The 72,089-nt window shown below is 49.4% G+C and overlaps 1 protein-coding gene across 1 annotated transcript; it reads right to left on the bottom strand.

The window, feature by feature from the left end:
- Window positions 1-17,502: 17,502 nt before the first annotated feature.
- LOC140721633 (NACHT, LRR and PYD domains-containing protein 3-like) lies at window positions 17,503-65,916 on the bottom strand. Its single transcript, XM_073036444.1, has 9 exons — window positions 65,801-65,916; window positions 62,036-62,204; window positions 51,767-51,934; window positions 50,273-50,369; window positions 47,904-48,263; window positions 46,236-46,402; window positions 40,447-40,618; window positions 24,298-26,035; window positions 17,503-17,905 (listed from the first exon to the last, which is right to left on the bottom strand). Exons 4-9 carry the CDS (start codon window positions 50,280-50,282, stop codon window positions 17,581-17,583), a joined length of 2,772 nt encoding a protein of 923 aa, XP_072892545.1. The 5' UTR covers window positions 50,283-50,369; window positions 51,767-51,934; window positions 62,036-62,204; window positions 65,801-65,916; the 3' UTR covers window positions 17,503-17,580.
- Window positions 65,917-72,089: the final 6,173 nt, after the last annotated feature.

The raw sequence follows: 72,089 nt of genomic DNA, 5'->3' as shown, positions 1-72,089 counted from the left end.
GGGGGATGGGGGAAGAGAGATCCCACAGGAGGAAGGGGCATGGGGTAGATAGATCCCGCAGGATGAAGGGGGATGGGGGAGAGGGATCCCACAAGAGGAAGGGGGTGGGGAAGAGAGATCCCACAGGAGGAAGGGGGCTGGGGGAGAGAGATCCCACAGGAGGAAGGGGGATGGGGGAGAGAGAACCCTCAGGAGGAAGGGGGATGGGGGAAGAGAGATCCCACAGGGGGAAGAGAGATACCACAGGAGGAAGGGGGATGGGGTAGATAGATCCCACAGGAGGAAGGGGGATGGGGGAGAGAGAATCCACAGGAGGAAGGGGGATGGGGGAGAGAGATCCCACAGGAGGAAAGGGGATGGGGGAGAGAGAATCCACAGGAGGAAGGGGGATGGGGGAGAGTGATCCCACAGGGGGAAGGGGGATGGGGGAGAGAGAATCCACAGGAGGAAGGGGGATGGGGGAGAGTGATCCCACAGGAGGAAGGGGGATGGGGGAGAGGGATCACACAAGAGGAAGGGGGTGGGGGAGAGAGATCCCACAGGAGGAAGGGGGATGGGGGAGATAGATCCCACAGGAGGAAGGGGGATGGGGGGAGAGAGATCCCACAGGGGGAGAGAGATACCACAGGAGGAAGGGGGATGGGGTAGATAGATCCCACAGGAGGAAGGGGGATGGGGGAGAGAGATCCCACAGGAGGAAGGGGGATGGAGGAGAGAGATCCCACAGGGGGAGAGAGATACCACAGGAGGAAGGGGGATGGGGTAGATAGATCCCACAGGAGGAAGGGGATGGGGGAGAGAGATCCAACAGCAGGAAGGGGGATGGGGGAGAGATATCCCTCAGCAGGAAGGGGGATGGGCGAGAGAGATCCCACAGGAGGTTGGGGGAGAGAGAACTCACAGGAGGAAGGGGGATGGGGGAGAGAAATCCCACAGGAGGAAGTGGGATGGGGGAGAGAAATACCACAGGAGGAAGGTGGATGGGGGAGAGAGATCCCACAGGAATAAGGGGGATGGGGGAGAGAGAACCCACAGGAGGAAGGGGGATTGGGGAGAGAGAACCCACAGGAGGAAGGGGGATGGGGGAGAGAGATCCCACAGGAGGAAGGGGGATGGGGGAAATAGATCCCACAGGAGGAAGGGGGATGGGGGAGAGAGAACCCTCAGGAGGAAGGGGGATGGGGGAAGAGAGATCCCACAGGGGGAGAGAGATACCACAGGAGGAAGGGGGATGGGGTAGATAGATCCCACAGGAGGAAGGGGGATGGGGGAGAGAGATCCCACAGCAGGAAGGGGGATGGGGGAGAGATATCCCTCAGCAGGAAGGGGGATGGGGAAGAAAGATCCCACAGGAGGATGGGGGGAGAGAGATCCCGCTGGAGGAAGGGGGATGGGGGAAATAGATCCCACAGGAGGAAGGGGAATGGGGGAGAGATATCCGTGAGCAGGAAGGGGGATGGGGGAGAGAGATCCCACAGGAGGATGGGGGATGGGGATGAGAGATTCCAACAGTTGGAAGGGGGATGGGGGAGCGAGATCCCACAAGAGGAAGGGGTTTTGGGGACATGGATCCCACAGGAGGAACGGGGATGGGTGAGAGGGATCCCACAGGACGAAAGGGGATGGGGGAGAGAGATCCCACAGGAGGAAGGGGGATGGGGGAGAGAGAACCCTCAGGAGGAAGGGGGATGGGGGAAGAGAGATCCCACAGGAGGAAGGGGTATGGGGTAGATAGATCCCGCAGGATGAAGGGGGATGGGGGAGAGGGATCCCACAAGAGGAAGGGGATGGGGAAGAGAGATCCCACAGGAGGAAGGGGGCTGGGGGAGAGAGATCCCACAGGAGGAAGGGGGATGGGGGAGAGAGAACCCTCAGGAGGATGGGGGATGGGGGAAGAGAGATCCCACAGGGGGAGAGAGATACCACAGGAGGAGGGGGGATGGGGTAGATAGATCCCACAGGAGGAAGGGGGATGGGGGAGAGAGATACCACAGGAGGAAGGGGTATGGGGTAGATAGATCCCGCAGGATGAATGGGGATGGGGAGAGCGATCCCACAAGAGGAAGGGGGGTGGGGAAGAGAGATCCCACAGGAGGAAGGGGGCTGGGGGAGAGAGATCCCACAGGAGGAAGGGGGATGGGGGAGAGAGAACCCTCAGGAGGAAGGGGGATGGGGGAAGAGAGATTCCACAGGGGGAGAGAGATACCACAGGAGGAAGGGGTATGGGGTAGATAGATCCCGCAGGATGAAGGGGGATGGGGGAGAGGGATCCCCAAGAGGAAGGGGGGTGGGGAAGAGAGATCCCACAGGAGGAAGGGGGCTGTGGGGAGAGAGATCCCACAGGAGGAAGGGGGATGGGGGACAGAGATCCCACAGGAGGAAGGGGGATGGGGGAGATAGATCCCACAGGAGGAAGGGGAGTGGGGGAGAGAGATCCCACAGGAGGAAGTGGGATGGGGGAGAGAGAACCCTCAGGAGGAAGGGGGATGGGGGAAGAGAGATCCCACAGGAGGAAGTGGTATGGGGTAGATAGATCCCGCAGGATGAAGGGGGATGGGGGAGATAGATCCCACAGGAGGAAGGGGAGTGGTGGAGAGAGATCCCACAGGAGGAAGGGGGATGGGGGGAGAGAGAACCCTCAGGAGGAAGGGGGATGGGGGAAGAGAGATCCCACAGGAGGAAGGGGTATGGGGTAGATAGATCCCGCAGGATGAAGGGGGATGGGGGAGAGAGATCCCACGGGAGGAAGGGGGATGGGGGGAGAGAGATCCCACAGGAGGAAGGTGGATGGGGGAGAGAGATCCCGCAGGATGAAGGGGGATGGGGGAGAGGGATCCCCAAGAGGAAGGGGGTTGGGGAAGAGAGATCCCACAGTAGGAAGGGGGCTGGGGGAGAGAGATCCCACAGGAGGAAGGGGGATGGGGGAGAGAGAACCCTCAGGAGGAAGGGGGATGGGGGAAGAGAGATCCCACAGGAGGAAGGGGTATGGGGTAGATAGATCCCGCAGGAAGAAGGGGGATGGGAGAGAGGGATCCCACAAGAGGAAGGGGGGTGGGGAAGAGAGATCCCACAGGAGGAAGGGGGCTGGGGGAGAGAGATCCCACAGGAGGAAGGGGGCTGGGGGAGAGAGATCCCACAGGAGGAAGGGGGATGGGGGAGAGAGAACCGTCAGGAGGAAGGGGAATGGGGGAAGAGAGATCCCACAGGGGGAAGAGAGATACCACAGGAGGAAGGGGGATGGGGGTAGATAGATCCCACAGGAGGAAGGGGGATGGGGGAGAGAGAATCCACAGGAGGAAGGGGGATCGGGGAGAGAGCCACAGGAGGAAAGGGGATGGGGGAGATAGATCCCACAGGAGGAAGGGGGATGGGGGAGATAGATCCCGCAGGACTAAGGGGGATGCAGGAGAGAGATCCCACAGGGGAGAGTGATCCCACAGGAAGAAGGGGGATGGGGGAGAGGGATCACACAAGAGGAAGGGGGGTGGGGGAGAGAGATCCCACAGGAGGAAGGGGGATGGGGGAGAGATATCCCACAGGAGGAAGGGGGATGGGGAAGAAAGATCCCACAGGAGGATGGGGGGAGAGAGATCCCACTGGAGGAAGTGGGATCGGGGAAATAGTTCCCACAGGAGGAAGGGGGATGGGGGAGGGAGATCCCACAGGAGGATGGGGGAGAGAGATCCCACAGGAGGAAGGGGGATGGGGGAGAGAGATCCCACAGGAGGAAGGGGGATGGGGTAGATAGATCCCACAGGAGGAAGGGGGATGGGGGAGAGAGATCCCACAGCAGGAAGGGGGATGGGCGAGAGAGATCCCACAGGAGGATGGGGGAGAGAGAACTCACAGGAGGAAGGGGGATGGGGGAGAGAGAACCCACAGGAGGAAGTGGGATGGGGGAGAGAGATCCCACAGGAGGAAGGGGGATGGGGGAGAGAGATCCCACAGGAGGAAGTGGGATGGGGGACAGAGATCCCACAGGAGGAAAGGGGATGGGGGAGATAGATCCCACAGGAGGAAGGGGGATGGGGGAGATAGATCCCGCAGGACTAAGGGAGATGCAGGAGAGAGATCCCACAGGGGAGAGTGATCCCACAGGAGGAAGGGGGATGGGGGAGACAGATCACACAGGATGAAGTGTGATGGGCGAGAGAGATCCCACAGGAGGATGGGGGAGAGAGATCCCACAGGAGGAAGGGGGATGGGGGAAATAGATCCCACAGGAGGAACGGGGACGGGGGAGAGAGATCCCACAGGAGGAATGGGGATGGGGGAGAGAGAACCCACAGGATGAAGGGGGATGGGCGAGAGAGAACCCACAGGAGGAAGGGGGATGGGGGAGAGAGATCCCACAGGAGGAAGGGGGATGGGGGACAGAGATCCCACAGGATGAAAGGGCATGGGGGAGAGAGATCCCGCAGGACTAAGGGGGATGCAGGAGAGAGATCCCACAGGGGAGAGTGATCCCACAGGAGGAAGGGGGATGGGGGAGAGTGATCCCACAGGAGGAAGGGGGGTGGGGGAGAGAGATCCCACAGGAGGAAGGGGGATGGGGGAGATAGATCCGACAGGAGCAAGCGGGATGGGGGAGAGAGATCCCACAGCGGGAGAGAGATACCACAGGAGGAAGGGGGATGGGGGAGAGAGATCCCACAGGGGGAGAGAAATACCACAGGAGGAAGGGGGATGGGGGAGAGAGATCCCACAGGGGGAGAGAGATACCACAGGAGGAAGGGGGATGGGGTAGATAGATCCCACAGGAGGAAGGGGGATGGGGGAGAGTGATCCCACAGCAGGAAGGGGGATGGGGGAGAGATATCCCTCAGCAGGAAGGGGGATGGGCGAGAGAGATCCCACAGGAGGATGGGGGAGAGAGAACTCACAGGAGGAAGGGGGATGGGGGAAATAGATCCCACAGGAGGAAGGGGGATGGGGGAGAGAGATCCCACAGGAGGAAGGGGGATGGGGGAGAGAGATCACACAGCAGGAAGGGGGATGGGGGAGAGATATCCCTCAGCAGGAAGGGGGATGGGCGAGAGAGATCCCACAGGAGGATGGGGGAGAGAGATCCCACAGGAGGAAGGGGGATGGGGGAAATAGATCCCACAGGAGGAATGGGGATGGGTGAGAGAGAACCCTCAGGAGGAAGGGGGATGGGGGAAGAGAGATCCCACAGCGGGAGAGAGATACCACAGGAGGAAGGGGGATGGGGTAGATAGATCCCACAGGAGGAAGGGGGATGGGGGAGAGAGATCCCACAGCAGGAAGGGGGATGGGGGAGAGATATCCCTCAGCAGGAAGGGGGATGGGGAAGAAAGATCCCACAGGAGGATGGGGGAGAGAGATCCCACTGGAGGAAGGGGGATGGGGGGAGCGAGATCCCACAAGAGGAAGGGGTATTGGGGACAGGGATCCCACAGGAGGAACGGGGATGGGGGAGAGAGATCCCACAGGAGGAATGGGGATGGGGGAGAGAGAACCCACAGGATGAAGGGGGATGGGCGAGAGAGAACCCACAGGAGGAAGTGGGATGGGAGAGAGAGATCCCAAAGGAGGAAGGGGGATGGGGGACAGAGATCCCACAGGAGGAAAGGGGATGGGGGAGAGAGAGCCCACAGGAGGAAGTGGTATGGGGTAGATAGATCCCGCAGGATGAAGGGGGATGGGGGAGAGGGATCCCACAGGAGGAAGGGGGGTGGGGAAGAGAGATCCCACAGGAGGAAGGGGGCTGGGGGAGAGAGATCCCACAGGAGGAAGGGGGATGGGGGAGAGAGAACCCTCAGGAGGAAGGGGGATGGGGGAGAGAGATCCCACAGGAGGAAGGGGGCTGGTGGAGAGAGATCGCACAGGAGGAAGGGGGCTGGGGGAGAGAGATCCCACAGTAGGAAGGGGGATGGGGGAGAGAGAACCCACAGTAGGAAGGGGGATAGGGGACAGAGATCCCACAGGAGGAAGGCGGATGGGGGAGATAGATCCCACAGGAGAAAGGGGGATGGGGGAGAGAGATCCCACAGGGGGAGTGAGATACCACAGGAGGAGGGGGGATGGGGTAGATAGATCCCACAGGAGGAAGGGGGATGGGGGAGAGAGATCCCACAGGGGGAGTGTGATACCACAGGAGGAAGGAGGATGGGGTAGATAGATCCCGCAGGACTAAGGGGGATGCAGGACAGAGATCCCACAGGGGAGAGTGATCCCACAGGAGGAAGGGGGATGGGGGAGAGTGATCCCACAGGAGGAAGGGGGATGGGGGAGAGATATCCCTCAGCAGGAAGGGGGATGGGGGAGCGAGATCACACAGGATGAAGGGTGATGGGGGAGCGAGTTCCCACAAGAGGAAGGGGTATTGGGGACAGGGATCCCACAGGAGGAACGGGGATGGGGGAGAGAGATCCCACAGGAGGAATGGGGATGGGGGAGAGAGAACCCACAGGATGAAGGGGGATGGGCGAGAGAGAACCCACAGGAGGAAGGGGGATGGGGGAGAGAGATCACACAGGAGGAAGGGGGATGGGGGACAGAGATCCCGCAGGATGAAGGGGGATGGGAAGAGGGATCCCACAGGAGGAAGGGGGGTGGGGAAGAGAGATCCCACAGGAGGAAGGGGGCTGTGGGAGAGAGATCGCACAGGAGGAAGGCGGATGGGGGAGATAGATCCCACAGGAGGAAGGGGGATGGGGGAAGAGAGATCCCACAGGGGGAGAGAGATACCACAGGAGGAGGGGGGATGGGGTAGATAGATCCCACAGGAGGAAGGGGGATGGGGGAGAGAGATCCCACAGGACTAAGGGGGATGCAGGAGAGAGATCCCACAGGGGAGAGTGATCCCACAGGAGGAAGGGGGATGGGGGAGAGATATCCCTCAGCAGGAAGGGGGATGGGGGAGAGAGATCCCACAGGAGGAAGGGGGATGGGGTAGATAGATCCCGCAGGACTAAGGGGGATGCAGGAGAGAGATCCCACAGGGGAGAGTGATCCCACAGGAGGAAGGGGGATGGGGGAGAGATATCCCTCAGCAGGAAGGGGGATGGGGGAGAGAGATCCCACAGGAGGAAGGGGGATGGGGGAGCGAGATCACACAGGATGAAGGGTGATGGGGGAGCGAGATCCCACAAGAGGAAGGGGTATTGGGGACAGGGATCCCACAGGAGGAACGGGGATGGGGGAGAGAGATCCCACAGGAGGAATGGGGATGGGGGAGAGAGAACCCACAGGATGAAGGGGGATGGGCGAGAGAGAACCCACAGGAGGAAGAGGGATGGGGGAGAGAGATCACACAGGAGGAAGGGGGATGGGGGACAGAGATCCCACAGGAGGAAAGGGGATGGGGGAGGGAGATCCCACAGGGGTAGAGAGATACCACAGGAGGAAGGGGGATGGGGGAGAGTGATCCCACAGGAGGAAGGGGGATGGGGGAGAGTGATCCCACAGGAGGAAGGGGGGGTGGGGGAGAGAGATCCCACAGGAGGAAGGGGGATGGGGGAGATAGATCCCACAGGAGCAAGCGGGATGGGGGAGAGAGATCCCACAGGGGTAGAGAGATACCACAGGAGGAAGGGGGATGGGGGAGAGAGATCCCACAGGGGGAGAGAGATACCACAGGAGGAAGGGGGATGGGGTAGATAGATCCCACAGGAGGAAGGTGGATGGGGGAGAGAGTTCCCACAGCAGGAACGGGGATGGGGGATAGATATCCCTCAGCAGGAAGGGGGATGGGCGAGAGAGATCCCACAGGAGGATGGGGGAGAGAGAACTCACAGGAGGAAGGGGGATGGGGGAAATAGATCCCACAGGAGGAAGGCGGATGGGGGAGAGAGGTCCCACAGCAGGAAGGGGGATGGGGGAGAGATATCCCTCAGCAGGAAGGGGGATGGGAGAGAGATATCCCACAGGAGGATGGGGGAGAGAAATCCCACAGGAGGAAGGGGGATGGGGGAAATAGATCCCACAGGAGGAAGGTGGATGGGGGAGAGAGAACCCTCAGGAGGAAGGGGGATGGGGGAAGAGAGATCCCACAGGGGGAGTGAGATACCACAGGAGAAAGGGGGATGGGGTAGATAGATCCCACAGGAGGAAGGGGGATGGGGCAGAGAGATCCCACAGCAGGAAGGGGGATGGGGGAGAGATATCCCTCAGCAGGAAGGGGGATGGGGAAGAAAGATCCCACAGGAGGAAGGGGGATGGGTGAGAGTGATCCCACAGGAGGAAGGGGGATGGGGGACAGAGATCCCACAGGATGAAAGGGCATGGGGGAGAGAGATCCCGCAGGACTAAGGGGGATGCAGGAGAGAGATCCCACAGGGGAGAGTGATCCCACAGGAGGAAGGGGGATGGGGGGAGAGTGATCCCACAGGAGGAAGGGGGGTGGGGGAGAGAGATCCCACAGGAGGAAGGGGGATGGGGGAGATAGATCCGACAGGAGCAAGCGGGATGGGGGAGAGAGATCCCACAGCGGGAGAGAGATACCACAGGAGGAAGGGGGATGGGGGAGAGAGATCCCACAGGGGGAGAGAAATACCACAGGAGGAAGGGGGATGGGGGAGAGAGATCCCACAGGGGGAGAGAGATACCACAGGAGGAAGGGGGATGGGGTAGATAGATCCCACAGGAGGAAGGGGGATGGGGGAGAGTGATCCCACAGCAGGAAGGGGGATGGGGGAGAGATATCCCTCAGCAGGAAGGGGGATGGGCGAGAGAGATCCCACAGGAGGATGGGGGAGAGAGAACTCACAGGAGGAAGGGGGATGGGGGAAATAGATCCCACAGGAGGAAGGGGGATGGGGGAGAGAGATCCCACAGGAGGAAGGGGGATGGGGGAGAGAGATCACACAGCAGGAAGGGGGATGGGGGAGAGATATCCCTCAGCAGGAAGGGGGATGGGCGAGAGAGATCCCACAGGAGGATGGGGGAGAGAGATCCCACAGGAGGAAGGGGGATGGGGGAAATAGATCCCACAGGAGGAATGGGGATGGGTGAGAGAGAACCCTCAGGAGGAAGGGGGATGGGGGAAGAGAGATCCCACAGCGGGAGAGAGATACCACAGGAGGAAGGGGGATGGGGTAGATAGATCCCACAGGAGGAAGGGGGATGGGGGAGAGAGATCCCACAGCAGGAAGGGGGATGGGGGAGAGATATCCCTCAGCAGGAAGGGGGATGGGGAAGAAAGATCCCACAGGAGGATGGGGGAGAGAGATCCCACTGGAGGAAGGGGGATGGGGGAGCGAGATCCCACAAGAGGAAGGGGTATTGGGGACAGGGATCCCACAGGAGGAACGGGGATGGGGGAGAGAGATCCCACAGGAGGAATGGGGATGGGGGAGAGAGAACCCACAGGATGAAGGGGGATGGGCGAGAGAGAACCCACAGGAGGAAGTGGGATGGGAGAGAGAGATCCCAAAGGAGGAAGGGGGATGGGGGACAGAGATCCCACAGGAGGAAAGGGGATGGGGGAGAGAGAGCCCACAGGAGGAAGTGGTATGGGGTAGATAGATCCCGCAGGATGAAGGGGGATGGGGGAGAGGGATCCCACAGGAGGAAGGGGGGTGGGGAAGAGAGATCCCACAGGAGGAAGGGGGCTGGGGGAGAGAGATCCCACAGGAGGAAGGGGGATGGGGGAGAGAGAACCCTCAGGAGGAAGGGGGATGGGGGAGAGAGATCCCACAGGAGGAAGGGGGCTGGTGGAGAGAGATCGCACAGGAGGAAGGGGGCTGGGGGAGAGAGATCCCACAGTAGGAAGGGGGATGGGGGAGAGAGAACCCACAGTAGGAAGGGGGATAGGGGACAGAGATCCCACAGGAGGAAGGCGGATGGGGGAGATAGATCCCACAGGAGAAAGGGGGATGGGGGAGAGAGATCCCACAGGGGGAGTGAGATACCACAGGAGGAGGGGGGATGGGGTAGATAGATCCCACAGGAGGAAGGGGGATGGGGGGAGAGAGATCCCACAGGGGGAGTGTGATACCACAGGAGGAAGGAGGATGGGGTAGATAGATCCCGCAGGACTAAGGGGGATGCAGGACAGAGATCCCACAGGGGAGAGTGATCCCACAGGAGGAAGGGGGATGGGGGAGAGTGATCCCACAGGAGGAAGGGGGATGGGGGAGAGATATCCCTCAGCAGGAAGGGGGATGGGGGGAGCGAGATCACACAGGATGAAGGGTGATGGGGGAGCGAGTTCCCACAAGAGGAAGGGGTATTGGGGACAGGGATCCCACAGGAGGAACGGGGATGGGGGAGAGAGATCCCACAGGAGGAATGGGGATGGGGGAGAGAGAACCCACAGGATGAAGGGGGATGGGCGAGAGAGAACCCACAGGAGGAAGGGGGATGGGGGAGAGAGATCACACAGGAGGAAGGGGGATGGGGGACAGAGATCCCGCAGGATGAAGGGGGATGGGAAGAGGGATCCCACAGGAGGAAGGGGGGTGGGGAAGAGAGATCCCACAGGAGGAAGGGGGCTGTGGGAGAGAGATCGCACAGGAGGAAGGCGGATGGGGGAGATAGATCCCACAGGAGGAAGGGGGATGGGGGAAGAGAGATCCCACAGGGGGAGAGAGATACCACAGGAGGAGGGGGGATGGGGTAGATAGATCCCACAGGAGGAAGGGGGATGGGGGAGAGAGATCCCACAGGACTAAGGGGGATGCAGGAGAGAGATCCCACAGGGGAGAGTGATCCCACAGGAGGAAGGGGGATGGGGGAGAGATATCCCTCAGCAGGAAGGGGGATGGGGGAGAGAGATCCCACAGGAGGAAGGGGGATGGGGTAGATAGATCCCGCAGGACTAAGGGGGATGCAGGAGAGAGATCCCACAGGGGAGAGTGATCCCACAGGAGGAAGGGGGATGGGGGAGAGATATCCCTCAGCAGGAAGGGGGATGGGGGAGAGAGATCCCACAGGAGGAAGGGGGATGGGGGGAGCGAGATCACACAGGATGAAGGGTGATGGGGGAGCGAGATCCCACAAGAGGAAGGGGTATTGGGGACAGGGATCCCACAGGAGGAACGGGGATGGGGGAGAGAGATCCCACAGGAGGAATGGGGATGGGGGAGAGAGAACCCACAGGATGAAGGGGGATGGGCGAGAGAGAACCCACAGGAGGAAGAGGGATGGGGGAGAGAGATCACACAGGAGGAAGGGGGATGGGGGACAGAGATCCCACAGGAGGAAAGGGGATGGGGGAGGGAGATCCCACAGGGGTAGAGAGATACCACAGGAGGAAGGGGGATGGGGGAGAGTGATCCCACAGGAGGAAGGGGGATGGGGGAGAGTGATCCCACAGGAGGAAGGGGGGTGGGGGAGAGAGATCCCACAGGAGGAAGGGGGATGGGGGAGATAGATCCCACAGGAGCAAGCGGGATGGGGGAGAGAGATCCCACAGGGGTAGAGAGATACCACAGGAGGAAGGGGGATGGGGGAGAGAGATCCCACAGGGGGAGAGAGATACCACAGGAGGAAGGGGGATGGGGTAGATAGATCCCACAGGAGGAAGGTGGATGGGGGAGAGAGTTCCCACAGCAGGAACGGGGATGGGGGATAGATATCCCTCAGCAGGAAGGGGGATGGGCGAGAGAGATCCCACAGGAGGATGGGGGAGAGAGAACTCACAGGAGGAAGGGGGATGGGGGAAATAGATCCCACAGGAGGAAGGCGGATGGGGGAGAGAGGTCCCACAGCAGGAAGGGGGATGGGGGAGAGATATCCCTCAGCAGGAAGGGGGATGGGAGAGAGATATCCCACAGGAGGATGGGGGAGAGAAATCCCACAGGAGGAAGGGGGATGGGGGAAATAGATCCCACAGGAGGAAGGTGGATGGGGGAGAGAGAACCCTCAGGAGGAAGGGGGATGGGGGAAGAGAGATCCCACAGGGGGAGTGAGATACCACAGGAGAAAGGGGGATGGGGTAGATAGATCCCACAGGAGGAAGGGGGATGGGGCAGAGAGATCCCACAGCAGGAAGGGGGATGGGGGAGAGATATCCCTCAGCAGGAAGGGGGATGGGGAAGAAAGATCCCACAGGAGGAAGGGGGATGGGTGAGAGTGATCCCACAGGAGGAAGGGGGATGGGGGAGAGAGATCCCACTGGAGGAAGGTGGATGGGGGAGCGAGATCCCACAAGAGGAAGGGGTATTGGGGACAGGGATCCCACAGGAGGAACGGGGATGGGGGAGAGAGATCCCACAGGAGGAATGGGGATGGGGGAGAGCGAACCCACAGGATGAAGGGGGATGGGCGAGAGAGAACCCACAGGAGGAAGTGGGATGGGGGAGAGAGATCCCACAGGAGGAAGGGGGATGGGGGACAGAGATCCCACAGGAGGAAAGGGGATGGGGGAGAGAGATCCCGCAGGAGGAAGGGGGATGGGGTAGATAGATCCCGCAGGATGAAGGGGGATGGGGGAGAGTGATCCCACAGGAGGAAGGGGGGTGGGGAAGAGAGATCCCACAGGAGGAAGGGGGCTGGGGGAGAGAGGTCCCACAGGAGGAAGGGGGATGGGGGAGAGAGAACCCTCAGGAGGAAGGGGGATGGGGGAGAGAGATCCCACAGGAGGAAGGGGGCTGGGGGAGAGAGATCGCACAGGAGGAAGGGGGCTGGGGGAGAGAGATCCCACAGTAGGAAGGGGGATGGGGGAGAGAGAACCCACAGGAGGAAGGGGGATAGGGGATAGAGATCCCACAGGAGGAAGGCGGAAGGGGGAGATACATCCCACAGGAGGAAGGGGCATGGGGGAGAGAGATCACACAGGGGGAGAGAGATACCACAGGAGGAGGGGGGATGGGGTAGATAGATCCCACAGGAGGAAGGGGGATGGGGGAGAGAGATCCAACAGCAGGAAGGGGGTTGGGGGAGAGATATCCCTCAGCCGGAAGGGGGATGGGTGAGAGAGATCCCACAGGAGGAAGCGGGATGGGGGAGAGGGATCCCACAGGAGGAAGGGGGATGGGGGAGCGAGATCACACAGGAGGAAGGGTGATGGGGGAGCGAGATCCCACAAGAGGAAGGGGTATTGGGGACAGGGATCCCACAGGAGGAACGGGGATCGGGGAGAGAGATCCCACAGGAGGAAGGGGGTGGGGGAGAGTGATCCCACAGGAGGAAGGGGGATGGGGGAGAGAGATCCCACAGGAGGAATGAGGATGGGGGAGAGAGAACCCACAGGAGGAAGGGGGATGGGCGAGAGAGAACCCACAGGAGGAAGGGGGATGGGGGAGAGAGATCCCACAGGAGGAAGGGGGATGGGGGACAGAGATCCCACAGGAGGAAAGGGGATGGGGGAGATAGATCCCACAGGAGGAAGGGGGATGGGGGAGATATATCCCGCAGGACTAAGGGGGATGCAGGAGAGAGATCCCACAGGGGAGAGTGATCCCACAGGAGGAAGGGGGATGGGGGAGAGTGATCCCACAGGAGGAAGGGGGATGGGGGAGAGATATCCCTCAGCAGGAAGGGGGATGGGGGAGAGAGATCCCACAGGTGGAAGGGTGATCGGGGAGCGAGATCACACAGGAGGAAGGGTGATGGGGGAGCGAGATCCCACAAGAGGAAGGGGTATTGGGGATAGGGATCCCACAGGAGGAACGGGGATGGGGGAGAGAGATCCCACAGGAGGAAGGGGGATGGGGGAGAGAGATCCAACAGCAGGAAGGGGGATGGGGGAGGGATATCCCTCAGCAGGAAGGGGTATGGGTGAGAGAGATCCCACAGGAGGAAGGGGGATGGGGGAGCGAGATCACACAGGAGGAAGGGTGATGGGGGAGCGAGATCCCACAAGAGGAAGGGGTATTGGGGACTGGGATCCCACAGGAGGAACGGGGATGGGGGAGAGAGATCCCACAGGAGGAATGAGGATGGGGTAGAGAGAACCCACAGGAGGAAGGGGGATGGGCGAGAGAGAACCCACAGGAGGAAGGGGGATGGGCGAGAGAGAACCCACAGGAGGAAGGGGGATGGGGGACAGAGATCCCACAGGAGGAAAGGGGATGGGGGAGATAGATCCCACAGGAGGAAGGGGGATGGGGGAGATAGATCCCGCAGGACTAAGGGGGATGCAGGAGAGAGATCCCACAGGGGAGAGTGATCCCACAGGAGGAAGGGGGATGGGGGAGAGTGATCCCACAGGAGGAAGGGTGATGGGGGAGAGTGATCCCACAGAAGGAAGGGGGGTGGGGGAGATAGATCCCACAGGAGCAAGCAGGATGGGGGAGAGAGATCCCACAGGGGGAGAGAGATACCACAGGAGGAAGGGGGATGGGGGAGAGAGATACCACAGGAGGAAGGGGGATGGGGTAGATAGATCCCACAGGAGGAAGGGGGATGGGGGAGAGAGATCACACAGCAGGAAGGGGGATGGGGGAGAGATATCCCTCTGCAGGAAGGGGATGGGCGAGAGAGATCCCACAGGAGGATGGGGGAGAGAGAACTCACAGGAGGAAGGGGGATGGGGGAGAGAGATCCCACAGGAGGAAGTGGGATGGGGGAGTGTGATCACACAGGAGGAAGGGGGATGGGGGAGAGAAATACCACAGGAGGAAGGTGGATGGGGGAGAGAGATCCCACAGGAATAAGGGGGATGGGGGAGAGAGAACCCACAGGAGGATGGGGGATTGGGGAGAGAGAACCCACAGGAGGAAGGGGGATGGGGGAGAGAGATCCCACAGGAGGAAGGGGGATGGGGGAGAGAGATCCCACAGGAGGAAGGGGGATGGGGGATAGAAATCCCACAAGTGGAAGGGGGATGGGGGAGAGAGATCCCACAGGAGGAAGGGTGATGGGGGAGAGAGATCCCGCAGGAGGAAGGGTGATGGGGGAGAGAGATCCCACAGGAGGAAGGGGGATGGGGGAGAGAGAACCCACAGGAGGAAGGGGGATGGGGGAGAGAGATCCCACAGGAGGAAGGGGGATGGGGGAAATAGATCCCACAGGAGGAAGGGGGATGGGGGAGAGAGAACCCTCAGGAGGAAGGGGGATGGGGGAAGAGAGATCCCACAGGGGGAGAGAGATACCACAGGAGGAAGGGGGATGGGGTAGATAGATCCCACAGGAGGAAGGGGGATGGGGGAGGGAGATCACACAGGAGGAAGGGTGATGGGGGAGCGAGATCCCACAAGAGGAAGGGGTATTGGGGACAGTGATCCCACAGGAGGAACGGGGATGGGTGAGAGGGATCCCACAGGAAACGGGATGGGGGAGAGAGATCCCACAGGAGGAAGGGGGATGGGGGAGAGAGAACCCTCAGGAGGAAGGGGGATGGGGGAAGAGAGATCCCGCAGGATGAATGGGGATGGGGGAGAGGGATCCCACAAGAGGAAGGGGGGTGGGGAAGAGAGATCCCACAGGAGGAAGTGGGATGGGGGAGTGTGATCACACAGGAGGAAGGGGGATGGGGGAGAGGGATCCCACGGGAGGAAGGGGGATGGGGAGTGAGATCCCACAGGAGGAAGGGGGATGCGGTAGATCGTTCCCACAGGAGGAAGGGGAATGGGTGAGAGAGATCGCACAAGTGGAAGGGGGTTGGGGGAGAGAGATCCCACAGGATGAAGGGGGATGGGGGAGAGAGATCCCACAGGAGGAAGGGGGATGGGGGAAATAGATCCCACAGGAGGAAGGGGGATGGGGGAGAGAGAACCCTCAGGAGGAAGGGGGATGGGGGAAGAGAGATCCCACAGGGGGAGAGAGATACCACAGGACGAAGGGGGATGGGGTAGATAGATCCCACAGGAGGAAGGGGGATGGGGGAGGGAGATCACACAGGAGGAAGGGTGATGGGGGAGCGAGATCCCACAAGAGGAAGGGGTATTGGGGACAGGGATCCCACAGGAGGAACGGGGATGGGTGAGAGGGATCCCACAGGAGGAAAGGGGATGGGGGAGAGAGATCCCACAGGAGGAAGGGGGATGGGGGAGAGAGAACCCTCAGGAGGAAGGGGGATGGGGGAAGAGAGATCCCACAGGAGGAAGGGGTATGGGGTAGATAGATCCCGCAGGATGAATGGGGATGGGGGAGAGGGATCCCACAAGAGGAAGGGGGGTGGGGAAGAGAGATCCCACAGGAGGAAGTGGGATGGGGGAGTGTGATCACACAGGAGGAAGGGGGATGGGGGAGAGGGATCCCACGGGAGGAAGGGGGATGGGGAGTGAGTTCCCACAGGAGGAAGGGGGATGGGGGAGAGAGATCCCACAGGAGGAAGGGGGATGGGGTAGATCGTTCCCACAGGAGGAAGGGGAATGGGTGAGAGAGATCGCACAAGTGGAAGGGGGTTGGGGGAGAGAGATCCCACAGGAGGAAGGGGGATGGGGGAGAGAGATCCCAGAGGAGGAAGGGGGATGCGGGAGACAGATCCCACAGGAGGAAATGGGATGGGGGAGTGTGATCACACAGGAGGAAGGGGTATGGGGTAGATAGATCCGACAGGAGGAAGGGGGATGGGGGAGAGAGATCCCACAAGAGGAAGGGGGATGGGGGAGAGAGATCCCGCAGGAGGAAGGGGGATGGGGGAGAGAGATCCCGCAGGAGGAAGGGGGATGGGACAGAGGGATCCCACAAGAGGAAGGGGGGTGGGGGAGAGAGATCCCACAGGAGGAAGGGGGATGGGGGAGAGAAATCCCACAGGGGGAGAGAGATCCCACAGGAGGAAGGGGGTTGGGGTCGATAGATCCCACAGGAGGAAGGGGGATGGGGGAGAGAGATCCCCCAGGAGGAAGGGGGATGGGGGAGACAGAACCCACAGGAGGAAGGGGGACGGGGGAGAGAGATCCCAGAGGAGGAAGGGGGATTGGGGACAGAGATCCCACAGGAGGAAGAGGGATGGGGGAGATAGATCCCACAGGAGGAAGGGGAGTGGGTGAGAGAGATCCCACAGGAGGAAGAGGGATGGGGGAGATAGATCCCACAGGAGGAAGAGGAGTGGGGGGAGAGAGATCCCACAGGAGGAAGCGGGATGGGGGAGATAGATCCCGCAGGACTAAGGGGGATGCAGGAGAGAGATCCTACAGGGGAAAAGTAGACTTGAGGTTGTGTTGGCAGATAATGTGAAGGTAAACCCGAAGGGTTTCTACGAGTATATTAAGAGTAAAAGGATAGTAAAGGACAAAATTGGTCCCCTAGAAGATCAGTGTGTTTGTCTATGTGGTCTATGTGTGGAGCATCACGAGATGGGGAAGATCTTAAACAGTTTTTTTGCGTCATTGTCTACTCAGGAAACTGGCATAGCGGATATGGAATTACAGGAAACAAACAGGAGTGTCATGGAACGCGGCCAGTGAGTGAGTGGGCCAGTGAAGGAGTGGAAATTTGAGGCTTTGACTCGAGAGATTCTGGCCGTTTTGGCAGTTGGACTGTGCAAATCAAGACAACCAAGATTTGAATAGCTCAGCGTCAGCAGAAAGCAGCTGATTGACCAAGCAGTTTGAAAAGCTCAAACAAATAAATAGAGGGGTAGCTCAAGCTGAGCGGCCTGTGGAAAGTGGCCTGAGTGAGTGGAGATTTGAGGCTTTGACAGTTCTTCACAATGCCTCCTGAGTCGGTGATGTGCCTCTCCTGTGAGATGTGGCAGTCTTGGGGGAACTCCCCTCTCCCACAGAGTCACATCTGCCAGAAGTGCTTGCGGCCGGGCATCTGGAAGACCGTGTGAGGAATCTGGAGCAGCAGCTGGATGACCTTCGACTCATAAGGGAGAATGAGGCAGTCATAGATGAGAGCTACAGGGAGGTAGTCACACCTAGGCTGCCGGAAGCAGGTCGTTGGGTGACAGTCCGAGGGGGGAAAGCGAAGGAGAGTAGACAGGTAGTGCAGAGCACCCCTGTAGCCATTCCACTGAATAATAAGTTTACCGTGCTGGATGCTGTTGGTGAGGACGACCGACCAGGTGTGAGCCACGGTGTCAGGGCCTCTGGCACTGAGTCTGAACCTGTGATGCAGAAGGGTGGGACGGAGAGGAGGAGAGCTGTCGTCATTGGAGACTCTATAGTCAGGGGAGCAGACAGGAGATTTTGTGGACATGAGAAGGAAACCCGCATGGTTAGTTGCCTCCCGGGTGCCAGGGTCCGGGATGTGTCTGACCGGGTACATGACATTCTGGTACGAGAGGGAAAGCAACCAGAAGTTGTGATACATATCGGTACCAACGACATAGGCAGGAAGAGGGATGAGGTCCTGAAGGGTGAGTTTCGGGAACTAGGCAGAAGGCTGAAGAACAGGACCTCAAGGGTGGTGTTCTCAGGATTGCTGCCAGTGCTACGTGATAGTGATGGTAAGAGTTGGAGGAAATTGCAGTTGAATGCGTGGCTGAGGAGTTAATCAAGGGGGCAGGGTTTTAGATTTTTGGATCATTGGGATCTCTTCTGGGGAAGGTGGGACCTGTACAGATTGGATGGGTTGAACCTGAACTCAAGGGGGAGCAATATCCTTGCAGGTAGGTTTGTTAGCATGGTTTGAGAGGGTTTAAAATAATTTGCAAGGGGGATGGGACCCAGAGCGATAGAGCAGTGAAAGAAGTGCATAGAGTAAAGCCAGATCTGACACATAGAGAGGCTTTGAGGAAAGAGCAGCAGAATAAAGGGTATAAAGACAGTAAGGTAGAAGGGCTAAAGTGCGTGTACTTCAATGCAAGAAGCATCAGGAACAAAGGTGATGAACTGAGAGCTTGGATACATACATGGAATTATGATGTAGTGGCCATTACGGAGACTTGTCTGGCACCAGGGCAGGAATGGATTCTCAATATTCCTGGATTTCAGTGCTTTAAAAGGGATCGAGAAGGGGGAAAAGGGGAGGACGGGTGGCATTACTGGTCAGGGATACTATTACAGCTGCAGAAAGGGTGGGTAATGTAGCAGGGATCCTCTTTTGAGTCAGTATGGGTGGAAGTCAGGAACTGGAAGGGAGCGGTTACTCTACTGGGGGTATTCTATAGGCCCCCTGGTTGCAGCAGAGATACCGAGGAGCAGATTGGGAGGCAGATTTTGGAAAGGTGCAGAAATAACAGGGTTGTTATCATGGGTGACTTTAACTTCCCTAATATTGATTGGCACTTGATTAGTTCCAAGGGTTTAGATGGGGCAGAGTTTGTTAAGTGAGTCCTGGTTGGATTCCTGTCTCAGTATGTTGACAGGCCGACTAGCGGGAATGCCATACTAGATCTAGTATTAGGTAACGAAACGGGTCAGGTCACAGATCTGTCAGTGGGTGAGCATCTGGGGGTGTGTGCCCACTGCTCCCTGACCTTTAGCATTATCATGGAAAAGGATAGAATCAGAGAGGACAGGAACATTTTTAATTGGGGAAGGGCAAATTATGAGGCTATAAGACTAGAACTTGCGGGTGTGAATTGGGATGATGTTTTTGCAGGGAAATGTACTATGGACATGTGGTCGATGTTTAAGAATCTTTTGTAGGATGTTAGGGATTAATTTGTCCCGCTGAGGAAGATAAAGAATGGTAGGGTGAAGGAACCATGAGTGACGAGTGAAGTGGAAAATCTAGTCAGGTGGAAGAAGGCAGCGTACACGAGGTTTAGGAAGCAAGGATCAGATGGGTCTATTGAGGAATATAGGGTAGCAAGAAAGGAGCTTAAGAAGGGACTGAGAAGAGCAAGAAGGGGGCATGAGAATGTCTTGGCGAGTTTGGTAAAGGAAAACCCCAAGGCATTCATCAATTATGTGAGGAACAATAGGATGACAGGAATGATGGTAGGACCGATTAGAGATAAAAGTGGGAAGATGTGCCTGGAGGCTGTGGAAGTGAGTGAGATCCTCAATGAATACTTCTCTTTGGTATTCACCAATGAGAGGGAACTTGATGACGATGAGGACAATATGAGTGAGTTTGATGTTCTGGAGCATGTTGATATTAAGGGAGAGGAGGTGTTGGAGTTGTTAGGACGGATAAGTCCCCGGGGCCTGCCGGTATATTCCCCAGGCTGCTCCACGAGGCAAGGGAAGAGATTGCTGAACCTCTAGCTAGGATCTTTATGTTCTCGTTGTCCAAGGGAATGGTACGGGAGGATTGGAGGGAGGCAAATGCTGACCCCTTGTTCAAAAAAGGTAGTAGGGATAGTCCAGGTAGTTATAGATCAGTGAGCCTTACATCTGTGGTGGGAAAGCTGTTGGAAAAGATTCTTAGAGATAGGATCTATGGGCATTTAGAGAATCATGGTCTGATCAGGGACAGTCAGCATGGCTTTGTGAAGGGCAGATCGTGCCTAACAAGCCTGATAGAGTTCTTTGAGGAGGTGACCAGGCATATAGATGAGGGTAGCGCAGTGGATGTGATCTACAAGGATTTTAATAAGGCATTTGACAAGGTTCCACATGGTAGGCTTACTCAGAAAGTCAGAAGGCATAGGATCCAGGGAAGTTTGGCCAGGTGGATTCAGAATTGGCTTGCCTGCAGAAGGCAGATGGTCATGGTGGAGGTAGAACATTCAGATTGGAGGGTTGTGACTAGTGGTGTCCCGCAAGGATCTGTTCTGGGACCTCTTATTTTTGTGATTTTTATTGACGACATGGATGTGGGGGTAGAAGGGTGGGTTGGCAAGTTTGCAGACGACACAAAGGTTGGTGGTGTTGTAGACAGTGTAGAGGATTGTCGAAGATTGCAGTGAGACATTGATAGGATGCAGAAGTGGGCTGAGAAGTGGCAGATGGAGTTCAACCCGGAGAAGTGTGAGGTGGTACACTTCGGAAGGACAAACTCCAAGGCAAAGTACAAAGTAAATGGCAGGATAGTTGGTAGTGTGGAGGAGCAGAGCGATCTGGGGATACATGACCACAGATCCCTGAAAGTTGCCTCACATGTAGATAGGTTAGTTAAGAAAGCTTATGGGGTGTTAGCCTTCATAAGTCAAGGGATAGAGTTTAAGAGACGCGATGTAATGATGCAGCTCTATAAAACTCTAGTTAGGCCACACTTGGAGTACTGCGTCCAGTTCTGGTCACCTCACTATAGGAAGGATGTGGAAGCATTGGAAAGGGTACAGAGGAGATTTACCAGGATTCTGCCTGGTTTAGAGAGTGTGCATTATGATCAGAGATGAAGGGAGCTAGGGCTTTACTCTTTGGAAAGAAGGAGGATGAGAGGAGACATGATAGAGGTGTACAAGATATTAAGAGGAATAGACAGAGTGGACAGCCAGCGCCTCTTCCCCAGGGCACCACTGCTCAGTACAAGAGGACATGGCTTTAAGGTAAGGGGAGGGAAGTTCAAGGGGGTTATTAGAGGAAAGTTTTTCACTCAGAGAGTGGTTGGTGCGTGGAATGCACTGCCTGAGTCAGTGGTGGAGGCAGATACACTAGTGAAGTTTAAGAGACTTCTAGACAGGCATATGGAGGAATTTAAGGTGAGGGATTATATGGCAGGCAGGGTTTGAGGGTCGGCACAACATTGTGGGCTGAAGGGCCTGTAATGTGCTGTACTGTTCTATGTTTTATGGAACATATAGAGATTAAAGAGGAGGAGGTGCTTACTGCCTTACAGCAAATAAAGGTAAATAAATCCCCCAGTCCTGACATGATATTTTCTCGGACCTTGAGAGAGACTAGTGTAGAAATTGCAGGGGTCCTGGCAGAAATATTTAAAATGTATTTCACCACAATTGCGCTGCCAGAGGATTGGAGGGAAGCTCATGTTGTTCCGTTGTTTGAAAAAGGCTCCAAAAGTACACCAGGTAATTACTGACCAGTGAGCCTGAGATCGGTATTAGGTAAATTATTGGAAGGTGTTCGGATATACAAGGATTTGGACAACCAAGGGCTGATTAAAGACAGTCAGCATGGCTTTGTTCATGGCAGATCGTGTTTAATGATTCCTGTAGTGTTTTTCGAGGAGGTTACCAAGAATGCACATGAAGGAAAGGCTGTGGATGTTGTCTACATGAACTTTAGTAAGGCTTTTGACAAGGTCCCACATGGGAGGTTAGTTCAGAAGGTTCAGACAGTAGCTATCCATGGAGAGGTTGTAGATTGGATTCGAAATTGGCTGTGTGTGAGAAGACAGAGAGTGGTAGTGGATCATTGCTTCTCAGACTGGAGGCCTGTGACTAATGGTGTGTCTCAGGGATCTGTGCTGGGACCATTGTTGTTTGTTGTCTATATCAATGATCTAGATGATAATGTGATAAATTGGATCAGCAAGTTTGCTGATGACACTAAGATGGAGGCGTTGTGGACTGCGAGGAAGGCTTTCAAAGCTTGCAGAGGGATCTGGACCAACTGGCAACATGGGCCAGAAAATGGCAGATGGAATTTAATGCAGGCAAGTGTGAGGTGTTCCATTTTGTAAGGACAAATCAAGGTAGGACATACACAGTAAATGGTAGGGCACTGAGGAGTGCGCAGGAAGAAAGGGATCTGGGAGTTCAGATACATAATTCCCTGAAAGTGGCGTCACAGGGAGACAGGGTTGTAAAGAAGGCTTTTGGCATCCTGGCATTCATAAATCAAAGTTGAGTATAGGAGTTGCAATGTTATGGTGAGGTTGTATAAGACATTGGTGAGGCCAAATTTGGAGTATTGTGTGCAGTTCTATAGGACGGATATCAGTAAGACTGAAAGTGAGCAGAAAAGATCTGCGAGGATGTTGCTGGCCCTTCAGGAGTTGAGTTACAAGGAAAGATTGAACAGGTTAGGACTTTGTTCCTTGGAGCGCAGAAGAATGAGGGGAGATTTGATAGAAGTTTACAAAATTACGAGGGTATAGACAGGGTAGATGCGAATGGGCTCTTTCCACACGGATTAGGAGAGATAAATTACAAAAGGACTTTGCTTCAGGGTGAAAGGGGAAAGGTTTAGGGGGAACGTCCTCACTCAGAGAGTTGTGAGAGTGTGGAACGAGCTGCCATCTGATGTGGAAAATGCGGACACACTCTGAAGACTTAAGAATAAATCTGATAGATGCATGGATGGGAGAGGTCTGGAGTGTTATGGACTGGGTGCAGGTCAATGGGACTAGCGGAATAAAGTTTTGGCACAGAGCAGAAGGGCCGAATGGCTTGTTTTCTGTGCTGTAGTGTTCTATGATTTTACGATTCTATGAAGGAATATGGGGAGGTCAGTTCCCACAGGAAGAAGTGGGATGGGGAAGAGAGATCCCACAGGAGGAAGGAGGATGGGGTAGAGAGATCCGACGGGAGGAAGGGAAATGGGGAGGAGAGATCCAACAGGAGGAAGAGAGATGGGGATGTGAGATCCCACAGGCGGAAGGCGGATGTGGAAGTGAGATCCCACAGGAGGAAGGGAGATGGGGAAGATAGATCTGGCAGGTTGAAGGGGATTTGTGAAGAGAGATCCCATAGGCGGATGGGGCTGGGGAAAAGAGATCTGACAGGAGGAAGGGGGATGGGGAAGAGAGATCCCACAGGAGGAAGGGGGATGGGGAATAGAGATCTAACAGGACGAAGGGGAATGGGGAGGAGAGATCCAACAGGAGGGAGGGGGATGGGGAAGTGAGATCCCACAGGATGAAGGGGATTTGCGAAGAGAGATCCTATAGGCGGATGGGGGATGGGGAAAAGAGATCCCACAGGAGGAAGGGGGGGTGGGGAAGAGAGAACCCACAGGAGGGAGGGGAATGGGGAAGAAAGATCCCGCAGGAAGTGGGGTGGGGAAAAGACATTTCACTGGAGGATGAGGAAAGGGTAATAGAGAGCCCACAGGAGGAATGGGGATGGGGACGAGATCCCTAAGAATCGAAGGGGGATTGGGATAAAAAGTCCCACAGGAGGATTCCAAGGGTAAACGATAATCCTACAGGATGAGAGGATGCAGAAAATCTTTGTACGTGTGTGTTGGGTCTGAACAGAGACCCAGAGGAGATGCAGCCTCGCTCTCTGTGTATCTGGTAGTGAGCAAAGTCACACACTATCAAGGGCAGGGGAGGACAATCTCACAATGGTATTTCTTTCCTTCTCACTGGGACAGTCTGCAGATGGACTCTTGTCCCTCACCGGGAAGGGGGTGTGAATCTCTGACCCACCTGCTGCAGTCAGTGTCGGTCTGGGTGTCAGTAACAGTGAGAAGGAACATTGTCAATGGACGTGTCACAGGCAGCGAGAAACACGGCCATTCCTGTGATTTACTACCATTAAACCAATGGTCTTTGTTCACTGATCTGATGAAGTCTTCAACATTCCTTCACAAGGAACCACAGAATCCTGCCGTCCTTGGGGAATTACTGACCGATCCCCTGGGCATTTGTCACAATTCATCACAATCTGATTTATCACTGTTTAACCCAAATCCCTTTACATTGAAATGACACAATAGAACAGTTTCACAGTTCAGAGTGAGAAATAAATCAAGTTACCTCAACTCCTTGCACTTGTGCAGCCCGGGTCCCAGCCTCTGGATTCCTTCACACTGAATGTGGCAGTCCTCCAGGTCGAGATGTTTTATTGTATCACAGAGTCCGATGACATGAGACAGGACCGCGCAGTCAATCGGGGTCAGTGTCATTCCACTGAATGAAAGTGTTTTCACAGATCCCAGTGCGTCCTGAGCCAGTCCACGATTCTGAGACTCAAACAGGTAGTGCAATGTGTTCAGGAGGCTCCTTTTACCAGCTTCACTCCCTGTGTTTCCACTCTTGCGTTTAACCTCCTCCTTCACCCAATCAATCACCCGGCAGATTGTTTCATGAGGAAATGGACCCAGAAACTCCACCAGGCCCCGAGCTGTCATTGGGGAGGAGAGACCAGCAACAAAACGGAGAAATACCTCAAATCGCCCATCTGTCGTGTTGTGAACTTCAGTGAGGAATTTCAGGATATCCCCGGGATGTGGATTCAGGAATTGTGCGACTGCAGCTACAAACTCTTGGATGGTGAGGTGTGGGAATGTGTACACCACGCTCTGGGCAGAATCCTCTCTCTCCAAAAGTTCCATCAGGAACCCGGACAGGAACTGGGAAGGGTGCAGACTGTAGTTGATCAAATCTCCATCTGTAAACACAATCTTCTTCTCCAACACTCCTCTGTAGGCCATCTGACCCACCCTGAGTAACACATCACGGGGTTTCTCAATCTCACGGCCATGGTTTTTCAGGATGTTGTAAATATAGTAGGAGTACAGTTGGGTGATGGTCTTGGGAACTCGCTGTGGGTCCCTAACTCTTTGTGTGAAGAAGGGGCCCAGTGCCAGAGCGAGGATCCAGCAGTAGGAGGGGTTGTAGCTCATGGTGTACAGGATCTCGTTCTCCTTCACATAATTGAAAACAGCTTCCGCCACCGTCTGATCTTCAAAATGTCTGATGAAATATTCCTTCCGTTCCTCATTAACAAATCCCAGGATTTCAGCCCGGACACTGATCTCCGCCTTTTCCAATAAATGTAACGCAGTGGGGCGGGTGGTCACCAGCACTGAACACCCTGGGAGCAGCTTGCCCTGGATTAAACTGTACACAATGTCAGACACTTCACACCACCACTCGGGATCTGGGCACTGGTGCTTCGGTTCTGTATCTCTCTGACTGTCCGCAAAATCGATTTTGTGTTTGAATTCATCTAAACCATCGAATATAAACAGTAATCCCTCTGGGTTCTTCCAGACTTCTCTCAGGATATTCCTAAAGTAAGGATAATGATCCAGAATCAGTTCCTTCAGGTTTATTCTACAATTAACGGTGTTTAAATCTCGGAATTTGAAACTGAAGACAAACTGGAATTGTTGGTATATTTTCCCCGTGGCCCAGTCATAAACAATCTTTTGTACCATCGTTGTTTTCCCGATCCCCGGGACTCCGGCCACTGCTGCTGAACTCCAAGTTTTGGATTTACTCCGGGAAAAGCTGCTCTGGAATAACTGATCAGTACGGATTTTTTCCAGCTGACTGCGGAGTTGTTTCTCTCTATAATCCTCATGGTCTCTGCCTCTTGCCAGCAGCTCATGTTCCACCAGTGTCCGATCTCGAACAGTAGAAATGACCGTGAGCTCAGCGTATCGATCAGCCAGCTGGAAAACCTTCACCTTCTCCGTCATCAGGATCGTGTTCACTCTCAGAGTTTCAGTTTGTGCCCGCAGAGTCTCCTTGTGTTTCTGTTGAACATCTTCCATGGGAACAGAGAACATATTCAAAACGTTAAATGGCTCATCTGACAAAGAACTTTATAACGGTATTTCAGCATTCAGTGTTTGAGATTACATGAATAAATTCAATGCTTCCATGGATAGGACAGAAAGTAAAATTCTGTTCGCAGACACGGAATTGACAGCAATGGATGTCCCTGAAAATGTCCAATCCTCATGTTCTGGTTCTAGTTATTTGTGAAGGTGAACATTCCCCTGATTGCACTTTCTGAGGAAGCTTAAACAAGCATCACTCCCCACTAACATCTTAACTACATTCTACAGAGGCGTGGTTGAGAATGTGCTGACCTTTTGCATCACAACCTGGTACTCCAGCTGCAGTGCTGCCGACAAAAAAGCCTTGCAGGGGGTGGTTGGGGGAGCAGAGAAGGTTATTGGGGTCTCCCTACCTTCTGTCCAAGACCTCTTTCAGCATCGATGCCTCCAGAAGACACGGTACATCATTAAAGACCCCTCACACCCTCTCCATGAACTGTTTGTTCTTCTGCCATCAGGCAAACGTTACAGGAGCATCAAAACTACAACCACAAGGCTACTAAACAGCTTCCTCCCACAGGCAGTCAGACTGCTAAATAGCTGCTCTATCTGACTCTGCTTTGGACACTTATAACTTGATTTAAAGCGACATCTGGCTATTGTGTTTTACTATTTATTGTTGTGTTTATTATTTAGTGTTGCGTTTGTTATGTTATGATTACACTTGCCCCTGGGAAACGCTGTCTCATTCTGCCCTGCAGAGCTGATGTACGGTTGGAATGCAATCAAGTTTTTGAATCTTGAATATCCTATTGCAGTCCTGACTGCACTCCCGTTACAACAACTTTTCACTATATTTAAGGCATTGTTTGCCTCATTAACAGACGCTGTTAATGTTGATCTGGTGTGGAACTATGGAGAGCAGGACAATGTGCATTTTGGCCAATCTGCACACTGGGGAGTCACAGGTGTCCACTGCTCTTGCAACAAAACTGGAGCAGAATACGCGGGAAATACTCAAGTCGGGCAGCGTCTGCGGGAGAATCACAGTGAAGTTGCGGATCGATAACCCATCGGAATGACAGAAATGAAAATGGGTAGTTTTCAATCGCACTGATGGAGGATTGGTGGAAAGATGGAATCTGTGTTAATGGAAGAAGCCACAAGCGTCTGTCTCAGTGATGTACATCGTGTCTGTGGGAGAGGGTGGTGAGGTCTTGGCAACTGCTACTCATCAGTCTTGCTGTGGGGGTGTGGGGCTCTGTCTAATGAGGCCTCCGTCTGTCAGAGTCGACCATGGATGTCCTGCCCCTGCAAGCCGGGACACTCCGATATGGAGCGGAAGCTTCTGCCGATGTAGCAAGCTCCTCTCTCCATGCATCTGATGTACACAAAGGAATTGCAGAGACTGACACAGCTTGGCACCAGAGGTGTCGCAGGAGATGCCAGTCTGCGTTGAACACCATTTAACAGTGACTCAGGGACTCCAGCTCCAGGCTTTTCCCATTGGGTTTACTCCCAAACTCTTCCCCATGAGGGGTTACAGGTACAATGCTGTGGAGTTTTGAGATCAGAGTTTTCCTGTTCCTGGGTGAGCTGCCAATCACAGCCGACAAGCCCCATCTGCCCAAAGCGACTGGTTGTAAGGCACCAGTAACCCACCTCTGCCCCTTCTCCTGTGGGAAGAAACGCTTCCACCGGGATGAGTGGCTAAACCGCACGTGAAGGCCAAGAGCTGGACAGAGGCTACTCGCCACTGGGAGCATTTAATAGGTCGCGGCAGCTCATCCGCACTGTCACCCCCCCCCCCCTCCCCCCCCCCGGTTATAACAATCTTAAGCAACCAAGGGGCACTGTATTATTGACAATGAATCGGTAAATTGGTTTATTATTGTGACAGCCCCACTGTAAAATGGAAAACTTTCTGCATGCGATCCAAATAGATCATTACATCACATCGGTGCAATGAGGTTGTACAAGGAAAAATGGAACAGAATAGTTCAGGGAAACAGTGTTTCAGTTGCCGAGAAAATGCAGTACAGGCAGACGATACGGTAGAAGGCCAAAGGATCATTGGGAGTTCAGCGTTGAGTTTTTTTGTGACTCTGTTCCTAAACTAGAAATCAACACCTTAAACTACAGTACTGTGCAGAAGTCTGAGGTGTATATTAGGACTGACACATTTTGTCTTTCATTTTCTAGTTTGCACTTTATCCCGTTGTGATGCTGTTTGAACGGCATCGTCTGGATGAAAGGTGCTTTATAAATAAGTCATTATTATTATTATTATTATTATTATTATTATTATTATTATTATTTTCATAGCCTAAACTGGTAAAACTTGAGGTACAGGCATAGCCAAGCACACTCATGTCTCAATTGATAGGAGATTTCAGACTATTCTCGTGGTGTATAGTGTTATGGGTTTTCGATGATTTACACAAGTATCGCCGTGTGGGCCTAATTTATTAATACTATTCTGAAAAGCCTTTAGGATGATACCAGTTATTGATATTACGATTGGGATAAATAATACCCTGTTCGTGTTCCATAGTCTTTCATTTTGCCCTTTCAATTCAACATATTTCTGGTATTGTTTTTTACTAATTCATTTCTGTAAGTTATGTGTGTTTCGAATGGCTATATATATTTAAAAAGTTGCTTTTGCTTGTTTATCCTGTAAAATTACATCCGAACGCAGATCATGTATTATCCTATCTGAAATAATGATCGGACACAGTATGATATGAAGGACTCTAACTCTAAAAGTGGAACTCTAAAAGTAATTTACGTTCAGTAAATTATGGTGTTTTTCATCAGTTGTAGTTTAAGCAATGTTTTTGTGAATGTTGTCCGCCATTTTATTGTGCTTGTGCAAGTCATGAGATTCAGTTGAACTACTGCAGGATCTTGTAAAGTTGGATTGGTTGTAGTTTCTCTTATAATTTTCAGCATATATCGTCTTGGACCTATTAGTCATTTATTCTGTATTATTGATAACTACATGTGTCAACAACCTTGTCCTGTATTGCTACAATGATCCCTTCTGTTTCTGGGAAGAAGTGTCCAACTCTGAGCCAGGGGCTCGACGCTTCCTTGTCGACATCTATGTCAATAGAGCTAATTGTGGATTTCAGAAAAGACGAGATGAGGGAACATGACACACCAGTCCTCACAGAGGGATCTGATGTGGAAAGAGTGAGCAATTCCAAATTCCTGGCTGTCAATATCTCCGAGTATCTAACCTGGACCCAATATATCGATGCAACTACAGAGAAGGCACAACAGTGGCTATATTCCATCAGGAGTTTCCAGCATCACTTGAATATTTCTACAGATGTAACTTGCAGAGCATTGGAACTGGCTGCATCACTGTCTGGTTCACGAGGAACGGAATAAGGCGCACACTCAACGATTCAGGAGCAACTTCTCCTCTACCATGCAGTTTCCGAATGGACATTGAACCCATCGATACTGCCTCACTAATCGCGTTTTAAATTTCTATTTCTGCACTACTCATTTAGTTTAATATTTCATATAATCACACAGACATGCACAGCTATATATGTTCAACTTCCAGGCCCTGAAGCCATTTCGCTGCTCAGCCAGATCCACCGTCTGACAGGCCACATGTCTCGCATGGATAACTCCAGGTTACCGAAAGCAGTACTCTACGGAGAACTCTCTCAGGGCAAGAGAGATCGTGGTGCCCCGCGCAGGAGGTACAAGGACCAAATTAAGCAGAGGCTCTCTCAGGTAAATATGGAGGTCAACGAGTGGCAGCCGCTGATCCACGGAAAAGCCAGAAATTTTGAGGAACCCAGAAGAGCGACTGCTGAAAAGAAGAGGGGATGCAAGAAGGATCCAACTACCCAAGCGCCTGCATCCCAGCTGTCCCTCTGTCCCAACTGCTCCCGAGTCCACAGATCCAGTATTGGCCCCTACCGTCACCAACAATCGTGTCGTCATCCAGTACCACCACCCCCCCTCACAGACACGCACACACACACACACACACACACACACACACACACACACACACACACACACACACACATACCCTATTTGGGAAGAGAACAGGATTTAGGGTATGTTTCATGATCATTAATGCTTGGTGGAACCCCGGAATGTCCATGCCCTCAAACCCTTTTGTTCCCCGGATCTGGAGTACCTGGTGCTGCTGTGTAAACCTTTCCGGCTGCCAAGAGAGTTCCCGGCTGTTATTATCACAGCTGTGTAATAACAACATCCCCCAGTTGTGTGTTATTGTCACAGAGGGGAGATGATTTCCTTCAGAAATCGGTCAGGACTTCCCAAACCACAAAATTTGTATCAACAGTTCCGTGTGAAAAGCACTTGCCGTGTGACCGACTGCTTACATTGCCGGTGATCAGCAGGAGCTCAAGAAATTCAGCTCCGATCTGTGCAAAGTCATCCAGGCAGCGAAACGACAATACAGAGATCGTATTCAGGCACAGCTCTCCACCAACAACACACACAGCTTATGGCAAGCTCTGCACCCCAATGCAGACTTCAGAGCTAAGTGCAGTGGTGCTGCCAACATCGCTGCCTGTCTCCCAGAGGATCTAAGTCTCTTTACGCTCGGTTCGATATCGCCAACACTGAGACCCCGAGGAGAGCCGACAAAGCGACCTGCACATTGGTCATCTCTGACGCTGAAGTTCGCAGGTGTTTCCAACGTGTGGACAGTCGCAAGCCTGCGGGACCGGACGGCGTCCCAGGGCGGGTACTCAGGATGCGCTCGACACAACTGGTAGGTGTATTTACGGATATTTTTAATCTCACCCTCTCCTAGTGCAGAGTTCCTTCCTGCTTCAAATCATCCACCATTGTTCCTGGACCTAAAACAACTAAGGCAACATGCCTGAACGTCTGGCGTCCTGTCGCACTCACCTCAATAATAAGCAAATGCTTTGAGAGACTGGTCTAGGACTGCATCTGCAGCTTGTTACCACCCACACTGGACCCCCTACAATTCACCTACCGACACAACCGATCAACAGATGACAGAATAGCCACTGCTCTGCACACCTCCTTAAACATCTGGAGAAGAGGGATGCTTATGTGAGAATGATGTTATTAGACTACAGTTCAGCATTCAATACCATCATTCCCTCCAGGCTCGACAAGAAGCTCAGAGACCTCGGCCTTCACCCTGCCTTGTGCAGCTGGGTCCTGGATTTCCTGTCAGATCAGCAGCAGGTGGTAAGTGTGGGCTCCCTCATCTCTACCCCTCTGACCCTCAACACAGGAGCCCCTCATGGGTGTGTCCTAAGCTCCCTCCTTTACTCTCTGTTTTCGCATGGCTGTGTTGCCACCCAGAGCTCCAATCTGCTAATTAAATTTGCTGAGGATACTATATTTATTGGCCAAATCTCAAATAATAACGAGGTAGCCTGCACAGAAGAAGTCACCACACTGACACAGTGGTGACAAGAAAACAACTTCTCCCTCAATATCGCAAAAACAAAGGAGCTGGATGCAATGTTGCAAAGACAAGAGGAATGGAGACGGGCTAACCCCTATTGACATCAATGGATCTGGGGTTGAGAGGGTAAATAAAGGATTAATATGCAAAGGGATAAAGTCCTAACCTATTCAAACTTTCCCTGTAACTCAGTTTCTCAAGTCCCGGCAACATCTTTGTAAACCTTCTCTGCACTCTTTCAACCTTATTAATATCCTTCCTGTAATTAGGTGACCAAAACTGCATACAATACTCCAAATTCTGTCTCACCAATGTCTTATACAACCTCACCATTACATACCAACTCTTATACTCAGTACTTTGATTTATAAAGGCCAATGTACCAAAAGCTCTCTTAACGACCCTATCTACTTGTGAGGCCACTTTTAGGGAATTATGTATCTATACTCCCAGATCCCTCTGTTCTTCTGCCCTCCTCAGTGTCCTACCATTTACCTTGTATGTTCTAACTTGGTTTGACCTTCCGAAGTGCAATACCTCACACTTGTCCGCATTAAACTCTATCTGCCACTTTTCAGCCCATTCCCCCAACTGGTCCAAATCCCTCTGCAAGCTTTGAAAACCTTCCTCACTGTCCACTACACCTCCAATCTTTGTATCATCAGCAAATTTGCTGATCCAATTTGCCACATTCTCATCCAGATCATTGAGATAGATGACAAATAACAATGGACCCAGCACTGATCCCCGTGGCACACCACTAGTCACAGGCCTCCACTCAGAGTAGCAATCCTCCACTACCACTCTCTGGCTTCTTCCATTGAGCCAATATCTAATCCAATTTACTACCTCTCCATGCATACCTAGCGACTGAATCTTCCTAACTAACCTCCCATGCGGGACCTTGCCAAAGGCCTTACTGAAGTCCATGTATACAACATCCACTGCCTTCCCTTCATCCACTTTCCTGGTAACTTCCTCGATAAACTCTAATAGATTGGTTAAACATGATCTACCACGCACAAAGCCATACTGACTTTTTCTAATAAGTCCCTGTCTATCCAAATACCTGGAGATCCTATCTCTTAGTATTCCATCCAATAATTTACCTACTACCGATGTCAAACTTACTGGCCTATAATTTCCCAGCTTACTTTTCGAGCCTTTTTGAGCTCAAAACTACATGAGCTATCTTCCAATCCTGGCACCCGATTGGTGGATATCGACATAATATTTATGCCAGGGCCACTGCAATTTCAACATTAGTCTCCTTCAAGGTCCGAGGGAATACCCTGTCAGGTCCTGGGGATTTAACTACTCTGATTTGCCTCGTCAGCAAGCACCTCCTCCTCTTTAATCTATACAAGTTCCATGAGCTCCCTACTTGTTTGCCTTGTTTCCATAGACTCCATTCTAGTTTCCTTAGTAAATGCAGATGCAAAATACCCATTTAATATCTCTCCCATTTCTTTTGGTTCCATACATAGCCGACCACACTGATCTTCAAGAGGATCAATTTTATCCCTTACTATCCTTTTGCTCTTAACATACCTGTAGAAGTTCTTAAAATTATCATTCACCCTGACTACCAAAGCAACCTCATGTCCTCTTTAAGACCTCCTGATTTCTTTCTTAAGTATTTTCTTGCTCTTTTTATACTCCTCAATCATCTTATTTCCTCCCTGTTGCCTATACATGTTATACATCTCTCTTCTTCTTTATCAGAGTTCCAATATCTCTCGAAAGCCAAGGCTCCTTATTCTTATTCATTTTGCCTTTAACCCTGACAGGAACATACAAACTCTGCACTCTCAAAATTTCTCTTTTGAAGGTCTTCCACTTACCAATCACATCCTTGCCAGAGAACAACCTGTCCCAATCTACGATTTTTAAATCCCTTCTCATTTCTTCAAATTTGGCCCTTTTCAGGTTTAGAACGTCAACCCGAGGACCAGATCTATCTTTATCCATGATCAAGTTGAAACTAATGGTGTTATGATCACTGGAACGAAAGTGTTCCCCTACACACACTTCCGTCACCTGCCCTAGCTCATTTCCTAATAGGAGATCTAATATTGCATCCTCTCTAGCTGGTACATCTATATATTGATTTAGAAAACTTTCCTGAACACATTTTACAAACTCTAACCCATCTAGACGTTTAACAGCATGGGAGTCCCAATCAATGTGTGGAAAATTAAAATCCTCTACAATCACAAATTTCTGCCTCCTGCAGTTGTCTGTTATCTCTTTGCAGATTTGCTCCTCCAATTCTCGCTGACTATTGGGTAGATAGATAGATAGATAGATAGATACTTTATTCATCCCTATGGGGAAATTCAACTTTTTTTCCAATGTCCCATACACTTGTTGTAGCAAAACTAATTACATACAATACTTAACTCAGTAAAAAATATGATATGCATCTAAATCACTATCTCCAAAAGCATTAATAATAGCTTTTAAAAAGTTCTTAAGTCCTGGCGGTAGAATTGTAAAGCCTAATGGCATTGGGGAGTATTGACCTCTTCATCCTGTCTGAGGAGCATTGCATCGATAGTAACCTGTCGCTGAAACTGCTTCTCTGTCTCTGGATGGTGCTATGTAGAGGATGTTCAGAGTTATCCATAATTGACCGTAGCCTACTCAGCGCCCTTCGCTCAGCTACCGATGTTAAACTCTCCAGTACTTTGCCCACGACAGAGCCCGCCTTCCTTACCAGCTTATTAAGACGTGAGGCGTCCCTCTTCTTAATGCTTCCTCCCCAACACGCCACCACAAAGAAGAGGGCGCTCTCCACAACTGACCTATAGAACATCTTCAGCATCTCACTACAGACATTGAATGACGCCAACCTTCTTAGGAAGTACCTTCTTAGGTAGTCGATAATACAACCCTACTAATGTGGTCATACCTTCCTGTTTCTCAGCTCCACCCATATGGTCTCAGTAGACAAGCCATCTAATCTGTCCTGCCGAAGCACTGCTGTAATATTTTCCCTGACTAGCAAAGCCACCACCCACCCTTCATCCCTCTGTCTCTATCACGTCGGAAACATCGGAACACTGGAACATTGAGCTGCCAGTCCTGCCCCTCCTGTAGCCAAGTTTCAGTAATGGCTATGATGTCATAATTCCATGTGTCAATCCAGGCCCTCAGCTCGTCTGCCTTTCCCACAATACTCCACGCTTTGAAATATACACACCTCAGAAGATTATTACCAGCACACACAACCTTCCTATTTGTGACTTTGCATGAACTACCAACATCATTTAATTTGACCCCCGTTCCACTATCTACTCTGGCACTCTGGTTCCCATCTAGTTTAAACCCTCCCCAATAAAACTAGCAAACCTCCCTGCAAGTATATTGGTGCCTTTGTAGTTCAGGTGTAACCTGTCTCTCTTGTACAGGTCCCACCTGCTCCTGAAGAGGTCCCGATGTCGAGAAATCTGAAACCCTGCCCCCTACACCAGTTTCTCAGCCACGTGTTCATCTGCCAGAGCATCGCACTCTTACCCTCACTGGCACGTGGCACAGGCAGCAATCCGGAGATTACTACCCTCTATGTCCTGTTTTTCAACTTCCTACCAAGCTCTCTGTACTCACTCTTCAGGACATCCTGACTCTTTCTACCTGTGTCATTGGTACCGATGTGTACCACGACATCTGGCTGATCACCCGCCCACCTCAGAATGCTGTGCAGGCGATCAGAGACATCCCTGACCATGGCACCCGGGAGGCAACAAACCATCCGGGAGTCTCTGTCACAACCACAGTATCTCCTGTCTGTACCCCTGACTATGGAGTCCCCTATCACTACCGCTCTCCTCTTCCTCCTCCCTCCGTTCTGCACTGCAGAACCAGACTCAGTGCCAGAGATCCGGCTGCCGCAGCTTGTCCCAGGTAAGTCATCCTCCACCCCCCCCCCCCCCGCCCCAACAGTATCCAAATTGGTATACCTATTTTGGAGGGGAATGGCCACAGAAGAACCCTGCATTAACTGCCCTTTCCCCTTCCCTCGCCTGACGGTAACCCAATTACCTGTGCCCTGTTCCTTAGGTGTAACTACCTCCTGGAAGCTACTATCTATAAACTGCTCAGTTTACCGAATGATCCGGAGGTCATCCAGCTCCTGCTCCAGTTCCCTAATGCGGTCTGTTAGGAGCTGCAGCTGGATGCACTTCTTGCAGGTATCGTTGTCAGGGACACTGGATGTCTCCCTGACTTCCCACATCCTGCAAGAGGAGCATTCCGACATCCTGCCTGGCATATTCTCTAGTCTGAACAAAAAAAAAAGAAAAACAGAAAAACAAATCGTTGAGATGGTTGAGGACGTTTGGGATGGGCCCCTAAATGCTAACGATTTTCTATAGGGGCACAATTTTGTGCATCCTGACTGGCTGCATCACTGCCTGGTATGGGAACTGTACTTCTCTCAATCGCAGGACTCTGCAGAGAGTGGTGCGGACAGCCCAGTGCATCTGTAGATGTGAACTTGCTACTACTAAGGTCATTTCAGAGATAGGGGGTAAAAAGTGCCTGAAGGATCATTCTGGACCCAAGTCTCACCAAGCACAAACTGTTCCAGCTGCTACCATCCGGGAAATGGTACCGCAGCTTAAAAGCCAGGACCAACAGGCTTCGTGACAGCTTCTTCCACCAGGCCATCAGACTGATTAATTCATGCTGATACAATTCTATTTCCACAATTGTATACATAAATACAGACTCACTGCACACACTTTACTGTAATTGTGCTGCTGGCGCAGAAAATCAATTTTCACGACATGTGTCCATGATATTAACCCTGATCCCGAAAATTTTTATCTGGCTGTTGTCTCATTTTTTTAGATCTGTTATTCATCATCCTCATACTGTCCTCGTTCATATCAATCCAAGTGCGCTCCAGTGCACCTGGTGTTTTCCAGAAATTGCTATTTAAGTTCTTATCTTTTTGCATATTTTCCAGATCTGTTTCAGAGCAGGATATTTTACCAAAATTATACGTCAATATGGGCACAGTGAGTGTTTACTACCTTCGTTATATTTTTACTGTCCAGCTCTGCTTGGCAGATTTTCTTGATCCTTGATGTAAATTCAAAGTTTGTTCAGCCTTGCAGTAAATTCAGATTTTCTTTAGCCTTGAAGTAAATTTTGTTGGAAGGTTTTCCTTTATCACACTCTTATCTATTTTCTTTGCTTATTGATATCCTAAATATCTGTTTCATATTCTGTTACATTGCATCCCGATGCTCTGTTTGATATTCTACCGGCTCTATTGCACCTTTCTTTATGTTTAATCATGTTCTGTACTTTCCTAGTCTAAAGTTCATGCTTATATATTTGGAAATTAGTTCCATTATTTGAATTATTTGTTTCAGCTTTACTGCTGCAAGAGCAAATAATTTCAAATCCTCAATGTATAGCTGTGTCAAGGTATAGTTCGTATATTTTTCTGATTAGATACCTGATTTTTGTCTGTTTCAGTAAATTATGAGTGGGCTTAAAGCTAGACAAAACCATAGTGGGCTTTGTGAGTCGCTTTGGAAAATCCCTCCATTTATTTTGATAGTGGTCGTTGTTCCTCAGTGGTTGTTAATAGGACGATTATTTTACGCGAATGCTTCATCAGTTGTAGAAATTTCACAAGTATTGTATGAATTTTATATATATTTGGAACTTCTCTTAAACACAAGGAACAGAATCAGATGTGTTTTTTTTATTGACAATATAACACTGAAAGTTTTCTGCTTTCCACAGGGTTTGAAATAGAATTACATAATCTGTTATCTGTTGTTCAAACCCGAATGGTATTCTGTCTGCTCTCCTGTGAGTATATTGTGGTTATCTAGGTTGTTATCTGAGTTTTTATTAGTTACGAGATGTACGATGCTATAATTCTAGATATAAACTTGTCTTATTATTATTAAGAGCCAATAATAACATAGTAGGTGACCAGTTAGTAGTCTTATAAATGCAGAATAAAGCTGTCGTTGAGACTAGTGGTACATACCTTCAGCCTTTTATATGTTCTGCCCCATGGGTGTATGACAGAGAGGATGTATGAGGAGGTTTGGGGTTCTGTAGCAAGGCTTTGGGTCGGGTTTGTGTCTTGCCAGCTTGATTGAGTTCCTCCAGGAGGTGACAAAGGTGATGGATGAAGATACACATGGATATTGTCTACTTGTGTATTGGTAGAGTGTTTGACAAAGTCCCACATGGGAGGCTCATACAGAATATTAACATGCTTGAGAACTGTGGGGAATTGTCCTGGCTGCCGGGGACACAAACTGGGAGAAATGTCTTGGCTGGCGGGTGGTGAATCTGTGAAATTATTGTCATAGACGGCTGAGGAAGACACTTCCTTGGATATATTTAAAATGCAGGTTGATATGTTCCTGATTAGGAAGAGTGTCAACGTTTACTGGGATAATGGGGTAGAGAGTAATTGAAGAGCAAATTCACTGAGCCGAATGGCTAAATTCTGCTCCTAGGTGTTATGGTTTTAGGGAGCATCTGGAGTATTGTATTCACTTCTGATTGTCCAGCTCCTGGAAGGATTGGAGAGGGTGCAGAACAGGTTCATCAGGATGTTGCCTGGGTTCGGTGACATGTGCTACAAGTAGAGGTTTGATAAACTTGGTTTGTTTACTATAGAGTTAGAATAGAGAGCTGACAGAGGTGTACAACTTTGAGAGGTAAGAGTTTGGGGCATCAGCCTGTATTTTGTTTGTTTATGTTTACATAAGACTGGTGTCTAATACCAGAGGGTATTTGGTTAAGGTGAGATGGGGTAAATTTACAGCAATTGTGGGTAGTTTTTTAACAGAGTTGTGAGTGCCTGGAATTTACTGTCTGGGTCAACATGGCTTTGTGAAGGGTAGGTCGTGCCTCACGAGGCTAATTGAGTTTTTTAAAGCGGTAACAAAAAGCAATTGACGGAGGTACGGTAGTAGATGTGGTCTACATGGATTTTAGCAAGGCATTTGACAAGGTCCCTCACGAGAGACTCATCCAGAAAATCATGAGGCATGGGATAAGTGGAACCTTGGCTGTTTGGATAAAAAATTGGCTTAAAGGAAGAAAGCAGAGGGTAGTAGTGTAAGGAAAGTATTCTGCCTGGAGGTCGGTGACTAGTGGAGTGCCGCAGGGATCTGTCCTGGGACCACTGCTATTTGTGATTTTTATAAATGACCTGGATGTAGAGGTGGAAGAATGGGTGAGTGAATTTGTGGATGACATGAAGATTGGAGGAGTTGCGGATGGAGCTGTAGGTTGTCGAAGGTTACAAGAGGATATAGACAAGGTGCAGATTTGGGCAGAAAAGTGGCAGATGGGGTTCAATCCGGATAAGTGTGAGGTGACGCATTTTGGAAGGACAAACCAGAATGTTGAGTACAAGTTTAATCGTTGGTTACTTAAGAGAGTGGATGAACAGAGGGACCTTGGGGTTCAAATCCATACATCCCTTAAGGTCGCTGCACGGGTTGATAGGATAGTTAAGAACTCCTATGGGATGCTAGGCTTCATTAATAGGGGGATTGAGTTCAAGTGTAGAGAGGCCAAGTTGCAAATCTACAAATCTCTGGTGAGACCGCACTTAGAGTATTGTGTTCAATTCCAGTCACCTCATTATAGGAAGGATGTGGAAGCTATGGAAAGGGTGCGGAGTAGATTTACCAGGATGTTGCCTGGTTTGGAGAACCAGTCATGTGAAGCAAGGTTAGCAGAGCTGGGACTTTTCTCTTTGAGCGTAAAAGGATGAGAGGGCACTTGATAGAGGTCTAAAAAATTATGAGAGGCATAGATAGGGTGGATTGCAAGTACCTGTTTCCCAGGGCACCAACAGCAAACACTAGAGGGCATATGTACAAAGTTAAGGGAGGGAAGTTTAGGGGAGTCATCACGGGTACGTTTTTTACAGAGCGTTGTGGGTGCGTGGAACAACTTGCCAGGGATGGTGGTGGAGGCTAAAACATTAAGGGTATTTAAGAACCTCTTGGACAGGCACATGGATGAAAGAAAAATAGAGGGTCACGGGGTAGTGTGGGTTTAGTACTCTTTTTAAAGGAATACATGGGTCGGCACAACATCCAGGGCGGAAGAGCCTGTACTGTGCTGTAGTATTCTAGTGTCTAGAGTCTAGTGACTAGGGTCATGTCGGAAGCAACTATGTTATAGATGCTCCTAGTTATACATAAATGTGCAGGAAATGCAAGGAAATGGACAATAATATAAGAAAGGATACCAAAGTATATTTTTTTCTTTCCCGGATATATAAAGAGTGAAAAATGGGAGAGGGTCAATATCGGACCACTAGAAACTGCTGTTGTAGTTGCAGTAACGGGTGAAAAGGAAATGCCAGACAAACTCTGTGCAAGTCACTGGCAGAATTCCAAAAGGTAAAGAACATCAGCAAACAGAATTGCGTGTAGTGCTATTACAAAGGAAAAGGGGCTTGGAAGATGAAAGGTCTGAAGATAGAAAAGTCACCTGGACTGGGTCATACAGTGTATCAGGAGCCTGCCTGGGGTGTGCGGGGATTCCCAGAGCGTTAGGACCTTGAGTGAAGGCTTCAGCAGAACCAACAGCTGGATTAATAGAAAAATATATTGTAGAATATTCAGGCTGCAAAGAGAGATTCTTTGAATTGTTACTTGAATCCAGAGTTCACCGAATGATTAATGGCGAATTTTGATTCCCAGGCTTTGCCAAGTCACAGACTAACACTTGAGATGTGGTTTGAACTGTGCATTTCATCACTCACCTATCAGCTGAGTGGGTAATTCAGATAAACCTTGGCGGATGTTCATGTATTCCTGTGGATCAGGACCTGTTTAAATATAAAAAAAAAACATCCATTGAAACAGAGCTAAAATAATTAAAATAACTAAAATGTTTATCTCAATGTGCCTTTGTGTTCAGTGCGTGGTTTTAACATACCGAGTTCCTGTATTTCCCTCAGTATTCTGTCCAACTTCGGTAACTCAGTCCTCCACATCAGAAAGGATTCCCACATCGCCCTCCGGGCCCGGGAGCCTTTGCCATTCACCAAACTGAGAAAGAGTCTGGAACTCTCTGCCCGGTTTCCCTTCTCTGTCAGCTCAGTGACTTTCTACAAAAGGAAACAATGGACTTATTGTGGAGCAGACAGACAGACATGGAGAATGTGCAGGAAAGTATCTGTTCATGGCCCCAGTAGCTTCAGAACAGATGCAGTCACTGGGCTGTTGCCTCATCCTCTCTGGGTTCAGTCATTAACAGAGAAACAGTAACTGAAGGAAATTCTAAATCAATAGTGTGTAAGAATAAGGATTTACTGACACCCTGCAGTAGATACAATGTGATTAATTTCCTCGATCTGTCTATGTGCAGCATTACATCAACAAGATGTGACAACAAGAATGGAAGAGAGGGGAGAGAGAGAGCAAAAACAAATGGATGGCGGGCATCACTGAATCGTGGCTGACAAAAGTTTATAGTTGGGTGCTTAAATCCAAGGATAAATATTGAATCGAAAGGATACGCAGGGAGGTGAAAGTTTTGGGTCGAAACTGCTGTCATTAAAAATGAAAAGTCCTGAGAAAGAGGTGATGTCGGATTAGACGATGTGGATGTTAAGAAACTGCGTAGGTAAAATGACCCTGATGGAAATTATATACAGGCATGTTAACAGTAGCCAGGATGTGGGCTACAAATTACAACGGGGGAGAGGAGAGGCATGGAAAAAGGTCAATGCTAAAATTGACACGGGGAGTTTCAATATCCAGGTCGCTTTGGAAAATCAGGTCGGTGCTGAATCCCAAGTGAGGGAATTCATAGAATGCCTATGAGATGGCTTTTGAGAGAAGCCTGTGGTTGAGCCCACTACAGGAAAGGCGGATCTGGATTCTGTATTGTGTATTGCACCAGATTTGATTAGCGAGCTTCAGCTAAATAAACCCTTAAGAGGCAGTGATCATAAAATAGCAGAACTCAGCCAGCAGTTTGAAAGGGAGAAGGTAAAGTTAGAGGTATCAGTGCTACAGTAGAATAAAGGAATTACCTCGGTATGAGAGAGGAGCTGGGCAAAAATAAATTCGGAAGTGACACTAACAGGGACAATAACAGAGCAGGGATGGCTGATTTTTCTCGGAGCAATTCAGAAGGTGCAGGACAAATGATCACAAAGATGAAGAATTATTCTAAAGGGAGGATGATCAACCGTGGCTGACGAGGTAGTCAAAGCAGCACAAAAGCAAAGGAGAGGGCACAGAATATTACAAAATATAGTAGAAAGCTGGAGGACTGGGATGTTTTTACAAATCAACAGAAGGCAATTCAAAAACCGTAAATAGAGAAAATATGAAATATGAAGGCAGGCTAGAGAATGATGTAAAATAGCTTACCAAAACGTCCGTCTGATATATGAAGATTGAAAGAGAGGAGAGTGGATATTGGACCACCGGAAAATGAGAGTGGAGAGGTACTGTCAGGGGACAAGGAAATGGCGGAAGGTATTGGTCGGCATTTTGCGTCAGTCCTCACTGTAAAAACACTAGAACGTGCCAGATATTTGAGAATGTCAGGTGGCAGAAGTGAGTGTATTTGCAATTATTGCGGAGAAGGCGCTTGGTAAGCTGAAAGTTCTGAAGATCAACTCACCCGATTCCTTCTGAAGGAGGAGTCTGAAGAGATTGTGGAGACATTAGTCATAATCACTCAAGAATCACTAGATTTTGGAATGGTTCCGGAGGACTGATCATTTTAAACTATAGGCCAGTTAGTCTGATCAGCGTTTGGGAAGATGTCAGCAGTCGATAATTGAGGATAAGGTTTCGGGGTATTTGGACGCACATGATAAGAAAAAGGCCAACATCCATGGGAGGGAATCTTGCCTGACAGAACTGTTGGAATTTTTTGAGAGAACAGCATGCTGGGTCGACAACAGAGAATCAATGCAAGTTGTTTACTTGGACTTCCCGAGGACCTTTGACCAGGTGTCCTACATGACGCCGTTTAACAAGGGCCGACAGTAGGACAAGAAAGGCACTGGCATGGATAGAGGACCCAAGATTTTCTCCAGACAGATTTGTCTGACTGCCAGGAAGCACAGAGTGGGAACAAATAGGGCTTTCTCTGGTCGAATGTTGGTGACCAGAGGTGTTCTGCAGTGGTTGGTTTTGGGACAGTTTCTTTTTCCGTTATGTCAATGATTTGTAGGCTTTATGGCCATTATTGTGGGCGTTACGAAGATATGGGGAGGGAGGGGAAGTGTTGAGGAAGCAGGGATTTCGCGGGAGGACATGGAACTATGAAAGAATGGACACATCATTGGCAATTGGAATGTAGTATAGTGAGGTACGTGGCCATATACTTTAGCAGAAATAATGAAGACGTAGACTATTTTTGAATCTGGGAGAAAATTCAGAAATCGGAGTTGTGAAGAGTCTCTGGAGACCTGGTGCAGGATTCCGTGCAGTTTGAGTCTGTGTTCGGAAAGGCAAATACAATGCCAGCATTCATTTCGAGAGGATCAGAATATAAGAACAAGCACTGGCCAGACCGCACTCGCATATTTTGATCCCCTGATCAGAGAAAATATGTGATGGCGTTGTGAAAAATCCAGAGAGGAATCTAAACGAACAGAACCTGTGATATTAAACCAGATTTTGATGGGAATGGATCCTGGATGCACCTGTAATAGCTGGGGTGTGGGAGGATGAGGGGGGAATCTAATTGTAACCTGTGGAATATCGAAAGACATTGAGAGGATGTGGAGATGTTGCTTTTACGTGGGGGAGTCTAGAACCAGACGGAACAGCCTCAGATTAGAGGGACGTCTATTTGGAACAGAAATGAGGATATTATTTAGCCGAGGAGTAGTGAAACTGCAGAATCCATTGGAACTGACAGCTGCGGAGACCAGGTCATTGGGTATATTTAAAACAGAGGCTGGTATCTTCTTGACTAGTCTGGTCAGCAAAGTTCACTGGGAGAAGGCAGGAGAATGGGGTTGAGAGGGATAGTAAATCACCCATGATGTAATGGCGGAGCAGAATCGATGGGCCTAATGGCCAATTGTGCTCTGATGCCTTATGGTATCATGCTGTATAAAGACAAAAGAAGATTAAGGAATGTCAGTGCGGCTGTCTTATAATGGAGATGGTTACTGCCTGGCACTCATACCGTAAAATGGTAATGACTTCCTGAATGCAGGCATGGGTTTCCTGAGTAACTGAGGAATTATGAATTAAACATTGAATAGTCTTCAAGCAACATACCCCTATGATGGAATTAAGGTAACTGAATATGGATGGGCTTAGGACATTGCTCTGAGAAATAAGAGAGGCAGCGTTTAAGGGTCAGGCAGCGTTTAAGGGTCGGCACAACATTGTGGGCTGAAGGGCCTGTACTGTGCTGTATTATTCTATGTTCTGTGTCCCGGATTTGAATGATTGATCTCCTAGAACAGATATCAGTAGGGAATAATGGACAACAATTATGAAATAAATCAGCATAATTCCCTGATGGCCCACTGCACTGTAAAATAATCCCTCAGTTTCACTGCTACCAGGTCTGAGGAGTTACAGTTGTGAAAGAAATTTAACCAGTAAAGCAGACGTCTCCAGATGATGAATTTATAGATCAGCATCATATTTACAGATTACCTCTTGCCTTTGGATAATGCCTGTGTGATTCATTACAGACAGCGCCAATGAATCCCAACGAGAACAGAGTTACTCACGGGTGTAACACACTTGATTTTCTAATACCACTCATGGCTGAATAGGTCAGATCCAGGACAAGACAATCACTGTTTGTGAGCTCCAAGGAGAGTGAGCTGAAATGGTGTGTCCCTGTCTCTCATTAGTCAGATATTCAGCAAGTTAGCAGTTTTTTTTTGTTTGCCCCTTCCCTTTCAGGAAATCCTATTGATCTTCTTCCCTTTCAGGACAACCTGTTGATTTTTTGGGATCATGAGATATCAGATATCACCAGATTTATTTTATGTTTTGTGCTTTCTTCTGCCCTTTTAGATCAAACTATTGATGTTTGTGGTCATAAGATATCAGCTTTGTGCGTGATCTTTCACATCCAATCAATCTCAGAGTTTTTCGAGGAAGTTACCAGGAAAGTTGATGAAGGCAAGGTTGTCGATATTGTCTACATGGACTTCAGCACGGTATTTGACAAGGTCCCGTACAGGAGGTCGGTCTAGAAGATTCAGTTGCTTAGCATTCAAGATAAAGTAGTAAACTGGATTAGACATTAACTTTTTGGAAAGAATCCGGAGTGTCACTATAGACTGTTGCATTTCTGTTTGGCGCCTGTATCTCGTGCAGTGTCACGGGGATCGGTGCTGTGCCTGTTGTTGTTTGTCATCTATATCAATGATCTGGGTGAAATTACGGTTAAGAGCATCAGCAAATTTGCTGATGACTCCAACATTGGGAAGGAGCAGTTGACAAAGAGGTAGATTACAAGAGCTTGCAGTGAGGTCTGGACCAACGGGAGAATGAGCTTAAAAGGGGCCGATGCAATTTAATGCAGACAGGTGCAAGATGTTGCACTTTGGATGGACCAATCAGTGTGGATCTTACATAGCGACCAGTAGAACAAAGTGATCTGGGAATACAGGTACATAAGTCATTGAAAGTGGCAGCAAATGTTGATAGGCTCTGAAAGTAAGTTTCTTAGCGCATTATCCTTTGTAATTGAAAATATCGTCTACGATATGATGTTGTATAAGACGTTGGAGAGGCCTAATTTGGATATTATGTGCAGTTCTGCACACCTACCTGCAGGACAGATGGAAATAAGTTTGAAAGAGTACAGAAAAAAAACATTACAAGGATGTTACCTGGACTGGAAGACCTAAGTTATAAGAAAAGAGTGAACTGATTAGGACTTTATTCATTGGAACATGAAAGATTGAGCGGAGATTTGATAGAAGTGTACACAATTACATTGGGATATAGATCGGATAAATGCAAGTAGGCATTTTGTACTGTGGCAAGGAGGTACTGCAACAAGAGGTTATCACTAAAGGGTGAAAGGTGAAAAGTTCAAAGGGTACAAAGGTGAAACCGGTTTACTCAGAGGGTGGTGAGAGTGTGAAACTAGCTAGCAGGGCAAGTAGTGCAAGTGGTTAAGAGAATTCTGAATAGATGCTTGCGTAATGAGCGTATAGAGCGCCATGGCCCGGTGCAGGTCAATGGGAATAAGTAGATTCTGTAGTCAGGCATGCAATAGATGGGCCAAAAGGCCTGTTTCTGCACTGTACTTTGCTGTGACTATGACAAGTCAGCCACACATTGTTTGGGAACTCACGGAACCAAGACAAGCTGTGGTTAGCTGGTTTCCCTCCCTCAGGTACCGCAGTGAAGCCGGTTGGCCCAATTGACAGTTTAATACTCATCCTGGATTAATGAGATGAGGTGAAGCTACCCGACGGTTCAGCCAAGATTTGAAATTAGTTTCAGCCCGAATGCCTTTTGGAAGTCCAGATATGCAGCCACTGCTCTTACTTCACACTGATAAATACAGCAGGTGATACAAGAAAAGGTGATGCTAAACCTGCAGTTCCCAGTGCTCCCCACCTTAACAACTGAAACCAGATCTGCGAGAGACGAGTCAGAGATCAAAGCCTCCATTCCCAAGTCGATCTCCTAAAACGTGCAGGAGATTAATGTTGATCACTATTCCCTCTGATACCAGCAGATCAGTGACAATACACGAACTGCACTCACCTCATTTTCTTGTCTGCTGAAATGTCCCTTCTTTGTCAACATCCAACCCAGTCTCTCAACCTTTTCTTCAATTGCTTGTTTGAGTCTGTCTCTGTAGAACTTTGTCAGTTGGTACAGTCGATATTCCTCCCCCTGTGCCAGGAGGTCGGAGATTGTAAACTCTGGCTCTGTGAATATAAAAAGGAAAATGTTGGCTTGAACTCAGATATCCCTCGTCTCCACCGCTCTCACCCAGCTCAACAAAAAACCGTGTCTTGAACCTGCCTACAGATACAAAATTGGATTAATTCTCCATCTCCAACACCATCACACTGAGCACGGAGTCCCCCTACGGCTGTGTGCACAGACCACTGCTGTTCACTCTGCTGACCCACGACTGTGCTGCAACACACAGCAAGAACGACGAGTCAGCTTACAGAGAGGAGGTGCAGCAGCGAACGGACTGGTGCAGAGCCAGCAGCCTGTCTCTGAATGTGAACAAAACAAATTTCTTGGTCCCTTGGTTCATCTAGCGGAGAATCTCAGCTGGTCCCTCAACACCAGCTCCATAGCAAAGAAAGACCAGCAGCGTCTCCACTTTCTGCAAAGGCTGAGGAAAGTCCATCTCCCACCCCCCATCCTCATCACATTCTACAGGGGTTGTATCGAGAGCATCCTGAGCAGCTGCATCACTGCCTGGTTCGGAAATTGCACCATCTCAGATCGCAAGACCCCGCAGCGGATAGTGAGGTCAGCTGAGAAGATCACCGGGGTCTTGCTTCCCGCCATCACGGCCATTTACACCACACGCTGCATCCGTAAAGCCAGCAGCATTATAAAGGATCCATGCACCCCTCGTACAATCTCTTCTCCCTCCTGCCATCTGGGAAAATGCACCGAAGCATTCGGGCTCTCACGACCAGACTATGTAACAGTTTCTTCCCCCGAGCTATCAGACTCCGCAATACCCAACACCTGGCCTGACACCTTACTGCCCTATCGTCACGTATATTATTTATTGTAATGTCTGCACTGTTTTGTGCACTTTATGCAGTCCTAGATAGGTGTGTAGTTTAGTGTAGTTGTTGTGTGTTATTTTTCTTTTCCTCTGTTGTTTTTTATTACGTAGTTCAGTCTAGTTTTTGTAATGTGTCATGTAACACCATGGTCCTGAAAAACGACTCATTTTTACTATGTACTGTATCAGCAGTTATGGTCGAAATGGCAATAAAAAAGTGACTTGACTTGACTTGAATGTAACACTTGCCTTAAAGCCTACCCAACAATGTTCTAGGCATTACGTACTAGAAGGACCACATTTAACATAAACCAGTCCATCCCCCATCAGACCCATTCACCTATTTAAATTTGGATGGGCATAAACGTTGGGACTGTTGGTAATATTCGCTTCCCAGAGATACTCTCTCCATCCTGGCGAATACATTTCCCCTGATTCACATCCCGGAAACACTCTCCTCATCTGGACAGCTGCATTTCCTCCAATTCACATCCTGGAAATCCTCAGAGCAGGTAGTACATTTCCTGTAGTGGGGTAACGGCTGCCCAGTGCACCACATGTACCACACCCACACATTTTCCCTCTCCTCTGACCAACCCTCCAACAAGGCCTCACCTTTACCCTCCACCCTGCCGCATTCTGTGAGCGCATCACCCTCATATTTCACTCACCCGCTCCTTCTTGGGGACTTGACAGTTCTGTGTTCAATGAGCTTCCGAGCCGACAGACAGTCACCTCACTTGTACCGGTTCCAGGGTCCTGATCGGTGTCTCTGACGTCACTGTCTCTGGGCTGACAGGCAGTCGCCTCACTTGTGCTGGTTCCAGGGTCCGGATCAGTGTCTCTGACGTCACTGTCTCCGGGCTGAATTTTCTCCTCCTTCTCTGCGGCCGGACCGCATTCCATTGGGACATCGCTCTCAATCTGACCCTGCTTTGGTACCTTTCTTCCCGTGTCCCGATCATCTTCCCTCGACGATCTGCCTGGTAAAATCCTCTTCAGTACGTTCCGTACTAGTTTCAATTTCCCACCTGAAATAAGTGATGAATTGCAGGTTATACAAGTATGATTTAGATCTGAGCAAAACTAATTCAGATTGCAATGGAGCCGAGACTCTGGCTGACCAGATTTGGAGTGGAACTGTGCTGGTTAATGTGACCCGTAAACCCTGTCAGGTGATCATCCCGATAAGCCGGTGACTGGACACATTTACTCCCAGTAAAATAGCACGATAAGCACGGTAATACCAATCACAGCAGTTGAACGCACGGATGACCACGGGATCATAATGCACCGGTGTCCGGTGATACTGGGAAATATCACTGTGATTATCTTCCACAAGCTAAAATCTCCCTCGGTCACTAACTGTCCAGTAGTCTGGGTCACACAAAGACCAGCAACGGGATTACACATGGTCCAGTCTGCTGGATCACACATTCTCCAGTTGCTTTGTCACACGAGGGGCTGGAGACTGGACAAGGGGACTGGAGTTGCTTTCTCCAGTCCCCTTGGTCACAGACTGACGATTCCCTTGAGACGCACGTTGTCCGGTCCCCTGGGTCGCAGGCTGACCATTCCCTTGAGATCTATGCTGACCTCTCCCCTGGTTCCCTTCTTATCCCCCACCTGCTGATCATCATGTAACAACTATGCATATCATTGGCAAAGTCTTGGTTATAGAGCTTTGTGTGTAGTTGCAGTTGCTAATCTATAGGATGGAGGTGATGAAGCTGGAAAGTGTGAAGTGCGGTACTGGACCAGGGTGTTGTTTTTTGTGTTATATGGTTGGGCTGGGACAGCTTGCCCTGGAGCACAGGAGCTTGAAGGGAAAACACACACACTCACACACACACACACACACACACACACACACACACACACACACACACACACAGTAATCAGGGGTGCAGATAGGGTAGATGGTCACAGTCTTTTTCCCCGGGTAGGGGAATCTGAGACTCGAAGGAAGAGATTTAAAAGGGACCAAACGGGCATTTTTTCACGTGGTGGCTGATGGGTATAAATTACATGCATCCAGAGGAGGGCTCAAACACAAATAAAATTACAAAATTGAGAGCATGTGGGCAGGAAAAGGGGGAGAAGAAGTTTACTAGAGAAATTTGGGAAACTGCAGGAAAATGGGACATTTAGATCAGCATGAATTATATGGGCCAAAGGGTCCGTTTCCAGGCCGTAACATCTTTTTTATTCCAGCTGGAATCTCAGATTTCAGCACAATCGTAATGTCTACAGGTGACACAGACATTTGGTCATTGGTTATGCCGGGTTTCCCAGCCAAGATCCTGGGAATTTAAATTCATGTGGAAGATCATATCAAGAGGGAAATATTTAGAAACTCAGGTTCACCATTTCTCCACAGCCCAGACATTCACTGGGGTGTTAAAACTCCGAAGCAGATCACAAATGTATCTACAATGAGCTGCCTCCTGATCCTCAGCCATTCCCAGCACCGGCAATGATCTCCGCTCCGCTACAGAAAACAGATTTCGGTGACACCCCTCCTCCTTTGCGTAGCAGGCAAGAAAAACCAGGGGGGAGTTGGTAGCTTTCCTTCCAAAACCTGAAATGCTGTGTTATCATAGAATCTCGGAAATCCCGGAAATGCTCATATCATCTGCTTCTAAACTTTATAAATGAAAGTTGAAGATTTCTTACACATCAGGGTCTGTCTGGAGGTGAAATGGACCCTGACCCTGAACATTTACATAAACAACAAGATCACTGTCACATTCCTGTCTCTGTTTCACTCACGACCACCTGATTCAGGAGCCCCTGCTCCTTTCACTCAGCTGAAGCTTTGTATGATGAGCGGAGTGATTCGACCATTACTGGTGTCAGGTCCCTGCGCTGGAACTGTTGGATTGATCAATTACTCAAGGCCGCTTTACCAGTGGGATAAATGACACTGCTGGATGAAACTTTTCTATGCCCTGTTAACACCTCTGTCAGTTTTTTTTTCATCTGAACTATTGTGTACAAACGAGACAAAAGTTTAATTCAAAGATCCCTGTGATCATACCTTTGTCCATTCTGATTCTGACTGACGATTGTTGATTGTCGTCGTCTTGTTTACACTTTGGTCGCTCTGTAGGACAGCTCCACCTGCTGGTGAGTCTCTAAATTTCACAACAAGCAGACAGTGAGTCAGAGAGTACGACTACTTTGCAAATATGACAGTATTTCTATCCCCTGTAGCATTTGGCATGGGGACCAAACATTCCCTGTTAGTAACCACTTCCACACCATATCTGTCCACTGATACCTGGCGCATCTACTGACAGAGTCACAGGGCAATAGAATGCAAATTCAGAGCGTTCAGCCCAACGAGACAATGCCAACCACAGTGCCCACTGAGATGGTCACAATTTCCTGTGATGGGGCCATCTCCCTTCTGGCCTCTTCACTCCATCTACACACCCCAACTGCTTTTTGAATTATGCAACTGCACGTGTCTCATCCACTTCCTCTGGCTGTTTCCTCCACATGATCCCCAACATCTGCATGAATCCGCTGCTGATCAGATTGGCTTTGCAATCTCTTTACCAGCCCCTGTCCATTTAGATCCCCTAGATGCTACGATAATCTTCTCTGTGAACAGCAACTACTAATGTTGTGCATTCTGCGAACTTACCTGTCAAGTGATCCTTGTGCAACCGCATCCAAATCATTGCTATAAAATAACGAATATCAAAGGTCCCAATTTGTAGCCTCACGGCACATCGCTAATTACTCACATCCATTGCGAGGAGAAACCTTCAACCAGCACTCTTTGCTTGCTACCTTGAAGCTAATTTTGAATACATCAAATTTGCTCTCTCTGGTCAGCATGGGACCTAATCATCGGGGCCAAGCTGTCATGTGACACCTTGTCAAAGGCTTTACTGAAGTCCCATGCACAACATCCATGGGAACATAACTTTGAATTTCCACCTCTGCTTAATGTCACGTTGACAGGTTCTGACAATTTGATTAGCAGAAAAGTACTTGATGAGGCCAAGGTATGTCAATGTAAATTATGGGTTGCCATGTGCTAGTTAGGACTGAATAAAATGCAGCGTTGGGATATTTTGCTTCATAAATGGTCTGTTCTCCGCGGAGGCCTACGTGACGATATATTCGAGGGTAAGTATACCACTGAAGATTGCAATAGCCAATGGGATCAAGGGCATGTTGCTGCAGTTCATGGTAATTCCACATTTCTACAATCACTACCACACGACACACTTGGGGCTTCTTATAAAGGGAGGAAATTGTCAACGCATTTTAAGATGATTATAACGTAACAAGGAAACATTAGAACTAACCAAAAGCTACTTCAGATGATGCAGGACCTTCAAATGAGCAAAGACTGAGAGAATGTGATTGACTGTAAAGAGCTGGGCTTCTGAAAGCACGTTACCAGACCTGGAGTGATTACAACTTGGTCTGACCGAGGCATTCCACTTATTTCATACCTTCCTTTGTAAAGATATGTAATGTTTACAGGACCAGTGTTCGAGTGAATGAGACTCACCAAACTTTCTCCTGACTGAATCAATGAAAACTCTGAGTCAGAGGGTTCTCTTCAGTTGGTACTCTCAGTCCTCGGGCTGGTTCACTTGTCGCTGTTCCCTCGTTCTCATTCGTGGCTTCTTTCCAGCTGTGGGCTTTTCTTCCAATAAATCTCTCACCGCAGGTCTAACTTTAACCAGAGAGATAATGAAGCACATTAACAATACAAAGGAGAAAAAAATATTTCTGCTCAATTTTTTCAAAAGCGAATCTCACTGAAATTTAAACGCCTAAGACAAATAAAAGAATCTCATGGAACAAATCTATAATTGTCCCTCACACGTCACAAATCCTGATACGGGATACGAAGGACTCATCATTCAGTCATGATAAGATATCAGAGCAGAATGAAGTGATTCAGTCCATCGAGTCTCCTCCATCATTCAATCATGGCTGATTTTTTTTCCCGCCCCAATGTCATATTCCTGCGTCCTCTTATAAAGTGCTGGAAACTCGGTACAGCAGATTGCATCTGTGGAACAAGACACTGTGGAAGACCCAGTATCAGAACTGGGATTATCCAGGATGATGCGTGATATGCTGAACGCTTAATTGCGCAATTTGGCCCAGATCTCATCCTTGCTCATACCTATAATGGGGGAGGTACTACACACAGTGTTCTGAAAAGATAGTAAAAGTGATTATCGGGGCATTAATAGTGATCTTTCGAGAAACGAAAACGAAAAGCTCTTGAATTTATAGTAAATGGACCGTCTAGTTATTCGCGGCTCAATATTAGTTCTATATCGTTCAGCACCTGAGCGTCTTTGCCTCACAGTACGCTCCCACGGACAAGGCGAAACTATTATTAATTTTTCTTGCGTTATTCATTATTATTTCCTGGATACCAGAGAGGCTCCCGGTGAAACTGTTTTGTCCACTCTATTGACTTTTAACATCTCCTCGATAACAGGAAGCACGATAATGTACCATATTCAATCGTGATTAATATGCATAGAATGTAACGTGGTTCGGTCTCCAATGTTCCCTCTAATTACTATTTTTGCAGCTACATGGATCAACCATTGCTCTGAGCCGGAAATTTTCACACGGACTGAGAAAAGCACAACATCATAGATGTGTCCTCTTTTGTAAAATGCATCTATGAATATTTTAGGATGAAGACAGACAAGAGAAAAAAAAACATTTTTTTGATCTTACTTACTAATTAAAGGACAGGATAAAAATGCAGTACAACAAAGAAAAACGTCCAGGTTTCATAAACGTTTGTCCGGCAGTGTTTAATTCCATCTGCGCTGCAACAAAGGCTCCGTTCGTGGGAGCATTTTGCTTCTGCAAACTAAAGTCCCTTCCCGTACTGAGCATGCGCGATGTCGTCAGCGCGTTATCGGAGCTGTGAGCTGGGCCTCGGAAACGGACCTGCAGATGCTGCAGCCCTGCGGTACAACGGGATCACATGACGGGTGGACGGTCTCCCACGTGACTCGGTGACTCCGCTCCTCGCTCCTCACACGCTGCCCGACACCCCCCCCCCCCCCACCGCATTTCAAACATCATCTCATAATTACACTGGATATATTTTAAAATTTCCCTCTGCATCTTCCCCGTCCACATCCCTCCAGCCCCCAGGTCACAGTTACGGGTCTGAATCCCATCCCGGTCCGGCACACATTTTAGACCCAAACCAGAATTGTGCAGGTTTTATTTAAATCAGTCTATGTTTCTATTCACATTTCCCCGGCCGCACTGAACAGGATCACTGAAACATCAAGCGAGAAGCAACAGGAGGTGGCCATTCAGCCCCTTCAACCATCAACAAGATGGCGGCTGCTCTCCCATCTCAGCCACATGTTTCTGCCCGATCCTCATTTCCTCCATCCCTTCGGTCTCCACACATCTGCCGGCCTCTGTTTTATGTGAGGACGATCACCGAGTCTTCACCGCCCTCTGTGGAGGGGATTTACAGACATTCACCACCCTCGGAGTGGAGACATTTCCCCTCAGTCTCGGCTCGAAATGTTGACGGTCCATTTCCCTCCACAGATGCTGCCCGACCCACTGAGTTCCTCCGGCAGTTTGTTCTTTGGTCTATATAACCCGTGTTAGTATTGAGGTGGGGCAGGATTTTACACCATATTCCAGGTACAATCACAACAAAACACAAATAATTGTCACTCTGCCCCGACCCTCCGGCAGTTTGTCCTTTGGTCTGTATAACCCGTGTTAGTGTGGGGATCGGGATTTTACACCATATTCCAGGTACAATCTCAACAAAGTCCAAATAATCGTTAAAGTCATTTTCATTCTTATACCTGATAACTCTTACAATAAATACAATGTACTTTCTACCTCCCTCCTTAGCCACTGCACTTCAGTCCCTCATTACTTAACGCACAGATGGTGCAGAAGAGGTTTACCAGGATATTGCCTGGATTAGAGGGCATGAGCTATAATGAGAGGTTGGACAAACTTGGGTTGTTTTCTCTGGAGCCCTGCAGGCTGGGGTGAGACGATGGAGGTGTATAACATTATGAGAGGCAGAGACAGAGAAGACAGACAATATTTTTTATCCTGGTCTAATAGAAGAGGCCATGTATTTAAAGTGAGGGGGAGTAGTCTGAAAGGAGATGTGAGGGGCAAGTGTTATTACCAGAGAGAGTGGCGGGTTGCTAGGATGTGTTGCCCGGGGTGCTGGTTCTGGCAGACACAGCGGTGACTTTTAAGAGATATTTAAATCAGCACATGAGTGTGAGGGACGTGTGGACATTGTGTTGGCAGAAGGGATTAGTTAGCCATTTGATTCCTAATTTAATTAGCTGAGCAAAACGTTTTGGGCCGAAGGGCCTGTTCTGGTACTGTACTGTTCAATGTTCTGTGTCTCTTGTCAAGAGGTTTCAGGGAAACTGAGGTAAAAGGAGTGAGTTGGAGAAACAGGTCAGCTGGAGCCCAATGTGGGAACTGTGAGATCACCCACTTCTGTAGCAGAAACAAATATTGAATTTATTGCCAAGTGCACAATATGGGAAGGTACAGGGACAGAGAAACACTGACTTGTAGCAGCATCACAGGCAAGTACATTCAGATGACAGATTATACAATTCTGCGCCATTATCAATATAGAAATACAAGTTTTATGTCATTAACAATATACAAATATATATGTTGTGTCAATAATCATAAATATAGATTTTCTGTCATTAACAATGTACAAATATACATTTTTTTCAAGAGCAGTCTTGAAAATGTTAAATTTGTTCCCTCAGCCAAGTTGTTGACACAGTTTGGAAACGACTGGGCTCAAAGCACCGGTCACTACAACACCCACGGGAACACCACGGGGACTGCCAACACAGATGCCTTGTGCAGGAAGGCACAGATTCGACTGTACTTCCTTAGAAGTTTGGCGTCATTCAATGTCTGTAGTGAGATGCTGAAGATGTTCTATAGGTCAGTTGTGGAGAGCGCCCTCTTCTTTGTGGTGGCGTGTTGAGGAGGAAGCATTAAGAAGAGGGACGCCTCACGTCTTAATAAGCTGGTAAGGAAGGTGGGCTCTGTCGTGGGCAAAGTACCGGAGAGTTTAACATCGGTAGCTGAGCGAAGGGCGCTGAGTAGGCTACGGTCAATTATGGATAACTCTGAACATCCTCTACATAGCACCATCCAGAGACAGAGAAGCAGTTTCAGTGACAGGTTACTATCGATGCAATGCTCCTCAGACAGGATGAAGAGGTCAATACTCCCCAATGCCATTAGGCTTTACAATTCTACCGCCAGGACTTAAGAACTTTTTAAAAGCTATTATTAATGCTTTTTGAGATAGTGATTTAGATGCATATCATATTTTTTACTGAGTTAAGTATTGTATGTAATTAGTTTTGCTACAACAAGTGTATGGGACATTGGAAAAAAGGTTGAATTTCCCCATGGGGATGAATAAAGTATCTATCTATCTATCTATCTATCTATCTATCTATCTATCTATCTATCTATCTATCTATCTATCTATCTATCTATCATGCAGACCCAAGAAGGGTCTGGTTATTCATTCTCTTTTAACACCAAGACACCAGAAACAGGAGCAGGCCACTCAGCCCGTTCAGTTCATCCTGTCATTCAATAAGACTCCAGAACAGTTCATTCTTGCCCCCCAACACGACTCCAATCCACTTTGCCCGGACCATCCGCCACACTTGCAGATCAACAGTGTGCCGGTGTTTGCCTCCCAATGTGGTGAATCCCTCTGCTCGCCTCTGTATCCTGTCCGACCCCTCTCACACCATCTTCATCCTTTCAATAATATAGCCCCCTTCCCCCTGTCAATGGGCTCCTTCCCCATCCTGCTCCTTGACACAAACAACCTCTCAGACTCACCCCCCTCTCACACCATCTTCACCCCCTTCCCCACTGGCAATGGGCTCCTTCCCCAGAGACAAACAAACTCTCAGACTCACCCCCCTCTCACACCATCTTCACCCCCCTTCCCCACTGTCAATGGGCTCCTTCCCCATCCCGCTCCTTGATCCCCCAAACGACCTCTCAGACTCACCCCCCTCACACCATCTTCACCCCCTTCCCCACTGTCAATGGGCTCCTTCCCCAGAGACAAACAACCTCTCAGACTCACCCCCCTCTCACACCATCTTCACCCCCTTCCCCACTGTCAATGGGCTCCTTCCCCAGAGACAAACAACCTCTCAGACTCACACCGCTCTCACACCATCTTCACCCCCCTTCCCCACTGTCAATGGGCTCCTTCCCCAGAGACAAACAACCTCTCAGTCTCACCCCCCTCTCACACCATCTTCACCCCATTCCCCACTGTCAATGGGCTCCTTCCCCAGAGACAAACAACCTCTCAGACTCACCCCCGCTCACACCATCTTCACCCCCCTTCCCCACTGTCAATGGGCTCCTTCCCCAGAAACAAACAACCTCTCACTCACCCCCTCTCACACCATCTTCACACCCCTTCCCCACTGTCAATGGGCTCCTTCCCCAGAGACAAACAACATCTCAGACTCACACCCCTCTCACACCATCCTCACCCCCTTCCCCACTGTCAATGGGCTCCTTCCCCAGAGACAAACAACCTCTCAGACTCACCCCTCTCTCACACCATCTCCACCCCCTTCCCCACTGTCAATGGGCTCCTTTCCCATCCTGCTCCTTGAGACAAACGACCTCTCAGACTCACCCCCCTCTCACACCATCTTCACCCCCCTTCCCCACTGTCAATGGGCTCCTTCCCCAGAAACAAACAACCTCTCAGACTCACCCCCTCTCACACCATCTTCACCCCATTCCCCACTGTCAATGGGCTCCTTCCCCAGAGACAAACAACCTCTCAGTCTCACACCCCTCTCACACCATCTTCAACCCCTTCCCCACTGTCAATGGGCTCCTTCCCCAGAGACAAACAACCTCTCAGACTCACACCCCTCTAACACCATCTTCACCCCCCTTCCCCACTGTCAATGGGCTCCTTCCCCAGAGACAAACAACCTCTCAGACTCACACCCCTCTCACACCATCTTCACCCCTTCCCCACTGTCAATGGGCTCCTTCCCCAGAGACAAACAACCTCTCAGACTCACACCCCTCTCACACCATCTTCACCCCCCTTCCCCACTGTCAATGGGCTCCTTCCCCAGAGACAAACAACCTCTCAGACTCACACCCCTCTCACACCATCTTCACCCCCCTTCCCCACTGTCAATGGGCTCCTTCCCCAGAGACAAACAACCTCTCAGACTCACCCCCCTCTCACACCATCTTCACCCCCCTTCCCCACTGTCAATGGGCTCTTTCCCCAGAGACAAACAACCTCTCAGACTCACCCCCCTCTCACACCATCTTCACCTCCTTCCCCACTGTCTAAGGGCTGCTTCCCCAGAGACAAACAACCTCTCAGACTCACACCGCTCTCACACCATCTTCACCCCCCTTCCCCACTGTCAATGGGCTCCTTCCCCATCCTGCTCCTTGATCCCCCAAACAACCTCTCAGACTCACCCCCCTCTCACACCATCTTTATCATCTCAGTAAAATCCCTCACCCTCGTCATTCTGCCAGATCACTCACTTTGCGAGTAGCCTGCATCAAACCAATGGGCCGAGCGGTCTCCTCCTCTCTGTCAGCAATACATTATAATCCGGCCACGGAAGTCACTTCACGTGGAGGGAAATGTAAATAAATAAAAAGGCTGGACATTTACTTTGAGATTTGTTCTGTTTTGAATGGGAGTTTGAGGACGGGAGCGGAAGTCGGTATCAGCAGGGGTAACGCCCTCTCGGCCGGTCCATCTCCGTTATTGGGTGTAAGCAGTGATTGACATCACTTCTCACCAATGTGAAGAGGGTAACGCCTCTGTTGACTGTCGGGTGGGGTGGGTGGGTCAGGTAGCTGTTACCTTAGCCGGTAAAATTCAACTGTCTCAGCACCAGTGTGACGTAAGGAAGTGCACACGTGACGTCAGATCCTAGTGTGGGGGGAACTCACACGTGACGTCAGGCATGAGGGGACGCAGAGTGATATCAAATCCCAGTGTGGGGAATGTGAGTGACTTTAAAGAGCTGGGATACTGACAGCACATCACCTGACCTGGAGTGATTGTAACTGGTCTGACAGAGGCATAACTGGTACTTCTGGGCACTTTCAGTCTCATCCCAACTATTTACTACCTTCCTTTGTGCAGGTATGTAATGTCTAAAGGACCAGTGTTTGAGTAAATGAGACTCACGAGACTTTTTGCTGATTGAATCACTGGAAACTCTGAGTCAGATGGGTTCTCTCCAGTTGGTGCTCTCAGTCCTCGGGCAGGTTAACTTGCTGCTGTTCCCTCGTCTTCACTCGTGGTTTGCTTCCATTTGGGGCAGTTCTTCCAATACATCTCTCACCTCAGGTCTAACTTTAACACAACGGGTTCGACGGACTCGGAGTCCGCTGCGGTCGGGGCGCTTTCACTGTGTGCTGCGTCTGCGAGGCTGGGTCTGACAGAGCTTTCATTGTCTGTGAAGTTGAGTCCACAGGCGCCTTGGAAGTCCATAGCGGGGGTAATCCCTTCTGCCGACTGCGTGGGATGACGAGTCTATCGGGACCCTGAGGACTTGTGGAAACTGTGTCATGGTTTCTTTCGAACTTAGAATCTTTTATCATCTTTGGACTATTTTTTACTGTGCCCATGGTTTTTTTTTTAATCAGTTATGGGATTGGCTGCACTGTTGTAACTATACGTTAACTGCAACTATGTGGTTTTGTGTAGGTCTTGTAGCTTTAGTTTTTGGTTTGTTGGGTGGTAGAGTTGGTGTCTTGACTTGGTGTGTCTGAGTAGTCTTGCTTTGTCTGGTGGATTTGGAGCTCCTTTCCGGGGAAACACATTAAGATCGTAGCGCCTTCCGGTTCACAGTCCGGTCCATGTTCCTTATTCCAGGTTTTCCCCAGTTTCTGTTGAGGAAGCTGATTCTTGTCCATACCCCCTGTCTGTATCCCTTCCCTTCACCTTCCTCCTGGAGCCTGCGTCGCCTGGAGCCTTGCCTTGCCTTGAGCCTTGCCTTCACCGCTGTCAAGTTCAACCACCGGAGCAAGATAAAGAACTGTCTTTCATTGTTTTCAGCTGGAGTTCCAAGGGTTTGCCCACCCCGATGTAGCACTCACTGGTCTATAATCCCCAGGATTAAACCCATTGGGTTTATTGATGTGGCACAGAGCGACTGAGCAGAACCCAAGTGCAGGACACCGGCGTGGAGATTGAGCTGGGGATGCGGCCGCAGGCGTGAACGTTGGACAGCAAACCGGAGGAATCTTGGCACGGAGCTCTGACATGGAGTCTTGACACGGTGACGGGGTTTTCATGGAATATCTTGAGACTGGAGTTGAACTTAGAACAAACAGTTCTAAGCAGTCGAGAAACAAAGTATCACATGGGAATAGACCAACAAACTGGCAACCTGTGATCGTGTCGCCATCGTATTTATTTCACAGTCTCTGATGTGAATGGTATGGTAATTGAGTAAACTAGCAGCAATGGAGATCTAATGACTGAAATTAGGGCATAATTAGGGAGAAAGGAGCGTTAAAGGGGAACAGCCAAACGGAACCATGACAATTGAATTATGGAACAACATTTGACAGCCTCCAATCATGTGTTACTATCCCTGTGGCCAGAGAGGATACAATGATCATTGTCAATGCCCGGTAACCTCCCCCCTCACTTCCTGTAGTAATGTGGTGTATATTGGTAGATTGAACATCTCTTTCTTAATATTGCCATGCTGCTATTCTATCATCACAATCACTGTCCACCTCATTGGTAACTGAAGCAAAGCATTCATTAAGCACCTCACCTATCACCGCATCCTCCAGGCACGTTTCCACCTTTGTTCCTGAGTAGTCCTAGTCCTGCCCTCAATCTATTCACCCTCCTCTTCTTCACCCACATGTAGAATGCCTTGGGTTTTCCTTCGTCCTACTTCCCAAGGACTTCTCAAGTTGCCTTCGACCTCCAAGTCGCTTCTTAAGTTCCTTCCAGGATACCATATAATTCTCTAGAGCCTCGCTTGAATGTTGCTCACTGTACCTAAATAATGCTTCCTTTCCCCTCTTGCTTAAATGTTCTCATCCCTTGTGAACCACGGTTCGTTTATATAAACATTCTTTCACTGTGTGTGGAACAAATCTACCCCGAACCGCATTCAAGTGTTCCTGAAACAAACTTCACAGTTGCATCTGGCATTTCCCTTTGAAAATGTTTTCCCAATTTACACCCCCAAGATACTTCGAATACCATTGTAACTATCCATCCACTGGTTAAATACTGCCTCGTATCGTCTGCTACTATCCTTGTCCATGACAATGATAAAAGTTGGGGTGTTGTGGTCTCTATCTCAAAAAGGTCACCCATCGTGACATCTTTCGCCTGACCAGCACCATTGCATCATACTAGATACAGTATGGCAAATCCTCCAGTTAGCCCATCCACGTACCATGTCAAGAATCCTTCCTGGACACACAACACATTCTGCCCCATTGACGCATTTTGGAACAAGGAGGTGGGATCAACATCAGGAAAGTTGAGATCAATAATGATAATAACCTTGTTGTTTTTGCACCTTTCCCAAATCTGCCAAGTTATCTGCTCTCATTATCCCAGTGGCTTTGGGGGAGGCCTATAGAATACTCACAGAATGATAGCTCCCTTCTCTTTTCTGATTTGCACCCACATTGATGTCCTCTGTTTATGTAACTGTCATATGATTCCTAATTAGTAAAGACAATTCTCCGCCTTTCACCCCCCCCCACCCCATATGTATTATGAAACAAGTAAAACCTGGAGCATCAAACACCAAACCTGCCCTTGTAACAGTCCGGTCTGTGTAATGGTGATAACATGTACCATCCATGTTCTAAGTTACTCGTGTTCTTAATACATATTGTATTGAATTAAAGACATTTCCAACTGACTACATGATGCCCTGTCCACATCCGATCCTTCCACAGTCTCTGTGAACTTCGCATCTACCTTTATATCAACCCTTCTATTATCTGACCAAACACTCTGGTTCCCATCCCGCAGCGACTAAGTTTAAACTCACCCCGGCAGCTCCAGAAGTCCCGGCTGCAGGGACATCTCAAGTACAGATATAACCCATGCCTTTGGTACAGGGCCAAATGGGAACATAACTTCATTATAAAACCTAAATATGCTTAATCACAGCTTCGTAGGTTCTGACAATTTATTAGCAGAAAAGCATTTGATGGCGACAGGGTATACAAATGTAAATTATTGGTTGGCATTTGCTAGTTAAGACTGAAATGTGGTGCTGGGACATTCGGCTTCAAGAGGGTTTGCGGAGGCTTGTGCGACAACATACTCGAGGGCAAGTATATCGTTGCAGCTTGCAATAGACAGAGGAGTCAATGACATGTTGCTGTAGTTCACGGTAATTCCACATTTCTGCAATCACTAGAGCAGGAGAAAACTGCGGCCTCTTATAAAGGGAGGAAATTCTCAATGCATTTTGAGATTGTTGTGACCTAACACAGCCAAGCAAGGAAACAGCAGAACTGATAAGAGTTTGAAATGAGCAAACAATATGAGGGAATGTGCGTGGCTTCTCAGAGTAATTAGCAAATCTGCAGTGAGTGCAACTGGGTCTGACAGACGCATACTGGTATTCCGAGGCTTATTCAGTCCCACTCCAGCTATTTCCCACCTTCCTTGATACAGAAATGTAATGTCTAAAGGACCAGTGTTTGGGTAAATAAGACTCACCAAACTTTCTCCTGACTGAATCAATGGAGACGCCAAGTCAGATGGGTTATCTCCATTTGCTGCTGTCCGTCTTCGGGCTGGTTTCGTTGTTGCTGTTCACTCGTCTTCAGTTGTGATTTTCTTCCTGTCGTGGGCTTTTCTTCCAATAAATCTCGCAGGTCAGGTCTATCTTTAACCAGAGAGATAATGAAGCATGTTACTCATACAAAGTAGAACAAAGAAGTAAACTTATTGGAACTTAAACTTGAACTCATATATAATGATGCGAGTGAAGAAATCTGTAACTGCCCCTCACACTTTCTAAAGCCTGACATGGGATACAAAGAAACGCACACAAAATTGCTGCAGGACCTCAGCACACCAGGCAGCATCTGTATGTCGACTCTACTCTCTTCCATAGATGCTGCCTGGCCTGCTGAATTCCTCCAGCGTGTTGTATGTGTTGCTTGGCAGCATCTGAAGATTTTCTCTTGTTTGTGATGGGACACAAAGAACTCATTACTCAGTCATGGTATAAGATACAAATCATAATGCACAGGAGTAGAATTAGGTGATTCGGTCATTCTAGTCTGCTCCAAAATCAATCATGGAGGATTTTTTTTCCAACACCGTATTCTTGCTTCCCTGCTATAGCACGCAACCTATTTAGCAATCCAGAACATGAATATACCCAACGACAGCCTCCACCACCCTCTGTGGCATCAAATTCCACAGATCAACCAACACTTGGCTAAAGTAATTGCTCTCATCTCAGTTTTAAAGTGAAGCTTCTTTATTCTGAGGCGGTACTCTCAGATCCCAGACTCTCCGTCTAATCAAGACACCCTCTCCATTCTCACTGCAACCAAACTTCCTGTCATTCCGTCGGTGTAAATAATCACCCCTGTCCTAACCCGCCAACCATTTGAACCCCACTGAACACAGGCCCAGGGCCATCAAATGCTCCACATGCATAATGCTTATCATTCCTCGGATTATTCTGGCAACAAAGAGCCCTGGGAGAGCTGGTGCTTGAGATACAATCTTGGGATGGGGGCTCCAGGAATATGGAACTGTCAGTGTTTGGGCTTCAGTCTCCGTTGGTGCTTTTACAGATGCGGCTGGATGTTCCTCCTTCCGCAATGAAGCAGACGTCTCCGGGGGCTGGATCTTGGTAGCGTGAATCTCTCAGTGTGAGATGTGAAAAAGATGTGCGAGGCTCTGGGTGCGGGCTGTGACCCTCTGAGGTTGCATCCTGGGATACCACACATGTCTTGACCCAGATAAAATGAATCGGGGAATCAAATTGTCCGCGTTTATGAGATGTTGAGCGAGTATTTCTGTTCTGTGCTCAGATGTTTGGTTCTGAAGTTCCTTTGGAAGCAAAGCAGAGAATGAGTTCCCATTCCATCTCTCACAGGGAGAGGCTGTGATTAAATACCCTGTTTTGTGTTTGCACCGGTAGAAATAGGCCGGGGTTTCAGAACTGAATTCACATTTGGAAATTCCCCCTCACTCTCACCTGTCTATCTGCCAGTGGAAGTCAAAGAGAAACACTAGATGCTGAAGATAGAACAGAACATGGAACAGTACATCACAGGAACACAATAGTATGCCAAACCAGCTGAAAAGTAAATCAAACCCCCCCAAAAAAACTACACTACATTTTCTGTGTAGCCATGTACATTCATATACAAATCAATGGTATGAATAGTAAATTACAGAGATCTCAACACTGACACTCACATCCCACTCGTCACAGGCCTCCATTCGTTACATTCATCCCCCTCTCCTTGTTCTCTAGCCCGGTGTGAATCCACCTCGCCAGGCCCCTGTGAATCCCACGTGACCGAACCTCCCCGATCAGCTGCCATGCAGGATCTTGTTACAGACTTTACCAAAGTTCAGATGAACAACATCACTGCCCAACTTCACCTAACGCCCTACTTCATTCTTAAATAATCTCCAAAATACTTGACAGATATGATATCCTATTGGAAAGTGTTGACTGTAATTTCCCCATAACCAATGCCCAACCGCCCGGGATTTCAGCTTCACTGCAGACTGAGAAAATTCCGATCCCAGCTGCAGAATTACCAACCTGGACTGTAGCCCGTATACTGCCAGTTCCATATCATCAGAGTCACCAGCCCAATATTATCACCCATACAAAGACGCCTTGGTGCCGGCAATTTGCCGTGGAGTTCCTGCCATTTCCGATTCACAAACTAAGGTGGAATTGGAACCTAATGACCCTCTGCCGGGGCCGGTGCTCAGGCTGGTTCCCCGGTCTGTATAGAGGATGCGGATACACTTCAGCCTGACCCCAGCAGCTAAACCGAGCACATTTGATCTCTATGTCATCGCTGTGTGGGATCTTGCACAGCAGAGCGGGCTGCCATGTTTCCTGCAGTGTAGCAGGAACAAAATGTAAAATTATAAAGTTGAAAATGCTGGGAGCTCAGTACATCAGACTACGTCTCTGAAAGGGCAAATGGTGGAAGACCCAGTTCCAGAACTGAGACTGTCCAAGATGCTGCCGATCTGCTGAGCGTCTCCAGTATTTTCCCTTCCTTACTTTAAATTTCCTGCAACTGTAGTATTTACTCCCTCTTCATTTTAATGCACATATAGTAACTGATTGCCACCCTGAACTGTAAATGCCACCCCACCCCAAACAATTTATTAGTTCTGAGTTCATTCTGACCCTGGTGTAACACATCCCACACAGTCAATGCTCACAGCATCCTTTCCTCCCACTATCATTCTGTTACATTTGCTCCCGAGGCCACTGTCTCTACACTGAGAGGCGGTGACCACAGAGCGATAAAAACTGCAACACTTGCTGCAGCTCTGACGGGCCGTTACCCTGGAAACAGAGGAAGTGGCTCACTGAAAATAACCGAGAAAGGAAATAACAAACTCAACATCAGATGCTGTGAGTTCCGTTATGACAAAGATTAACAGTGCAGCCATTTTGTAACGGTGAATCTAAAATTGAGATGGTTGCTTTTACCCTGTCACGTGTTGTGTCCAACTAAACCTCTGGTATTCCTAGCGAACAATAACTAACTAACTAACCAACTAACTAACGAACTAACTAACTAACTAACTAAATAAATAAATAAATAAACAAACAGACTGGCACACAAATAAATAAATAAATAGAAAGCTGCAATACTAAACTTCACAATGAAGACAAAGTTAAGAAGAGAGATTGCTGAAATATATCATTGCGGCATTGGGATACAGGCTGGACAAACATTGAGCAAGCAGGTTGATATATATATATCATTGAGCTGGTGGCATACAGGCAGGACAGAGATTGAAATAGAAGGTTGATATATATCATTGAGGTAGTGGGATACAGGCTGGACAGAGGTGGAACAAGATGGTTGATATATATATCATTGAGAATGGTTTGTTTTACCGAACGGCCGCTTCCAGTGTGCTGGAAATATGTAAAACAATTATCGACCCCAGGCGTCGATCCAGGTGGAGTTTGGATCCGATACCGGGCCGGGTGACGGAGGTAAAGTTCACCAGGTACATCTTAATGGATGGGTTCAGTCTCGGCATCACCACCTCATCCCGCTCCTGGGACCAGAACACCAGGGGCTGAGCATCGGCTCATCTCAGGCGGTTCGGTGTGAAGGTCCCATAACCCGGACCGACCACGACAGTTTGTATCCAGGAAGCGGGACGAGGCCGCCAGTTCGAGAAAGTTAACGGGACTCTCTGCCCAACATGAGGTTCCCCGCCCCCGGGATCGACTTCAGTACTCACCGATGGGAAATTGTCGGTTGCGTTCAACCCCAGTGACCGGCCTCAATACTGACCGATGAGAACTTTATCAATTTGTCCAGAGAGCAGCGAGATCCGCCCACCGGCTCCCCACAGACGATCAGCTTCAACAGAGAACGGAAAGAAAACCCCGCCCATCCGGAGGCTGTGAGAGCGGGGGAGGGGCCTTGGAAGCGAAAACCTGAGATGCTGCAGATCTGCGTTTGAAATGGGAGCGAGAAGCCGGTGACTCTGCTCCTCGCCCCTCACACGCTGCCCGACCTACCTGCCGCATTCCCCACATTATTCCATATTTACACCAGCTACATTTTTAATGTTTCCCTCTGTATCTTCCCCGTCCCCATGGCTCCATCTCCCGGTTCTCAAAGTTAAGGGTTCGATTCCCATCCCGGTCCGACATACAATCCCCACCCCAAAAGGAATTGTGCAGGTTTCATTGAAATCACTTCTATGTTTATAAACACTCTTTTTCTATTCACATTCCTCCGGAGCCTCACTGGACAGGAACACTGAGACATCAAGTGAAAAACAGCAGGAGGAGGCCATTCAGCCCCTCTAACCACCAACAAGATGGCGGCTGCTCTCCCATCTCAGCCACATGTTTCTGTCGGATCCTCATTACCTCCATCCCTTCCGTCTCCACACATCTGCCGGCCTTTGGTTGTTTTTTGTGAAGACGATCACTAAGGTGTTGCTCCTCCACCCTGAGGGCGGTCTGATCGAAACGTCCGAATGGGAATCAGAATTAAAACGTCTGGCCGCTGCAATGTCCCCCTTGTGGCAGATGATGCAGAGATGCTAAACAAAAACCGTCTCCCAGTTTATGGCGGGTCTCACCAATGTGGAGGAGGCCGCATCGGGAGCACGGGGCACAATAGATGACCCCAGCAATAGATTCGCAGATGACGCGTTGCCTCATCCGGAAGGACTGCTTTGTGTCTCTGAATGGAGGTGAGGGAGGAGGGGTACGGCAGGTGTAGCACTTAGGCTTATGCAGGGATAAGTATCTTAAGGAAGATTAGTGAGGAGGGATGAATGAACAAGGGAACCAGGGGTGTGTCAGGAATGGACAGGAGGAGGAGTATAGGAAACTGATACAGGACTTTGTGATATGGTGCAACTCAAACTACCTGCGTCTCAATGTCACCAAGACCAAGGAGATGGTGGTGGACTTTAGGAGATCTAGGCCTCATATGGAGCCAGTGATCATTAATGGAGAATGTGTGGAGCAGGTTAAGACCTACAAGTATCTGGGAGAAGCTAGACTGGACTGCCAACACAGATGCCTTGTGCAGGAAGGCACAGAGTCGACTGTACTTCCTAAGAAGGTTGGCGTCATTCAATGTCTGTAGTGAGATGCCGAAGATGTTCTATAGGTCAGTTGTGGAGAGCGCCCTCTTCTTTGTGGTGGCGTGTTGGCGAGGAAGCATTAAGAAGAGGGACACCTCACGTCTTAATAAGCTGGTAAGGAAGGCGGGCTCTGTCGTGGGCAAAGTACTGGAGAGTTTAACATCGGTAGATGATCGAAGGGCGCTGAGTAGGCTACGGTCAATTATGGATAACTCTGAACATCCTCTACATAGCACCATCCAGAGACAGAGAAGCAGTTTCAGCGACAGGTTACTATCGATGCAATGCTCCTCAGACAGGATGAAGAGGTCAATACTCCCCAATGCCATTAGGCTTTACAATTCTACCTCCAGGACTTAAGAACTTTTTAAAAAGCTATTATTAATGCTTTTTGAGATAGTGATTTAGATGCATATCATATTTTTACTGAGTTAAGTATTGTATGTAATTAGTTTTGCTACAACAAGTGTATGGGACATTGGAAAAAAGTTGAATTTCCCCATGGGGATGAATAAAGTATCTATCTATCTATCTATCTATCTATCTATCTATCTATCTATCTAATTGTGGAGGGAGTGATCCCTGTTGAACCCTATTTGTGACATCCTGAACAGATTTGCATGAATGCAATCCCTACATTCATTAGTTATCTCTTTCCTGCGATAGAAACGTTATATATTCCATACAGTGAATGCTCAAGACATCCGGGCCTCCACACCGGCTCCTGAGGTCACTGAGGGGCGGTGACCAGAGAGCGATAAATATGTTCAACACTCTGCAGCTCTGCTGGGCTGTTACCCTGGTGATGGAGGAACTGGCTCAGCAGGGCTAACTGAAAATAAGAAGTAAGGAATTCAGCTTCACATGTTCTGTTTCATGAATTTATGAACATTTGGAGAGGCATAACATGATCAGGAATAGTCAGCTTGGCTTTGTCAAGGGCAGCTCGTGCCTTACCAGCCTGATTGAATTTTCTGAGGGTGTGACTGAACACATTTATGGAGGTAGAGCAGTTGATGTAGTGTATATGGATTTCAGCAAGACACTTCATAAGGTACCCCATGCAAGGCCTATTAAGAAAGTAAGGAGGCATGGGATCCAAGCGGACTTTGCTTTGTGGATTCAGAAATGGCTTTGCCCACAGAACGCAAAATTGTTTGTAGATGGGTCATATTCTGCCTGGACGTCGCTGACTAGTGCTGTTCCTCAGGGATCTGTTCTGCCACCACTTCTCTTCGTCAGTTTTATAAAGGACCTGGATGAGGAAGTGGAGGGATAGGTCAGAACATTTACTGATGACACAAAGGTTAGAGGTATTGTGGATAGTGTGGAGGGCTGTCGAGGTTATAGCAGGACCCCGATTGGAAGCGAAACTGGACTGAGAAGTGGAAGATGGAGTCTGACCCAGATAGGTGTGAGGTGGTTCACTTTAGAACAGGGGTGTCAAACTCATTTTAGGTCACGGGCCGGATTGAGCAAAATGCAGCTTCATGCGGGCCGGATCAGTCGGACGCGTGCGAACGCAGCTTTCGTTGCCTCCGTTTTTTCAGCCTGCTCTCAAGTGTCTCAGTCTCTGCTATAACTACAAAGTGTTTCACTTTACAAATTCCGTTTCTTATGAAGAAGACTGCCGAGCAAGACTGCCGAATAAACATTAAAAACCCTGAAAACCTGGTACCTGAATAAACTCAGCATTAGCCATATCATACGCCATAGGCGCTTCGATTGCTGGGGCCAGCTTTAATAGTAATTAGATATTATCTCGCGGGCCAAAGATAATTCCACCGCGGGCCGGATTTGGCCCGCGGGCCTTGAGTTTGACATATATGCTTTAGAAGGTAAATATGATGGCAGAATATGGTATGAATTGTAAGACTCTTGGCAGTGTGGAGGATCAGAGGGATCTTGGGGTCTGAGTTCATAGGACACTCAAAAATTCTGCGCAGCCTGACTGTGTGGTTCAGAAGGCATACGGTGTATTGGCCTTCATCAACCTTGTGATTGAGTTCAAGTGCCAAGAGGTAATATTACTGCTATATAGGACCCTGGTTAGACCCCACTTGGAGTACTGTGCTTGGAGTGCAGTTCTGGTCGCCTCACTACAGGAAGGGTGTGGAAGCGATAGAAAGGGTGCAGAGGAGATTTACAAGGATTTATCTGGATTGGGGAGCATGCCTTATGAGAATAGGATGAGTGAACTTGGCCTTTTCTTCTTGGACAGATGGAGGATGAGAGGTGACCCAATAGAGGTGTATAAGATGATGAGAGGCATCGTGTGGATAGTCAGAGGCTTTTTCTCAGGGCTGAAATGGCTAACACGAGAGGGCACAGTTTTAAGATGCTTGGGAGAAGTTACAGAGGCAATGTCAGGCGTAAGTTTTTTTAGGCAGAGAGTGGTGAGTGCGTGGAATGGGCTGCCGGCGACGGTGGTGGAGGCGGATACAACAGGGCCTTTTAAGAGACTTTTGGATAGGTACATGGAGATAAAAAGAAGAGGGCTGATGGGTAACCCTAGGAAATTTCTGAAGTAAGTTCATGTTTGGGAGAGCACTGTTGGACGAAGGGCCTGTGTATTATGCTATGGGTTCTCTATGTTTCTCTGGTTCTATGTTCTCAGTTCATTCCATACAGCCAATACTCACAGCATCCTTTCCTCCCACTATCATTCTGTTACATTTGCTCCCGAGGCCATTGTCTCTGCGCTGAGAGGCGGTGACCACAGAGCGATAAAAAGAATGTGCAACTCTTCTTGCAGCTCTGGTGGGCCGTTACCCTGGAAGCGGAGGAAGTGGCTCACCGAAAATAACCGAAAAGGGAAATAACAAACTCAGCATCGTATGCTGTGAGTATAGTTTTGAAAAAGGTTAACACTGCAGCCATTTTGAAATGAAGAATCTAAAATTGTAAAGTCTGCTTTTAACATGCTGTATTCAATAATTCTCTGATAGTTCTGGCTAACAAAAAATGACAATAGTTAGCGATCAATAATATATTAACCTCTGCCGGAAATATGTCCAGTGACAGGCCCAATCATCATCTGTTGCAACAAACTCCACAGATCGACCACTCTTTGGCTGGAGAAGTTTCTCTCAGTTTTAAAGGGAAGCTTGATTATTCCGAGGCTGTCCTCTCAGACCCCAGACTCTCCGTCTGATGGAAACATCCTCCACGTGTCCACTGTCTCCAGGCTGTTCAGTATTCTGTGGGTTGAAATAAGATCCCGTCCACCTCTGTACTTCTGAACTCAATAGAGTACAAGCTCAGAGCCATCAAATGCTTGTCATACGAGCGGTGGTTGATACGTTCGTGGCCCAAGGTAGAAGGAGTCCATTTTAGAAAACCCAGCACGTTTATTTTCCAACGTAGTCCCCGCTTACATTTACACGCTTAGTCCAGCGGTCGTGGAGCAAACGGATCCCTTCTTTGCAGAATTCGACAACTTGGACCTCCAGAGTTGGTCGAGAGTAAGAGTGATTGATAGGTTCATGGCCTAAGGTAGAAGGAGACGGGTTATACAGCTCTCGTTACATGCACATTCAGATCAACTCTTTGAGTGATTATACATAAAGTTTGAAGTTAATAAGTCATCTGCTTCCACAACAGGCCACAGACTTATCAATCACCCTCGTACAGAAACCCTCTCGTTCCTGAGATTACTCTTGTGAACCACGTGAGCCACAGTTGTACTGAACACATCTGCTTCATTTCCAACGATTGACAGACAGGAGACAATGAGGGGGGGATTTCCAAACACAGTTTGAACACCAAACTCAGGGTCTATTTCTACTGTTGCAAACACGGTACAGCCCGTTTACTCACAGCCTCTCACTGTGAGGGATGGGATGGTAACTCATCCTCTCCTCGGTATAGCAGTCATTTCTTCCAAAGAAACTCCCGAAACAAACATCTGAGCCCAGAACAGAAATACTGGCTCAACACCTCATAAACCTGGGCAGCTTGAACCCCGGGTCCATTGTACTTGGATCTAAAACTGTGATTTCTCAGGACCTAACCTCACAGGGTCACACAGCTGAATCTGCCACTCACCGACCCCCGAATCCTCACACGTCGTCCCCGCATCTCACACTGCGTGGTGTAATCAGAAATTTCCCCATAGCCAATGCCCAGCACCCCGAGGCTTTTGATTCATTGTGAAAGGAGGAACATCCAGCCCCCATCTGTGGAAGTATTGACCTGGGTCAAATCCCCGATACTGACAGCTACATAGGCCCAGTTTTTCCCAGGGTTACAGCTCAAGCAGCAACTCGCCCAGGACTCCTTGTTGCCAGTAATATGCTGCAGTGTCTCGGCCATTCAGACTTCAAACACAAACACTCCGACATCAGCCTGTGTCAGAACGGGAACCTGATGAACCTCTGACTGGGCCAGAGATCGGGCTGGAAAACCTGGGCGCGGGGCAACAGCAGGCGGGTATAATGTTACCCATTGTCTCCACCAGATAAACTGAACACATTTTATCATTGTGCTATTGCTAAATGAGATCTTGCCCAGCACAATTGCCCGTCACATTTCCTGCAGGCGAATAGGAATAAAACATTTTAAATGTAAAATTGAAAGTCATGTGTTGGAAACTCGGTACATCAGATTGGATGTGTGGAAAGAGAAACTGTGGAAGACCCAGTATCTGAACCGGGACTGTCCAAGACGCTGCCCAATCTGCTGAAGATTTCCACCATTTTCTCTTTTTACTTTAAATGATGCACAACTATTAACTGATTACACGATATCTGTGACGGTCAGAACAAATTAGCACAAATGTAATACCAATATTCATTAGTTTTCTCTTCAATCCAATACAGGGATAATGCAGTCAATGCTCACAACATCCATCCCACCCAACTATCAATCTGTATTCTCTGCTTCCAACCCTCCTTCCGACAACGATTAATACAGCAAACAT

Source organism: Hemitrygon akajei, unplaced genomic scaffold (genome assembly GCF_048418815.1).
Source record: "Hemitrygon akajei unplaced genomic scaffold, sHemAka1.3 Scf000058, whole genome shotgun sequence".
NCBI lineage: Eukaryota > Metazoa > Chordata > Chondrichthyes > Myliobatiformes > Dasyatidae > Hemitrygon > Hemitrygon akajei.
Note: the sequence above shows the minus strand (reverse complement) of the source record. Positions and strands in the feature narration are given on the sequence as shown.

Excerpts from the sequence above, each read along its gene's own strand:
- LOC140721633 (XM_073036444.1), bottom strand. Across the intron at positions 26,036-40,446 it reads GAGGGAAATACAGGAACTCG|ATGTTCAACAGAAACACAAG; the intron begins GTATGTTAAAAC and ends TTCCCATGGAAG. Across the intron at positions 17,906-24,297 it reads CACAAGTGCAAGGAGTTGAG|GTTCAGACTCAGTGCCAGAG; the intron begins GTAACTTGATTT and ends TCTGCATCACAG.